A 71,464-nucleotide genomic window follows, 5' to 3' on the forward strand; every position below is an offset into this window, starting at 1 on the left:
GAAAGTCAAAATGTATGTGAAATCGGCTGGCTGAGACACTATTGAAATCGGCTTAATTTCATGACATCGTCATCTTGAGAGTGGGCTCTACCTGTGGAAGATGGCGGTTATCAGAAGCGAGAAGACACGATGGACTTCATAGAAAGGAAAGATTGTGGTCCAAGTTATCTTAATTTAGGATGTTTTGTCTTCTTTTTTAGATTTTGTAATTGGTCTTGTTCGACCAGGATTCATAATCGAGCCTAGGGTATAAATATTTAACCCCGGCTATTGTAATGGACATCCTTCGATCAAACACAAAACTTGCACCTTTACTTTTCGGCTTACGCCAACCCTAGGAGTAGGAGTAGAGTAGATCTCGGTGAGTTCTTCGGGCAAGTAAGGCGATATCGGTTCGGCCGACCTCCGGTTTGTTTGTGAGTACCGTCACAACTTATACTTTTGTTTATAAGGCTGCATCGGTCCGGCCGACCTCTTGTAAGCTTTGGTATAAGTTAGTTATCGACTTTTATTAGTAATTGTAAGGCCGCATCGGTTCGGCCGACCTCTTGCAATTCCTGATACAAGTTATTTATCGATTCTTATCAATATTTGTAAGGCTGCATCGGTCCGGACGACCTCTTACAAATCTTGATACGAATTAGATATCGGTTAAATCTATTAAGACTAGTAGGGTTTCCTTGTTGTTATAGTAGATTTGCTAATTATCGATCTTGTTATAATTGGTATTTTTACTATTTATAACAACATCATCCCTTACCTGATTAAGATTGAAATGGATCGTCTTTATATCTTATCAAACTATCGTCTTGTTGCTTTATCTCGCCTAGATCTCATTTTGACGATGGTTTCGGCTAGATTAGTCATTTTATTCTAATCTTGATCGAAGATAGCATGTGGTCAAAGCATGTTTGATCTTAAGTATGCTTGTTAGTTGATGAAATTTAGTCTAGAACTGTTATTATGGCTGCCATCGATCCGGTCGACCCCCACTGTTAGCACTATAGATCGGAAATTATCAATTGACAAGTTAGCTTATGGTCAAACATAGCCTCTGACTGCATGCTATGTTTGCATCGGCTATTTAGGGTCCGTTTCGTTGGGCTTTTGGCTTTGGTTTTTGGCCAAAAAAGCCAAAAGCCCAACCAAAGGGGCTGCTTTTGGAGACTGCTTTTTCAGAAGCAGTTGCTTTTTCGTATTACATTTTTGAAAGCTAGTTTGAGCCTGCCTTTAGCTTTTGGCTTTCTGCTTTTCGAAATTGGTGGAATAAAAAGCTCTTTCATAGTTGTTTCAAGAGAGATAAAGATAGAAGGTATATTTTATACTTGTTTAACTAAACATCTTTCAGCTTTTCTACAGCTCACAGCCCACGGCAGCTTTCCCACAGCTCACAGCCCACAGCAGCTTTTTCCCACAGCCACAGCTCAACCAAACACACCCTTAGTCGATTGCCCGTGCTTCCGCGATCATAACATGTTTTCATGACTCTGTTAAATATGAATAGATTTACCAATTGCTAGCTTCTGTTCTAGGGTCCTACTGTCAATGCTACATCAGCGGACTCGGCCTATTGACAGTACAATAGATTGAGTTTAGTCAGCGAGACAGGTGAGTGATAACGCACCTGCTGAACTCTGTTTGCAAGGAGATCCTCTAAAAGGACCAAATGGCACAAGAGGGGTGAAGAGAACTGGGCTCTAAAAGTTTTAAAGAACAAACCTTAATATGTGTGATTAGACTCATCCCTTGATTTTTTTTGGTCCTAAGACTGCACAGATCACACTAGGGCTTGTCCTTAGTGTAAGAAAAATGGACCCTAGGCCCATTTACTTTGGATTATGGTGTTTGATAACCAACGCAACCAAATTGGACTAATAAATTTGCAAATAATTGTTTTATAGTTCAATAGGGTGCAAGACGTGACTTGGATGAAGGCAACATAATGATCCCACGATCAACATCATAAGCAAGACCCTAGAAGCACAAGAGAAGACTTAAGATATCAAGCAAAATCCAAGCACGAAGATAGGAACCAAGCCGGACGCAAGATCGCGAAGAAGCGAGCTTCACAGAGGTGACCGAACGCGGTCTTTATAGCGACCGGACACGTTCGATCAAGATGCACGGCAACGACAGGCGTCAGCAGCAGCGACCGGACGCTGAGGATTCAAGTGACCGGATGCGACGATGACACTGCTCACTATCGCGACAATAACTCAGCACTGACCGGACGCTAGAGGGTGATCGACCGGACGTAGGAACTACAGCGTCCGATCGAGTCTAGAGAGGTTCCAGAGCGGCGCTAGCGCGACCGGACGCGTCCGATCGACAGTGACCGGACTCATTCGGTCACTGACGATCGGACACGTTCGGTCGCGCTAGCGCCGCTCTGGAACCTCTCTAGACTCGATCGGACGCTGCAGTTCCTACGTCCGGTCGATCACCCTCCAACGTCCAGTCAGTGCTGAGCTGTTGTCGCGATAGTAAACAGTGTCATCGTCGCGTCGGGTCACTTGAATCCTCAGCGTCCGGTCGCTGCTGCTGACGCCTGCCATTGCCGAGCATCTTGATCGGACGCGTCCGGTCACTATAAGGACCGCGTCCGATCACCTCTATGAAGCTCGTTTCTTTGCGATCTTGTATCCTGCTTGGTTCCTATCTTCGTGCTTGAACTTTGCTTGATATCTTGGGTCTTCTCTTGTACTTTTAGGGTCTTGCTTATGGTGTTGATCGTATGATCATCATGTCGCCTTCGTCCAAGTCACGTCTTGCACCCTATTGAACTACAAAACAATTACTTAAAAATTCATTAATCTAATTTGATTGTGTTGATCATCAAACACCAAAATCAAAATTAAATAGGCCTAGGGTCCATTTTCCTTACACTTAGGGCCAACAAACTAAGTCTAAGTCCGGGCACACTAACAAAATATTACTTAGTCAAAGGCCTTTGACTAAGAACACACTAGCATGGAGATTAAATCCTACTTGTCACAAAAAAATTTCTTGCAACCAAACAAAGATCAAAGCACAAAACAAGTACAAGAATGGAAATGCAGTACTTGAAAAGATGGACAACAGACAACTAAATTTTCCACATGGTGTCACTACCCCCTAATCTACTTTGGAGCACCAAAGAGCCACGCCAAGACTCTGATTACGCTCTCTTGATCCACCAAGACTCAAGACTCGATCAAAACACCATGCCTCAATCCAGAATCAACAATGCAAGCAACAGTATCCCATGCCCTCAAGCTTTTCAGTGCTCCAAGATGTTCTCCACTACCAAACAAGTCTAGATTGAATGATACTATCACAACTCACAAGATAAATAATAACCTCTACGAGTCTGTAGCAAGAGCAACTTTAGGTTATATGTTACACCAGAACTAGAAGCTGCAGCCCTCTCACTTGAAAAGGACCATCTATTACCACCAGATACCAGAACATCTACGGTATCTACATGGCAAAAGAGAGCCTTTGCAATCTCTCTCTCGCTATCATTCCTTAGCCTCATCATCACTACTTCTTCCTTCTTTTGCAACCCCTGCCTGGCTGCGAAGCTCCAGGAGAAGACGCCTCTTGAGCAGCCTCGACTGCTTCGGCTTTAGCACTTCTCAAGGTCCTCCTAGGCACCTCCGTTGATGGGCCTGCATTGTTATTTTCTTCCACTAGTTCAGCTTTGACTCTCTTGCGCTTCTTCCTCGAGGAACGATTGGCTGATGAGACTTGATCTTCCCCAGGTTCATTCACATCATCATCGCCATCAGCTTCACCGTCCTGACAGGGCCATTCAGTACCACAACTAGGACAAGCTCTTGAAGCCTACATATGCAGAAATATTAGCAAACCATGACTTTACCATCAACATGAGTTAGCAGTGTGAACTATGATTTAGGCAAGTACCTTTCTTTGTGAAAATTTCTTCTTCAAGCAGTACTCATGAATTCTAACATTGCATCCCTCATTTAGACAACTTGATGCCTGTTGTGTAACATAAATAATACTAGCAGGTTATATGGAACAACATTAAGGGCAAGACAACGCAACTGAAAATCATAGAATCATCACATATCAGTACCTTTATACAAGCTTCGTTGCAGACAACACAAGATGGGATATCATTACCACGGAACCAGCTTCGGAGATCAAGAAATGATCTGGTGCCCAGACCAATCTTGCCTGTGGAGGTGTATGACAACCAACGATCCCGTATCAGTTCATCAAGAGTTTTCTCTTTCTGGCTCAGTGAGAAGTTCTTTATGGAACTAGGAAGGCGAGATTGGCTGTCCTCTGAACCGTCTACAATTACAACCTGGGAACAGAACAGTCAATAATTCATGATGCCACATTGCAATCGAGATTAAACTGTCAATCAGTAGATCTAACAGTACTGCTATGCCATGCCACAGAAATACCAAAAGGTGATACCGTTGATGACATGATAACTGCAAAATATATGAAACTATAATATGCTCACTTAAATGCTTGTAAGTCATAAGTATTATGAGCGACACTAAGCACATGGCCAATTAGTACATGTTGATACATGAAAACCAAAAAAATCATGTTGCCAGAATTACTGTACAGCAAACCTGGTTGTCAAGCCGGACATTGAGAGCGTCGATACTGGTTATGCTCCCATCAGTTCCAGCTTCCTGAACTATTGCTTCTAACTGCCACAGTAATCATTACATTACATACATCAATACATGCGGAAGGTCAACACAACATATGTAGTGTCAGACTGAGGTATGCAAGGCCACGTATCGCATACCAGTCCCTTGTAGAATGCAATCTGGGGCACAGAATACTTTGTTCCGAGCTTAGATTCTTCATCAACAATGTTATTAACAACTCCGTAATAAACCATACCATCATATTGGTTTATGCATGCCCGCAACTCGAACTGCAAATAGGCGAGGTCCTTATTGATCTTGAGAAGTGTATCATTGAACAGTTGTTGATGAGTGGCTGCAAGTCATGATATGAAATAAGTGATTGGAGAGTAGACATTTGGCCAAATGAATCAAGTGAAGCTTGCAGCCCCTAGGCTATCGACTCTTCTATAAAACCGGTGCTAAATATATGATTCAGCCAAGCAGGCAACAAGACATCAGTTGGGCTGAGTGATTCAAATCCCATGTGGAATCAAGACCATTTTCAGACAATCATATAATGCAACTTTGAATTCACTGTTTTTTTAGCTAAACTTTGAAGTTTGAAGTGATTCTGACTGGCTCGGGTGATCAGCAAACAAATGGTAAAAATTTTATAGATCTACCTTAGGTGAGAAAGTAAGTGTAGCTACTGCTGGATCAGACACAAATTTCCACTAAGGGCACGTTCGGTTTTCACGTATTCAACTCCTGGAACGGATCCGGCCAGGAATACTACTGTATTTTATATGGCCATGCATCACCGGGATATGTTCCGGCCAGGAATGGCCCCAACCGAACGGGCCCTAAATTGTTTGTTCAAGATACAGCATTCACTTGTAAACGAATTTATAGTGTGAGGAGCACGAGCAAGTCAAGAAGAGGCCAACTTAAATAAGAATGATGACTTAGGCCAACAAAGAAAAGGAAAAAGAATGCCTACACAAGATGCTATCAATATTCAGAAAGGTAAACTTTTTTTGAGGCAAAGAAAGAGAAAAGGGAATACAAGCAGCATCAGGTTTTGTATACAGCAGCATTTGCCTGAAAAAATCAGACGGAGACCAAACTAGCACTCTTTTCCCTGACAAACAGAAGATCTGTAATAGACAAATAGAGATACAAAATGGATTCCAGAAAAGTATAGAGATGTACACAACATTCCGAACAAATGTATTACTACTACCACCACACAGCTACAGTAATAAGTTCAAGAAAAGAGAATCATTCCATGGAACAGATGAGATGGAGAAAGATTAGAGCTATACAGCGGGGAGAGTTGCAAGCATCGTGGCATAGGTAGGTACCGGGGTCCCTGTCGGAGACAGCAGCGAACAGCGCTTGGAAGTCAGGCTCGGGAAGAGGGCCGCGGGAGAGCAGCGCCTGCAGCAGGGTGTGGTGCCGCTGCCGCCACGAGAGAGGCGCCATTGCTGCTGAAGGTGATGAGGATGGAGTAGCAGATGAATGGGATAGGGGCGCAGCAGAGGAGGACGGAGAAGGAGGCGAAGAGGAAGCCAGGAAGGGGAGCAGCGCAGAAGCGGAGGAGTAGCGGCGGCGCGGCAAGAAGCGGGAGGTTGGGCGGAGGGAGGTTGACGGGCGAGTCGAGTGCGAGGCAGAGGTGCGAGCGGCGGGGAATCGATGGGATTGCCATATAATCTGCTCAAAAGCTTTGGCTTACGCTGGAAGGAGAGAAGCAGGGGGAATGGCGGGAAGGGATGGGCATGGGGGTGCAGCTTAGCTTGCAGTGTAAGCTCTCCAGCCTCCAGGTGCTGCTGCGTGCACCTGTAGCTCTGATCAGCGCCCACCGCCCATCAATAAAGGCGTGCATTTCGTCGAGCACTTGTTGGGCTATGGCGTCCCGCGTACAGAGAAAAGACCGAGAGACGACGAGAGGAGAGCAAAGCAGACGGCGTACCGGGGTCCTTGCCGGAGACGCCGGCGAAGACGGCGTGGAAGTCGCGCTCGGAGAGGGGGCCGCGGTGCAGCAGCGCCTGCAGCAGGGTGTGGTGCCGCCACGACAGCGGCGCCATGCTCCCGCTCGCGGCTCACCTGGTGGAAAGTGGGGACCGCGGGCGCGGATCGGGAGAACCCACCAACCTACTCGGCGAATTACTCCGCCGCCGCCCGCGGGAAGGATTTCTCCTTCTGTGGAAGGGGGGATTTTTGGGGGATGGAGGATTTGGTTGGCGTTTCGCGGGAAGCGCACGACGAAGAGCGTGGGAGGCGGCAAGGAACCCTACGCCGCCGCAAGGGCCCTGGGGAAGGAAGGAAACGGTGGGCCGTGCATCTGGAATGGGCTGGGCCGCCAGCCCGCTGAATTGGACTGGGGTCTTTGCTTCGCTTCTGTCTTCTCGGACGTGGCAGTTTGCCAGTTTGGCAACAGGGAAAAGCAAGCAAATCCTACGAGATATAATCCACGCATCGAAACAACTTCCTTACTCTAAACCAAGAAAATATTTGTATACAGTTAATAAAATTCATTAATAATCCCTTCGATAAGCCACTGTTTGAGGAATAAATAAATTGGGCCCACTTGTCACCCGGTGCTGGCTTCTAGTTTTTTATTTGCAAAAGTTTTTGAGTTGGGAAACCGAAGTTGAGGGAGAGGAGAAGGATTGACTTCTGTTTACACAATATTTACATACAACACGCAAGGGAAAGTTTTAAAAAGTTAGCATTTTTGTAAATACAAATTACAAATGTTGTACAAAAATCTTGGACGTTACACCATGAGATTGAGGGCTTCCACCATGGGTTTTGGGCATCGTCGGGTGTGTTAATGTCACTGGAATATATCATCATGAACATATTAAGAAAAGCATATAAAGTTGGAAAGAAGCAATGATTTATTATCTATATATCATAAAATCTAGTTATCTAACACTTAGACACCAATAAATTATTTAAGTTCTTAAGATGGACAAACATCTATCACCTAGGTATTAAGCATGTAGTTGAAAACCAGAAGCGGGATGCTTGATTATATAGTGTGGCCCTTAAACTTCGTACATTCATATAAACATGCGGTGCAATTTAGCGCCCGTATCCGACCTACATTCATACCGAGCCTCAACCTGCCACCCACACCTCGGAAAAGTGTGTGGACCTATGGCTCTATTCGGCTGCTCGTAAAGCCGCTTGTGCTGATTTGTATGACTGATTTGTTGGGAGAGAAAAATATTGTATCATGACTTATAAGCCGGCTTATAATGGCAACCGAACACTCTCTATAGATCAAACTACCATCCCTAGATTAATTGCAGCATGCGATTCTATCGCCAGTAGACGTCCAAAATTTGGTGTTGACATGATGGTGGCTTTTCGCTAAGCCTGCAGCCCCTCGTCTTTAGTGGTTTTCCTCTAAGCCTGAAACACACAATCCCTTCGGCACTCTTTCTCTTAACTTTGTATGTTGCTTACTTTCCTCTAAAGGTGCAACACACATTCCATCTTGCGCACTCCTCTTCTAAACTTTGGCGTTCATGTGAAGGTGGTTTCCCTCTATGCCCACATAACACAAATATATCGCTAGTAGCCTCTCTTTTCTAACTTTGGCATTCACACGGTGATGTCTTCCATCAAAGCCCACAAATACAATCCCTTGTATCCATAGAAGCCTATACAGGTCTTCTTTATTTTTGCATGATGATGGCTTCCCTCTAAATCTGCAATACATAATCCCATCATGAGTACTTCTCACCTAACTTTGGTGTTCACGTGAAGGTGGGCCCCTCTACGTCAACTGAACACGAATGTATCACTAGCAGCCCTCACTTTTGTAACTTCGTTATTTCGTGCGGCGGTGCCTTCCTCTAAACCCATAGATACAATCCCCTTGTATCCACAAAAGCTACTAGCAGGCCCTCCTTTTTGCATGACGATGGCTTCCATCTTAATTTGTAATGCATAATCTTGTCATGAGCACTCCTCACCTAGCTTTGGCGTTCATGTGAAGGTGGGCCCCTCTACGTCAATTGAACACAAATCTATACCTAGCAACCCCTCTTTTCTAACTTTGACATTCTCATGCATGGTGTCTTCCCTCTGAGCTATAGATACAATCCCATGTACCCATAAAAACCGCTATCAAACCCTCCTTTTTGTATAGTGATGGCTTCCCTCAAAATTTGTAACACATAATCCCATCATGAGCACTCCTGTAACACCCTTGGTGTTACCGCTTAAATAACTTGCTAAACTATGTCATGAGCATCATGTTTATGTGTCAATGCATGTGTGTAGATCAATTTCCGTAACTCAAAATGATCAACAAGAATGCTAAACGAAAGTTGATTCAATAGTCATGTTATATCACTTAGGGTTTAAAATCAATTTTTATTAAGCAAAAATACTATAGAACATGTATGTGACACTTAAATAAAGTTGGAAGTACAAACTTGGTAGATGACAATGCAACTTTAACTTTTGGAAAATAGATGTTGTTAACTGGTGTTTTGGGAGCCCAAAAATCAAACTTGACGTTAAGATAAGCTCTTTTCGTTAAGTCGGCAAGCACTTCAACTATTGTTAAAATACCATTTTTGACCAATTATATGGAGCAAAATAGTTAAATAGTGCTCAAATATTTTGCTCCTACTGGTTAGTATAATGTATGGACTATTGTATGAAGTATTTATGGTTCAAATTAACAAGGTTTAGATCTATTAAAAATTGCGACAAAAGAGTTAATGGTTACTTAGCCTCAGTTGAAATCCTTAATGTTCTTAAGTATGGAAAAGTAGTAAGACAATGCTATTTTGATATTTAATTTCTAACAAAAATGTTTAAACACTAGTTGCACGTTTTGGTATTGTTGATTACATTAAAGTGAGTGCTTGAGCATGGCACAGGTCGACATTGTGTTGTATGTCATGTTGTCTGCTCTAAAGTTGCCCTAACTTCACTAGACCGCGCTGCGAACCCTGATTCGGTGCTCGGTTCGTGAACCGGCGTTCAGCGTGACAAACCCATGTTGGCACCTCCCTATCTCTCTCTCTAGTCGCTCTCTGGACGTGAGGTTTGCTTCGTTAGCTAGGTGTTAGTATTGACTTTGGGTTCATGGAGTTGGTTGAGTCTTCATCGAGTTGGTAAGTAGTTTTTGGCCCGCTTAAAAATGCGTGCGTGTCACCGTTTCGTTCGTTTAGCCCCGTGGGCATGGTCGCCTCGCGCGCGTGCACAGCTGGTGTCGGGCTCGGCCCCGGGCTGGTCATGGCCCTTCCCACAGGCTAGTGCCGCCTGCCGGGATGATGCCGCGATGCGCCTCTCACCTCGCTTGCCCTCTTGTTGGCCAAGCCACGCTGAGCCGCTGTGCCGCGCACAGCGCTGAGGCGAGGCTACGACTGCCGTCGCTCGGTCATCGTGATGTTTTCTCCGCCCTCTGATTCACCTCTACCGCTGTAGCGTGCGCCCTCTACCTCTCAACCCACCTACCACGCCCTCATCTCGACACCATTGCATGGTCGCATGCAGGCGCTAATCGACGCGCCGCCCGCTCATGTGGTCATATCTCCGCTGCCGCCGTCTATGCCTTGCCAAGACCAAGCCATCCCATCCTGGCACCCCATGACACGCTCCATCTATGCCCCACCGTGCGGATGCTCTCGCTCATTAAACGCGGCCTCGACCGAGGTTGGCCGGGCCTGGAAGGCGCTGCCCATTGCCTTGCCACCGAAGGAGCCGCGCCGCTTCACAAGCTTTAAATGTGTGGTCCATGATATCCCATCTTGATTCAGTGCCCCAGCGGCTAGGATTGGAAGCTAGCTAGCAAACCGACCCGTACCAAAGCACAAACGAACCTTGTAGTTGGACAATTTGGCATTTTGCTCGCCGCCGGCCGTGGGTGTCGCTGAATTAGTAGTTTGGGAGGTAAGGCATGTAGGAGTGGTAGCAGTTCAATTGCTCGTAACCCTGCACTCGCCTTGACTCCCTCTATCCGGTGCTTGCATGGTTTTGGCTAGGAAACTCATCGACGACGTGGTGATGGGCCGGTGTCCATCGCAGAGCACCGCCGCCCTGCTCGGTCGTGTGTGGCCAGACCGCCATAGCGCTTCCCCGCTTCAACCGTTAGTAGGGTGTACACCACGGTGAGCTATGGATGCTTCTCTACCATCTCTACCTAGTCATGAGGGTGTAGGCTCGCCGTATCAGTCACACCGCCACCGCGGATAGCCGCTCGCCGCTGCAGCTCACGACAGTGCACCTTCGAGTCCCTAACCGCCACCCATCCTTGCGCGTTTAGCTGTAGATGGTTGTCGACTCCTTACTTTCGTCCAGTGGCGGATGTAGAACAGGATTGAAGGGGGGCTGGTCTCTTCTTCTTCCTCTCTCTCTCTCCATTTTTTTCTTTCCTCCACCTCTTCTTCTCCCTCACCCTCCCCATATTTCTATTGATGCACCAGCTGTAGGGGGGTTGGAGCCCCCCTAGCCCCCTGTAGATCCCCCTGCTTTTGTCGTAGCAAGCCTAGTTGGCCCAACGTAACCGCCGTTGCCGTCGGTGTGTCGTGTCGCCACGCACGGGCACGTCGAGGACCGCCCCGTTGCAAAGGCAACATGTTCCAGGGTCTTTATTGCAAAACGTGAGTCTGTAGTAATTGTGTTCTGTTGCTCCGTGTGATTATCTAAAAACCCGAGCCCTTTTCTACAAAATGGCCTACACGCACTGCCGCCCTAGTTTTGGGCAGTACTGGGCTACCGCGTTGCACGCCCAGCCGTGCCGCGCTGGTCTGCCAAGCCTAAAGGGTCGCTGTCGGCCCTTTCCTTTTTCTAATGTATTTTCTAATTTAGTTTCTAAGGTGAACTTGTAAATTCAAGATAAATTTGTGTAGATGTCCAAAAATTATGAAACTAATTTTGTTAGGTTCCTAAAATCATGGTCTATCTGTTAGTATATTTTGTTCACATAGTTTTATAATATTTTTAGGGGTTATCTAATCAATTTGAAATGCTTAATATTGTGAGATATAAACTTGTAGGAATTGTTGTGATAAATTGGTGATAGTGTTGGCTCTAAAATTTTCATAGTAAATTCCTCACATTATTAGGTGCCCACTGTAATTTTTATAGCTCCATAGGAATTAGTTTGTTAAGGTAACTAAATGAGCCATAGTACAAAAATATATATTTAATCAATCAAATGTCAAAAATAATTGAGGATTTGTAGAACAAATTTTTTTTTCTGGAAACAAGCCTTACTTGGCGACATGGATACGTAAACTAGTACGTTAGTCATTAAGCTAGCTCGTTAGCTCGTAGAGCGTAATCGTATTATGGAGTTGCAGTTACCATTGATTAATTACGTCTCTGCGTTGCATCCACGTATATCATAATAGGAATAATGATGGATCATGGAGATGACCAAAGTAGCGTAAAAAGATGGTGCCTTGTTGATTGTGTCACCATGATGAAATGCTAACTTTTGGTTATATCTTACCCAGGCAAGCCCCGATGCATAACCCCTATTATTCTGCACTTTATTTTATGCTTGTGCATAAAGTTTTAAGGAGTTGAATAAAAACCGCTTGCATATATATATATATATATCCTATGAGTCCTACTAGTATGTCAGGATCATGTAGATTGTTATGCTATAGGATCCGATAGAAGTCGAGTGATTATCTGTTACTCGCGAGAGATAGGAAATATATTATTGTTGTTATTATATTACTATCACATCGAATATAAATGAATGATAATTGGACATTGGGTGGAATGGTACTTTGGATCTGGACTTGGTTAGGCATTCGAGCGAGGCTCGGATTGCACTTGTTTTGCCTGTGTCGGTTAAGGACCGGCTGTTGCATTGGATTCTAGTCAGGTCATAGCTTATTATCCTGAGCACATACTTGCTTATGGGAGCGGGAAGGCTCGTTGCTCTCTTGTTGTGGGTTTTGGTTCTTTCTAGACCGACTGATTGGAGGCGGGGATGGTGGAGGTCTAAGCACCACACTAAGTCCGAGACTCAGGTGTGGGGGCTTGGAGTCCAAGTTTGGACAGGGACCTGGACCCCTTGATAAGAGAGTGGTGGTGTCGGTGCAGAAAGTGACCAACACGTTAATATTTGTAGTTTTGTCGTACATTGTAATCGAAGGTAGTCTAGCACTCAATGACACAGGGTTTATACTAGTTTAGACAATGTGCCCTACGTCCAGTTTGAGTCGGTTGGTGACTTTATTCCCGAGCCTAGGTGCTCGAAGTTTGCTATGGGGTTACAAATGAGAAGGAGAAAGATGGGGTACAAGAGGTCTGGTCGGCTCCGGTCGGAAGGGCCAAGAGCGATAAGAGCTCCGCTATGAGCTAAGTGTTCAAGCGTGTGCATGAGGTCTAAACCTGGCGGTTCTGTGGTTGTGAACTAGTGAACTTAATCGATCTAATGAATCTAGAATGACTTTGATCAACCTGGATTCACCTGCCTATTGGGAGAGTGCGCATCCCCTTTTATAGATGAAGGGGATGGCCTTACACGTGAGAGGGAGAGAAAACCTATGCTTCTAAGCCTTGTTGCCCACGCCGGTGGGTATAGGATGATGGTAGGCGCCCACAATACTGTTAGATGTCAGTTGCATGTGGGAGGTTCCATCGTTTTGTTTGGGTATGGAAGATGTCGGTACCTGATATACTGTTGATGCCTAGAGGCATGTGAGGAGTTTCACCATGTTCACTTAGTACGGTAAATACCTACGCCCACAACACTGTTGATGCCCAGAGGCATGTGGGGGGGCCTTACTGTATGGGAGTTAATGGTGCCCACAATACTATAGAGAAAATATCGGTGCCTACAACACTGTTTGTGTCAGGGAGGCTGTAGAGTACTGTTTTCTGTAGGTGTACAGGGTACAGTCCCTGCTATCATGGTTTGACTTGTGCGCCTTGCCTTGCTTTCTCCGTTCGTTCCCTGGTCCCTTCCGAGCGAGCGTCCCTGCTCGGTTGGTCCCGATCGGCTCTGATTGCGCCAGTCGGAGAAGAGCAGTGTAGCAGGGTTTTGCGTGCTCCGGTCGGAGACGTGGGGTCGGAGTCAGAAGTAGTGCTTTGGCTAGGCCTTCTGGTTGGAGAGGCCATCTGGAGGCAGGCTGGAGAACGAAGTGAGCCCCTTCAGTCGGAGAGGTGGGCCAGAGTCAGAAAACGGGCATCGTTCCTCCTCGGTCAGACCTTCCGGTCGCTGATTGGATCGCCCTTCTGGCTGATTGTTCAGATACTTGGGCCGGCCCACACGTTGTGCATTTGTCTGTTTGGGCCAAGCTTTTGTTGGGAAGCCAGTCCGTGAGGAACCCCGGGTTTATGAACCCGACAGGAGCCCCTGAGCCCTCGGGCGATTCGGACAGAATCATCTGGGGGATTTTTTGTCTTAACAGCGGGTGCACGCGAGCGCACCAGCGGGTGTAGCCCCCGAGCCCCCGGGCGATTCGGGTAGAATTGTCTAGGGGCGTTTGTTAGCGGGCGTGTGTGCGTGTTTTTTTTAGTCGAGATGAAGTCATCAACCAAGGCATCGTTGCGCAGCCGAGGCGGTTAGTTTTTAGGGATCGGATGAGACGGAGCTCGTGGATCCTAGCGTCGATGCGCGCCATAGGATCGGGCGAGGCAGTTAGTCTTTAGGGATCGGATGAGATAGAGCTTGTGGATCCTAGCGTTGATGCGCGCTGTGGGATCAAGCGAGGCAGTTAGTCTTTAGGGATTGGACGAGACGGAACTCACGGGTCTTGGCATCGGTGCACGCCGTGGGATCGGGCGAGTCAGAGTCGTGGATCCTGGCCTTGATGCAGCCCACGTAGCCAAGGCAGTTAGTTTAGTTAGTTTAGGGATCGGGCGAGCCGAAGCTCATGAATCCTGATGGGGCGAGTTTGGGGTCGCAGACCTAGGCGTTTGGCATTGAAAGCATCTAGGCCTCTAGCTGGGTTTCGGTGATTAATGACAATGCGTGATTACTATGACTAACGTGTGTTTTGCAGAAGCAATTAAGTTAGGTCATGGTAATGGAGATCGATTGGGCTATCATGGTGGTCATGCCCCTATGATGGAAATCGTTTTGGTTTTCAAACGATGGACGACAAGATTAAGGATGGACTAGTTCTAAGTGTCGATTAGAGTTGAAGAGACACTTAGAATAGTTTAGGACTTTGTTTTTCCTTTGGCCATACTATTAAGGGAGGTATGGATGGGTAGCTTAACCTAGGTGAGTCTAGTGGGTTAGGTGTGGTGCACACTTGCTAAAACTAGCACTAGGTAGCTCCTAAAAAGCCCTTAGATCCATTGAGCAAACTTCATTCACGTATGTTCGAAAGTTGGAAGTGAATGGAGGGTCAAATACTGACCGGACGCTGGCTTCGGTGTGACCGGACGCTAGCGTAGAGTCCGGTCAGTTCATTTGATCAAAGTGAAGTCATCTAGAAGTGATGGGACGCTAAGAGGTGAAGTGACCGGATGCTAAGTGCCAGCATCCGGTCGACTCCAGTAAGGTTCTAGAGAGGAAAAAATCACGACCGGACGCGTCCGGTCACACTTTAAACACTAGAGTTCGGGGTGAACTGACCGGCGAATCCGGTCAACATGACCGGAGCGTCTGATCACCCCGTAGAGACACATAACGGTTCATTTTTTAGCCCATGTTATAAATACTTCCTCCATTCATGTGTGGGGGTACTTTTGCTTATTTCAACAGCTGAGAAACATCTTTGAGAGTGCCAAGAAGAGCAAGATCCTAGTGAGGTAATTGAGATTTGAGAATCCCAAAGAGAGCCCTCATTAGTGAGATCAAGAGTAGCAAAGTGTGCATCCACCCTTCTCATTAGGCTTGTCATGGTCAAGTGAGACTTTGTGCTTGTTACTCTTGGTGATCGCCATCACCTAGATGGCTTGGTAGTGATTGGGAGCTTGGTGATCATCCGGCGGAGTTTATGGATGACCCAACTCAAGTTGTGAGCAGTTGTGGGTGATTCACCATGACGGAGTGTCAAAGAATCAACCCGTAGAGAGCACTTGATCCTTGCACGGATCAAGGGGGAGCTACACCCTTGTGTAGGTGCTCCAATGAGGACTAGTGGGGAGTGGTGACTCTCCGATACCTCGACAAAACATCGCTGTGTTCCTCCTTCTCTCTTTACTTTGGGCATTTACTTTGAGCATTTACTTTGAGAAATTCAATACTTGTCTTTACATTCATAGAATTGCTATGCTAGAGTAGGATTGAAACTTAGGTTGTAAGACTTTTTGTGCGATAGAATATTACAAACACTTTCTAGACACAAGGGGTTAATTGGGCTAACAATAGGATTTAATTATTGCAAAGAAATTTAGAATTAGCCCAATTCACCCACCCTCTTGGGCATCTTGATCCTTTCAATTGGTATCGGAGCCTCGTGCTCACGTATTTAGGCTTAACTACCTAGAGAAAGATGTCTCACGGGGATGGACCTCCTCCTATCTTTGAGGGGGATGATTTTCCATATTGTAAAATTTGCATGGAGGTGTACTTAGAAGTTCTAGATGTTGGAATACTTAGAGCCACCTCACAAGGCTTCCCAAAACCTCGGGATGCTACTAACCTACAAGGCGATGAGGTGAATTACGAGAAATAGAATGCAAAGGCTCGAAACACCATCTTTAGAGGCCTTTGCAAAGATGTGTTTAACCGGGTGAGGAACCACAAAGACGCCCATGCACTATGGTCAGATGTTTGTGCGCTCCATGAGGGAACAAAGAGTGAGCGTGATGAATGCTATCATCTTGTCATGAAAATGCTTAACTCTTTTGAGATGCTCCCTAAAGAATGTGCTAATAAAATGTATTCATGCTTGAATGTTCTTGTAGAGGAAGTCAATGGGCTTGGACTCACTCAAATGCAACCATCCGATGTTGTAAGAAAGATCTTGAGTGTCCTCCCCATTGACAAATATGGGCATATTGTGACCATGCTTCATCAAGGTGATCTTTCCACCGCTACACCGACACAAATCTTAGGAAAGATCAATGCTCATGAGATGTACATGCACATCACACCTCAATATGGCTCATCCTCTATAAAGAAGAAAGAAAAGGACTTAGCATTCAAAGCTAGCCAAGAGAAGGGCAAAGCAAGACTTGAGTATGAGAGCTCAAGTGATGATGAAGTTGACGATGCAAGTCTTGCTCTCATGGTGAGAAAAACCACCAAGGTGCTAAAGAAGCTCAACAAGAGTGGCATCAAGTTCGATGGCAAGAAGAAGTTCTTCACTAGCTCTAGAAGAAAGCCAATCTCCGAGATGGATTGCTACAATTGTGGAGAACTTAGTCATCTAGCACACCAATGCACCAAGCCCAAGAAAGATAAGTTCAAGAACAAGTATAAGGGCAAGAAAGATGACTCAAGTAATGAAGAAGAAGATGAGAAGAAGAAAAACAAGCCATGCAAGAAGAGAGATGGCAAGAAGAAAGACTTCCACAAGAAGAAGAGTGGAAAGGCATACATCATCGGTGATTGGCTCATAGACATTGATTATTCTAGTGGCTCATCCAATGATGATAGTGACAACGAGAAGGTGGCCGCAATTGTTATTGACTCTTCATCATCTTCACCGCCACCACCACCATCATCCTCTACACACATATGCCTCATGGCCAAGGGTGGACACAAGGTATCAAATGATGATGATAGTTGTGGTGATGAACATGCTAGTAATGATGATAGTGATAGTGATGATGATGAATATGAATCACCTTCTTATGATGATCTTGCTAGATTGCTAAAACAATACACTAAGATCATTATAAAGACTAGAGCTAAGAATAAAAAGCTAGAAGCTAAGAATGATTCACTTTTAGCAAAATGTGATATGGCCGAAAAGGCTAGCATTGAGCTTAGAGAAGCAAATGATGCTATATCATCCAAACTCAAGGAGCTCAAATCTTCTAAGAAAAAGCTTGGAGAAAAATATGATAAACTTGAGAGGATACACAATGAGCTCATCACTAGCCATAACAAGCTAAAAGAAGAATATACAACTCTAAAGATTAATCATGATAATCTTGTTATTGCTCAAGAATTCTTATCTAATGAGCCACATGATGCTACTAACGATGTTGTTAAGATTGATATAGCTACATCATGTGATGATTTGATCATTGAGAGCATTGAGCAAAGTTCTAGTAGCAAGGGCAAGCAAGTGGTTGAGGCCGATGATTATGATGAGTTTGTCAAGCTCAAGAATGACAATGAAAAGCTCAAGAAAGATCTTGAAGAACTCAAAACCACCAAGTCTATAGTGCTAGAAACTCTTGTTCATGATGATGGTTTAATCCTTGAGAATGAAAAGCTCAAAGAAGAGAACAAGAAGCTCAAGGAAGAGAAAAATAATGATGCTCTCAAGGAAGAAAACAAGAAGCTCAAATTGGAGAAAGAGCATCTCAAGATTGGATTGAGCAGGTTCACAAGAGGCAAGTATCTACAAAGTGAGCTACTTATGAACACCGTCATGAAGATGGATAGAAGTGGCATTGGGTATTTGGCAAACCAAGAAAAGAAGGCTCAAGCTCAACAACAACACAAGTCAAAGCCAAAGCCAAAGAGATGCTTCGAGTGTGGACAAGAAGGTCACTTTACCCATGAGTGCCAAACTCCACCACCACAACCCTTGCCCAAGCATGCTAGACTTTTTGCCTTCAATGCTCACTACAAGCTTAGAAAGGATTCTAGTGAAAAGATGAAAGTCATGTTCTTAGGACCTCCAAACAAGAATAGGCCTAAGAAAATTTGGGTTGCAAAGTCACTTGTTGAGAAGGTGAAGGGCCCTCAACAAGTTTGGGTTCCTAAAGCTTGATCTCTTGTGTGTAGGTGAACTACAAGACCGGTGGAAGTCATTGGGTTATTGATAGTGGTTGCACACAACATATGACCGGTGATCCTCGTATGTTCACCTCACTAGATGAAGAAGTAGATGGACAAGAAAGAATCACATTTGGAGATAACTCAAAGGGCAAGGTTAAAGGATTGGGCAAAGTGGCAATATCAAATGATCATTCTATCTCAAATGTGCTATATGTTGCTTCATTGAGCTTCAACTTGCTATCCGTTGGACAATTATGCGATCTTGGCTTCCAATGCTTGTTCATCGAGAAGAAAGTTGTTGTATCTAAGAAGGATGATGATCAAGTCACACTCAAAGGATTTAGATACAACAATCTATATCTAGTGGATTTCACCTCCGAAGATGCAAATTTGAAGACTTGCCTATTCACCAAAACAACACTTGGGTGGTTATGGCATAGAAGACTTGCTCATGTTGGGATGAGCTCACTTAAGTAGCTAATGAAGAATGATTTGGTGAGAGGGGTGAAGGATGTGAAGTTTGAGAAGGACAAGCTTTGTAGTGCATATCAAGCCGGCAAGCAAGTTGCAAATACTCATCCAACCAAAGCTTTCATGTCAACCACAAGAGTGCTAGAACTCCTTCACATAGATTTATTTGAACCAACAACATACAAGAGTTTGGGAGGAAATCTTTATTGTCTTGTGATTGTCGATGACTATTCAAGATACACATGGGTATTCTTTCTTCATGACAAATCCAAAGTTGCATCTTGCTTCAAGAAGTTTGCCAAGAGAGCACAAAATGAGTTTGAAGTGAAGCTCAAGAAGATTAGAAGTGACAATGGGAAGGAATTTGACAATACAAACATAGAAGCATATTGTGATGAAGTTGGGATCAAGCATGAGGTCTCCGCAACATATACTCCTCAACAAAATGGTGTAGTTGAGAGAAAGAACCGGACATTGATCACTCTTGCAAGAACAATGCTAGATGAGTACAACACCCCCAAAGCTCTATGGGCAGAAGCTATCAACACCGCATGCTATGCATCCAACCACCTATTCCTTCAAAAGTTCCTTGGCAAGACACCTTATGAGTTGCTCAATGGGAAGAAGCCGGACGTCTCTTTCTTTAGGGTGTTTTTTTAAATGGCTTTATTAATAAACTAGTCTATGTTGATCAACCTCCCTGGTTTGAAGATCCTAGATATCCTAATCATGTTTATAGGTTGTCCAGGCATTATATGGGCTTAAGCAAGCCCCAAGAGCTTGGTATGAGCGCCTTTGGGACTTCCTCATTGAGAAGGGCTTCACCATCGGAAAGGTCGACACCACACTATTCACCAAGAAGCTTGATGGGCACATCTTCATTTGTCAAGTGTATGTTGATGATATCATCTTTGGATCATCAAATGAAGATTCTTGCAAAGAGTTTGGTAAATTGATGTCAAAGGAGTTCGAGATGTCAATGATTAGAGAGCTTACATTCTTTCTTGGTTTTCAAGTCAAACAAATGAGAGAAGGGATTTTCATCTCTCAAGAGAAATATACAAATGATCTTCTCAAGAGATTAAAGATGGATGAATGTAAGCCAATCAAGACACCAATGCCAACTAATGGACATCTCGACCTAGATGAGGGAGGTAACACAGTTGATCAAACTATCTACCGCTCTATGATTGGTAGCTTGTTATATTTAACCGCATCTAGGCCCGACATCATGTTTAGTGTGTGTATGTGTGCTAGATTTCAAGCTAATATGAAGGAAACTCATTTAATTACCGTAAAAAGAATCCTTAGGTATCTTAAGCACACACCAAGCATTGGCCTTTGGTATCCCAAAGGAGCTATATTTGAATTAGTTGGCTATTCCGATTCGGATTATGCCGGTTGCAAAGTTGATAGAAAAAGCACATCCGGAGCGTGCCATTTGCTTGGTAGATCACTTGTGTCTTGGTCCTCCAAGAAGCAAAATAGTGTGGCTTTGTCCACCGCCAAAGCGGAATACATTGCCGTGGGTGCTTGTTGTGCACAAATACTTTACATGAAGCAAACTTTGCTAGACTATGGTGTAGTTCTAGAAAAAGTACCTCTTTTGTGTGACAATGAAAGTGCGGTAAAATTTGCAAATAATCCGGTTCAACACTCTCGCACCAAACACATAGATATCTGCCATCACTTTCTTAGAGATCATATTGCTAAAAATGATATATCATTAGAAGGTGTAAGGACCAAGGATCAATTGGCGGATATCTTCATTAAACCGCTAGATGAGGCGACTTTTTGTCGATTGCGGAATGAGCTCAATGTTCTTGATTTTAGTAACTTCACTAAAAATTGAGCTTGTGTTGTCCCTTGCATTGCATTGTAATATATAACATGTTTAATGTTTGGTAATGCATATAGGGCTTGTCTAACATGGTTAAGATAACCACCGAAAAGCGAGTGAAGAAGCTTAACCTTGGACCAAACTTGACAAGCAACTAGATTTACTTTCAAGTATTGCATTGCATATGCATGAATGTTGCTTTGTTGTTTATCTTCAATTGCCCTCTTATTCACTATTTTCTTAAAAAGAATTATAGCCTAAGGCAAAATAATTTTGAAAAACATGAGGGTTTGAGAGAGGTCACTCACATTAGTCTCAATTGGTGTTTATTTGGATCTTATTGGAGTTGGGACTTGATTGAGAACATGCAACACAAAGGACTTTGAAGATTTGCTGGAAAAAGAGTGACCGGACGCTGCATCGGACTCTGAAGTCCAGTGTCTGGTTAGTTCACAGGAGGTGAACATGCTGCGAAGGAGTGACCGGACGCTAAAACAGTGTTCTCCTAGCGTCCGGTCAGATGGCGATCTAGCGTCCGGTCGATCGAAGATGATGATGGTAGCTTGCACCGGACTCTGGCTGCATTCGGTCGGTGTTCACCAGACGTGTTCGGTCATGATTCCAGGGGATTTGGACCTCTCTAGAATCGACCAGATGCTGGGTGGCAGCATTTGATCACTACCACCAGAGCGTCCGGTCAGTAAAAAACATGCGGGATTCAATCTCTTTTCTCTGTTTCCTTTCTCGTCACATTGGGGGCCACTATTTAATCGTAGCGCCGTTTGACCTAAGGCCGCAACATCGCCACCATGCTCCCATGCCCTAGTAGTCGTAGCACCACCGCGAGCTTCAGTTCTCGAGCGCCGCCGCACGTCACCCATGCGCCACCACATCTCGCACCGCCATATCTGCCCTACACCCACGCCAGTGTTGCCCGCGTGCCTCCCTGCTACACCGCCATGCGCCAGAGCCACCCGTGCCACCGCAACCCGAGCCCGCGCGTTGCCGCACGACCTGCGCCGCACCCTAGCCACTGTGTTTGCCTGTGCCGTGCCTACCTATGCCCTCTGCTCCACCAAATCGAGCCACATTGCAACCCTAATCTCTAGTTGCCGACCCAGTGGTTCCCTTATCCGTTTCTCTTCTCGTCGCTTCACCAGTTCATCAGGTAGCATGCCCTCATTTCCAATTTTGTACCTAATTGCTTGCTTCCTAGGGTTTCATATCTCTAGATGAATAATTAAGATTATTTGTATATCCTCTATTCTATCATACAACGAGTCGGTGCCGTTGTGGTCCTATTTGCAGTTGTCAGTCAACTCGGGGCCAAGCTCACGAGTACGGATCGAGGCCAAGCCTCAGAAGTGATAGTTGACAGTTGATCTTCATCAGCAGCAGTTGTTCTTTTCAGATCCATCAGATGGTTTGTGTCAAGAATGTTGGAGGTGGTCCTGGTGATGAGGATCCGAGACACCCACCTCGCCTGCCTGTAGATCCAAAAGGAAAGGCAACAAAGAAGCTTGCAACAAAGAAGCGGAAGTATCCAGATGCAGATATAGCTAGAGTAGCCATAGTTGCAGCAGCAGTAGAGCATGCAGAGGTAGGAGGTGCTAGGAGTGGAGTCCAGATCACTGATCAGCTCTCTCCATCTATGAGGGCCGCACTAGAGTAGGTTGAGCGTCGTTATGGTGGTCTAGCTGGGACTGTCATGGTTGTGGGATGACGAGTTGTCTTGGATGAGAGTCAGCCTCAGGGGGGGTCACAACAGGAGCCACAGCCAGCAGTGCAAACTCAGGAGGGAGAGCAGGCCGTGGAGACAAAGCAGGCACCTCAGCCACAGCTTCGCCGCTCTGGTCGTACCCATGTGCCAGTCACTCTGAGGTTAGAGACACAATGGAGGGGTTCACGTCCACCGCCTAGACCACAGGGTCCTCCTCTAGTGACCCACTTGGATTTGAGGGCCGCCATGGCCAAGCAGGTTCAGCAACCCAGATTTGTGGATTTTGAGCAGTGGTTTTCGCCAAGGCGGGATGAGCGTGCTTCAGAGGGCTTCTACACACCTCTGTAGGAAGATTTCTATAATGCATATCTTAACAGTGGGGCTGTATTTAGATCTCAGAGGGTGTGTAACATTGAGACCATTGTAGCAGTAGCTGGAGAGCATATTCAACCCTACCTATCTTACCTGCCAGGGCTGACAGATTTACTTGGACGGACAGGCTTGTATGTTCCATCTTGGGTCCGTCAGTTCTATGCTTCTCTCTAGATTGACCTACAGCACAGATTCATACACTTTGCATTCAGTGGCAGAGATTACAGGCTGACGAGCACTAGGGTCAGAGAGATACTTAGGCTTCAGGAGTAGCCCATCCAGCTACATGAGGTTTGCTATGGACAGACAGTGCCCCTCAGACGTCCTCATGGCGGGATGGTGCCCCCTATAGATATAGTCCGCCACTGCTTCGTAGAGCCATTCAACGAGGGGTCTAGCAGGACACCCAGTGATATCACTCCCACTACTAGAGTGCTTGATGCCATTATGAGGAGGACACTGCTTCTGAGGATGGGTTATCGCGAGGGCTTGACTCGCATACAGTTGTGGCTACTGAACTGTCTGATACAGCAGACAGTGTTTGATATTTGGGATCTCCTTCTATTAGAGATGGAGGATACTACTGTAGAGGGGTTCAGGGGTCATTGTCAGTTGCCCTATGCTCACTAGATCACATTTCTTATTCATAGGGCAGTTATAGTGAGGCTGCCTGAGATGCTAGCTGAGTACAGTGGTGCTACTATAGAGTTTCCTGCATATAACCTGACTCAGATGATCTACCATAGTACACCGAGTGCACCTAGCCAGCCGCATCATCGTCTAGAGGTGCTAGAGACTGTAGCCCAGCAGGATGATACTATTAGGGGCATACTAGCTATAGAGGAGGAGCAGCTTGATGCTCAGCAGGAGGGGATGGTTGAGAGCGACCCCAGCGACAGCTCAGATGAGGACTACCACGATATCCCTCAGATGCCTCCTCGACGACATGATCATGAGGCCGGTAGTTCTAGTTTAGCTCCATCTGCACCATAGACAGACCCCGCTCTACTTGCCATACTTGAGCAGATGAGGCAGGATCAGGCTCGCCAGGCTCAGGAGACCGCCGATACATTTGCACAATTCCAGACTCGACAGGATGAGTTTTAGTGGTAGCAGTAGGCCATATAGTAGCAGCAGCAGGCCATGCATCAGCAATAGCTTCTCATGCAGCAGTAGCTCCTTGGATTTATGCAGCATATAGTGTCAGCTATTGGGGTTCCACCATCACAGCCTTCACCCCAGCTTGGTCAGACTGCCACCACTTCTATGACTCTAGCGTTATAGCCTAGTGGGCTTCAGAGTCAGGGATAGCCACCAGCACAGTTTGCTTCCCCTATAGAGCAGGTGTCCCAGTGGTTTGCTTCGCCCGTGTTAGCCCCGTAGTTCACACCTCTCTAGACGGGCTTCACACCAGCTCAGACTTCCTTGCTACTAGTGCCAGACACTTCAGTCTCCAGGAGTCTTGGAGCAACTTTCAGTGAGTTGACAGGGCAGCCTACTCTGCCATATTTGCATGTCCTAGGTCCTTCTATAGTTGCACCTATTACCGGGACTACAGAGATGCTCCCTTCCTTAGTGGCATCATCAGAGCCAGCTGCTCCAGTCATACCTGCACAGTCTATAGCAGTTCTAGTTGTTGATCCGACCCAGACCGCTTCAACATTGCTTCCAGCTATAGAGAGTTAGACAGCTCAGAGCTCTGGTTCAGATGATGATGGCACTCGATTCCAGCTTGCTCCTCGTACCTTAGCGCCCGACTCGTCCACTGTAGCCCCGCTGACCGACCCTTAGGTTTTGGTGTTTGATGCAAAAGGGGGAGAGGGATCGAGTATGCTAGACTTAGGGGGAGCGACTTAGGGGGAGCTTAGTTTACCTATTTGACTATCTATTATATTTGGTTTTTATGAGTGATACACTATTATGCATTCATGTGTTTACTTTTATGCATCAAACTATATCTATGTGATAGTGATATCTACGTAATCGTGATATATGACATGTGTGCTCTCTACTTTGAATTATTTATATGTCATATCACTTGTGCTATGCTCATTTGCTTTGCTTCCGTGTTTTACTCCGATGCAAATGAGCTTTATTACTTGTACTCATGCTTATTTCATATCTTTTGAGTACATCATGTTGTCTTGGGTCATATAAGCTTGCCTAACTCTTTTGTTCTTATTGTCAAAAGCTTATATGAACCAAGCATGTTAAAAATCTCAACTCTTTCACATACTCGAGGTAGTATTATCATCAATCACCAAAAAGGGGGAGATTGAAAGCATCTAGGTACCTAGCTGGGTTTTGGTGATTAATGACAATGCGTGATTACTATGACTAACGTGTGTTTTGCAGAAGCAATTAAGTTAGGTCATGGTAATGGAGATCGATTGGGCTATCATGGTGGTCATGCCCCTACGATGGAAATCATTTCGGTTTTCAAAGGATGGACGGCAAGGTTAAGGATGGACTAGTTCTAAGTGTCGATTGGAGTTGAAGAGACACTTAGAATAGTTTAGGACTTTATTTTTCCTTTGGCCATACTATTAAGGGGGTATAAATGGGTAGCTTGACCTAGGTGAGTCTAGTGGGTTAGGTGTGGTGCACAGTTGCTAAAACTAGCACTAGGTAGCTTCTAAAAAGCCCTTAGATCCATTGGAGCAACCTTTATTTACATACATTTGAAAGTTGAAGTGAATGGAGGGTCAAATACTGATCGGACGCTGGCTTCGGTGTGACCAGACACTGGCATAGAGTCTGGTCAGTTCATTTGATCAAAGTGAAGTCGTCTAGAAGTGATCGGACGCTGAGAGGTGAAGTGACCGGACGATGAGGGCTAGCGTCCGGTCGACTCCAGTAAGGTTCCAGAGAGGGAAAATCATGACCGAACGTGTCTGGTCAGTGTTGACCGAACGCTGGCCAGCGTCCGGTCACACTTTAAACACTGGAGTTCAGGGTGAACTAACCGACACATCCAATTAGCATGACCGGAGCGTCCGGTCACCCCGTAGAGGCACATAACAGTTCGTTTTTTAGCCCATGTTATAAATACTTCCTCCATTCATGTGTGGGGGTACTTTTGCTCATTTCAATAGCTGAGAAACATCTTTGAGAGTGCCAAGAAGAGCAAGGTCCTAGTGAGGTGATTGAGATTTGATAATCCCAAAGAGAGCCCTCATTAGTGAGATCAAGAGTAGCAAAGTGTGCATCCACCCTTCTCATTAGGCTTGTCGTGGTCAAGTGAGAGTTCGTGCTTGTTACTCTTGGTGATCACCATCACCTAGATGGCTTGGTGGTGATTGGGAGCTTGGTGATCATCCGGCGGAGTTTGTGGATGACCACACTCAAGATGTGAGTGGTTGTGGGTGATTCACCGTGACGGAGTGTCGAAGAATCAACCCGTAGAGAGCACTTGATCCTTGCGCGGATCAAGGGGGAGCTACACCCTTGTGTGAGTGCTCAAACAAGGACTAGTGGGGAGTGGTGATTCTCTGATACCTCGGCAAAACATCATCGTGTTCCTCCTTCTCTCTTTACTTTGAGCATTTACTTTGAGAAATTCAATACTTGTCTTTACATTCATAGAATTGCCATGTTTGAGTAGGATTGGAACTTAGGTTGCAAGACTTTTTGTGTGATAGAACATTACAAACACTTTCTAGACACAAGGGGTTAATTGGGCTAACAATAGGATTTAATTATTGCAAAGAAATTTAGAATTAGCCTAATTCACCCCCCCTCTTAGGCATCTTGATCCTTTTAGGTGTGTAGTCGAAGCGTAGCTAGATGGGGCGAGTTTGGGGTCATAGACCTAGGTGTTTGGTGTGCAGTCAAAGCGTAGCCAGATGGGCTGAGTTCGGGGTTGCAGACCCAGGCGTTTGGTGTGCAGTCAAAGTGTAGCCGGATGGGGCGAGTTCAGGGTCGTAGACCTAGGCATTTGGTGTGCAGTCAAAGCGTAGCTGGATGGGGCGAGTTCGGGGTCATAGACCTAGGCGTTTGGTGTCTTGAGCCCTCGAGCCCTGTTGGGCTTTGGTAGGGGTCAGTTTGAGTTGTGTGCGTTACCCCGTCCTCGGCTTCTCACAACCGGAGGGGCTGAGTTTTGTCCCTTGTCCCGATCACTCAGGCTTGAGTGACACGCTCGGTGAGTTCGCTAACGGGTATGATCGAGTGGAATCCAGGTCTGTCATTCATGATGGGGTTGGCATAGCCCTCTTATGACATTCCACTGCTCCTTTACCTGCAACCCGATAGATGCCTAGGTCATTCTAGAGACTGGCCTTGGTGGCCTGACGGCCTCCCCTCAATGGAGATTCTATGGGCTTGGCAGAGGCTTAGGATTGAACGAGAAGGTTAAGATGACCCTGTCTGCCAGACTAGGTGAGGGCCACACAGGGCTCATCTGTGTTTTTCTCCCCTGGCTTTGTTTGACGTGAGGCAGCCTCGAGCCCTTTGTGGGCTGGCCTTCGAACCCCGGTTGGTCATCGCTCATGTTGAATGATGCGGCTGCCACTTCATGATGCAACACAGAGCGTTGTGATGTATTTTGCTGCAAGTGTGATGCTTAGTTCTCGAGCCTCTAGGCGATTCAGGGCCCGAATCATCCAGAGGGCATGGGCATATGGAATGAATGCGTGTATGGATGTATGAATTAATATAAAGAAAAAGGCGGGGTTGGTAGTGTTACCTTGATGACTTTAGTGATGGGATTTGAAGAGCTCTAGTCAGAAATGTTCGACCAAGACCCATGCTCGTCATTTGTGACGGAGTTGGCATGGCCTACATGGGATGTCCCTTTGCTCCTTACCTATCCCTCGGTGTGTTTTTCTGAGCCGTTCGATCGACTTTGGAAGCCTGATGGTCTCTGTCGGTGGAGATCCCATTTTGGGTTTTCCCAAGTCCCACCTGGGGAAGTGGAGGGCCACCTACGTGCGATGGCGCTTTGGTTCTTGTGCCCGACATGCGATAGGGGCTAGCATGCGGTAGTGGTGGGCCATACCTAGGCCTTGTCCCGTCTGATCAGGAGCCGTTCCATCGGGCAGGGCACGTCTCATCGGTCAGGGCACGTCTCATCAATCCTCTTGCGATCCTAGAGTGAAATGTCGGATTGGGGTCGTCCACTATGAGGGAGTTAGTGTTGAAGGCCTTCACCGTGAAGGGGTTTCTACCACCGAAGGAGGTGGCGCACTAGAGGGCTCCCAGGAGGGAGAAGTTCCTACAGCCTCGGCCTGACAAGATGGTTTCCTTTCTCACCTTCCATGAGCACGGGTTAGGATACTCCGTGCACTGGTTCCTGCGTGGACTCCTCAATGAGTGGGGTCTAGAGCTGCAATACCTTAATCCAATGAGGGTGCTGCATATCGCCGGCTTCATCACTGTCTGCGAGGCTTTCCTCGAGATGGAGCCGCACATGGACTTCTTTCGGTGGTTGTTCTCTGGGAGAGCTTTGACTGTGGGGAATCCAGCCGAGGTCGCACCGGTTAGGGGTTTTGCCCTGCAGAGGAAACCAAGAGTGGGAGGCTCATATCCTGCATACACCCCCTGTGACTTCAACTAGGGGTGGCACGAGGAGTGGTTTTATATTAGGAATTCGGCAGAGGCACCGTTCCCGGTGTTCACCGGTGAGAGGCCAGAGAAGCAGGATAGTTGGTCATGGGGTTGTGCCCGTTGGGAGAAGCATAAGGTGGGGGTCATTGAGGAGGAGCTCTAGAAGCTCATGTGGCACGACCTTGATGGGGTGCGGGTGTTCCTCACCCTATACCGCCGTTGGGTTGCGCTGTTGGCGGAGAGGTCACAGCCGATGTCGAAGTACAACGACCCGATGGACCCGGACCGTGCGTCGCCGGAGGAGCGATTGGACGACAAGGTCTGGAGTCGCCTTTGCCGGGTGCTGCAGCTGAAGCCCAAAGAGAAGGTCGATGGGAAGCCCGCACCTTTCAACTTTGCGATCATGTCTAGACTGGTATGCTACCTTCTATTTAGCCCATGCTTCTTCCTCTGCTTTCCTATTTTTTTTATTTCAAGCCACCCGTTCCATAGGGGCTTAGAGTTTACAAGTCCCGGACACACCTTCCCAAGGGATCGGAGGGCGTGGCCTGGCAGGCCGCCCAGAAGGAGGCGGTGGATGCCAGGAAGAAGAAGAGAACCAAGGAGGTTCATGGAAGCAGGAGAAGGAGCAAGAGATCACCTGGCATGTGAAGGCTGGGGAACGTAGGTGCAACGTCGAGTCGGAGCTCACATCAGAGGATCCCACGAATGTGGATGATATGGTTTTCTCCGAGGTGGAGGAAAGTTGAGAGGTCAATGTGACCTCGGTGGAGCATCGTGACCCTACGGCGATGTCCACTGGTGATGAGCAGGAGGTGGAGAGGCGCGCGGTGGTTCCCATGCTGAGGAAGCGCACGGTGAGCGCGAACATTGTCGACGAACGGGAGGCGAAGCGAATGCGGTCACCATGCCCCTCGGTGGCATTGCCGGTCTTGTCTTCGCCTACCATGGACGTAGCCAAGCAAGCCAGGTGGTCCGAGGAGCGGGCTGGCACCCAAGCGTCGCCAGGACCGGTGCCAATGCGTGACTTGCAGCCGGAGGATGCCCCACTAGCTGCTTCGGTCAAGGAGTCCTGAGCCAAGGGTCGCAGAGATGCGTAGGTCGGGCAAGATTTGGCTAGGATGACTCTGCCCTTGGCTGAAGTGAGAGGGCACGGGTCATAGCTTGGGAGCGGTCCTTGCCCTATAGGCCCATCGACGTTGGGTCTTGCCTTCAGGGTCATGCCGCTTACCTCCTGGTATGTTTTTCTTTGTTTCTTTTCGATCTTTTGCTATTGTGCTTTTTTGGAGTGTGACTTACCTACACTTTTTGTTAGTGGCCGGGCGATGACGGGGTTGAGCATCGCCCCAACCCCCATGTAGGAGACTTGGAGGCCCACCCTACAGTGTGTCACGGCGAGCAGCGAGGGGAACAGGGTGGCGGCAGTAAACCCTTTCCTTCTAGGGGTGGTGCCCCCTAGGTTGGTTGCTGGTATAGTGGTGGTAGCGGTGATCCCGGTGCTAACGGCGGAGGTTGTGTTAGAGGTAACTCTCATGGCCCCTCCTCCACCAGCTGTGGTAGAAGAGGAGAGGAAGACCGAGCTCCCTGCCTCGCCGGGTGGAGGGCTACACGACTCACCCTCATGGTCGAAGCCGAAGGCGTCGGGAGAAGATGTGGCCGGGATAGAGTCGGAATGCCCGGCGGCGGCCCATGTGACTGAGGTGGTGGATATCCTGTCCGATGACGAGGCTGATGACATGGTGGAGCTACCGGTGTTGTCGCAGGAGCTAGCGATGGTTCAGTCAGAGGCCAGGCCCTCTAGTGGGCTACCGGAGGGTGACCTAGAGTGGCCCTGCCCTAAGGACCCAGCAAAGGTGCGGTTCATCCTTCGGGATTCCTAGGAGTGTCAGCTCTAGGACAACCTTGGGGGGAAAGGACTCGCCATGGTGTTTGAACTCGCCAACCTATCTGCGAAGCTCGAGGACACCCAGGAGCGGGTTAAGTCCACCCAGCAGTTAGTTGAGGTCGACCTGCAGCTTACCACGGAGGTGAGTTTCCCATATTTGTCCTTGACCTCTGAATCTCTTGTTGGTTTCCTCAGCATGCTTGTTTTCCGTAGGGTCTAAAGGAGATGTCATCCCGCAAGTCCCACTTCCTCCGGATGGAGCATGCTTGGGTGGTGGAGCTTGAGCGTCAGCTAGAGGCCACTCTTCGTGAGTCCTAGGACTGGGTGGCTGAGGTGACTGTGGAGCGAGCAGAGGGGCAGCGTGCAGCAGAGCTAGCGACCGCCGCCAAGTGGGGGCTTGAGGCGGTGAAGGCCTGCTAGGCGGAGACCAAGGTAGGGTTGCGGACATCCCTAGCGGACACCAAGGTGGTGCTCCAAATATCCCTGGAGACCCTCAAGTCAGAGCGGAGTGCCTTGGTGTCAGAGCGGAACACCCTAGAGTTGGCGTGGAAGGCCCTGGAGTCGGAGCGGAAGGCCTGGTCGAAGGCAGACCAGGAAGTGCTCGCGCTTCAAGGCCGGGTGATGGGGATAGAGGAGGTGAGTGCCCGGCTACACGAGTAGGTGGCCCGGCAGGCGGAGGAATTCTCCACCCTTGAGAACTTCCATGTTGGTACGTACCTCTTCTGTTTTTCGTTGTGTTGGTCTCTTCCTTCAACCTATTTCTAAGCCTGTCGCCCTTCTTTCAGAACTGGGCAGAAAGGTGAAGTCACTGGAGCGGGACCTAGAGACGATCAAGGCATATTTCAGCCAAAATGTAGAGGAGTTGGCTAAGTCCCGTGAAGAGCGACATGCTCTTGAGGGGGAACTTGACCAGATCTACAATGTTGCCCAGCTTGTCATCTCGGAGGTGTTTGAGTCGGCACCAAGCACTAGTGCACCCACCGTCCAGCTGGCGGAGGTCCTAGATATGGTCCAGGACCTTATCACAAGTGGGCTATTCTACAGAGCGTTGGGGGTGTTGACCTCGGTGGAGATGTACCACCTGAACCTAGACTTTGCCACTATCTACAGCGGGTACGCTGATGGCTTGAGCACGAAGGACATCCAAACGCTCGGGAGAGCTTGCTACCGCACGCAAGGTTCGTGGTAGAGCAAGTCTCTATGTAGTGGGTGATGGACGTCCGCCATGAAGACATGGCCAAAAGCGTGCATCGGGAGGATGTTGCCCAGCCTGCGGATGGCACGGAGCCTAGGTCGGAGGTGGACATTGCCCCGGCTTCAACCATGCCGAATGTCGTCCTGCTGGGGAGTGAGCAGCCCGAGCCTTCGCTGGTCGCACCGACAGCAGATGCCGCTGAGCTGCCCCAATAGCTTGTAAAGTATAAGTAATTTAGTAGATGTAAAAAGTTTAAGTTTGTGGGGGAACCCCTGCGTAAATATTCTTGTGTACTTAATGACTACAGTCGGTTTCATTTTTTGTGATGGAGTCACTCCATTCGGGGAAGCTTGTCCCTTTCATTCATTAGTTTTCCCTTAGCATAATTTTGTTTTTTATTCTTTCTTTCTCATACTTTCCCATTTGTCCCATAGGCTATAACCTTGGGAGCTCAGGGTGTGGCCCGTGAGGCTCAGCTGCTCGTAGCCGTAGGTAAAGGCGGGGTGCGATTGGTCGAAATGTTTTAAAGCAAAGTTATGTAAGGCAAATTAAAGGAACAAACTACCCTTTTGTTTAGGTAGGAAGGAGTTTCACCATATGATAGTAAACAAAAAGAAGAGAGGTAGTAGTGCACCCTCGTGGAGCCCCCGAGCAACCCGGACCGAAAGGTGTTTGGGTTGGGGTGCTCTTATAGGAGCAAACGCTAAGTAAACAATGCTAAGACTGAAATTTAGGGGAAGAAAATGACATAGCTGTTCTAAGCATTCAGTGAGAATGTCGTCGTTGTCGTCCTTTAGTCGGTAGGCATCTGGTCAGATCACTTCAACCTTTAGTCGTCTGGATCCTTGCCCGCTACGCCCCCTTTCTCGGTCGCTGCTTCTTCGCCTTTTTCTTCCTTTGGCCCGCTGGCCTACCACAGAAGGCGCTTGAGGAGCTCGCAGTCCTTGTAGAGGTGTTTGATGGGGTAGTCGTGGTTAGTGCGTGGGCTCTCCATGAGCTCGTGGCAGTGGCCCAGAGGGGCCTGCTAGGGCTGCTTGCCTATGTGATCAACCGTGGTGACCAATGCGGAGTTGGTCGATCAGCGGCGATCTTTTCTGTTCTTTTTCCCCCTCTGCGTGGAGGGGCCCTAGTCCTGATCTTGGCACTTGGCCTTGCCTCTAGCCCAGCCTCCATTGGAGCGCGACGGGAGCGGCGCTTGCTAGAGGTGTTAGTCAAAGGTCCGTGGTCTCGGGCCATCAAGGCTAGGACTCTAGTCGCTGCTGTGTGTGTCTCGGTTCGGCCCGAGCTGCACGTATGCAGGCGGTTGATGCGGAGTGTTTGTTAAGTCAAGACGAGGCATGGGTGTGACCTCTTGTGCCGCACTCGACAGTTGTAGCGGTGAGCGGGTGGAGCAACTTGTCTGCTGCGTCCCCATTCCCCTGGCGGGGAGAGAGGCTGTGAGTCGGTGTCATGATATGGAGCTCTCCGCCTGTTGAATGGCAGCGATCTCCACTGATGCCCAGAGGTTTCGATGGATCGCCTGTTCCTAAGAGTCATCCAGCTCGGGGAGGCTGCGCAGAAACATTGCCACAGCGGCGATGTTCTGATTGGCCCAAGCGAACTATGGGGAATCATTCCCCCTATCCATGGTGTTGCGCTGGACCCAACAGGCATGACCCTGGGTGCCGCACGCTAGTCTGTGCGCATGGGGTGCAGTGTGGTGTGCCAAGCGTGCTGGCGCAGTCGGTGGCTAGTGCAGCCACTGTTGTCATGGTTCCTCGACGTGCTCCCATGCAAGATCAGGGGTCTCCGCATGAGGATCCGAAGGGGCATGAGTCTGCAAGGATTGCGTTACCACTGGTGGCTGTCCTGGAGCATCCGCCATAGCACACTCCTGGGATGGACGGTGGCTAGGCGCCATGTCACCGATGCTGGAGCCGTCACTTTCAACATTGTCATCCATGAGGTCGAGGAAATAGGTGGGAGCATAGCTCGCCATCCCCACGAATTCGGACATGAGAGGGGGTGACGCCAACATCCTTCAGAGCCCCCGGGCGTACGCGTCCATGGGAGACGTGAGGCCATAGGGGAACCGGTCGTATGACGGTCACGTCGGGGACAACGGGGTCCCTTCGGGTAATCGGCGGAAGATAGAGAATAGTAAGTAAATAACAGCATGTACATTACTCACAACGGGGTTTGAGCAGAGAGTTTGCTCAGAATGAAGCGCGGATGCCGCGTTGTCAAAGTCGTGCATCCCAGAGCCAATGGAGGGTGCCCCTCCGACGGGTGCAGGAACAAGTGCCTCCTCGCGGAGGTGTAGTATGCTGAGCTGGTCGGCGATGAAGTCTAGACTTTCAAGGAGAAAGGCCTGGGATGGCGCAAAGACGGGTGGAACCCACATCCCAATAGGTGGGAGCACGAGAAACTCCAGTGAGCCGAAGCAAATCGAATCACCTGAGCCCGCCATGGTGAAGGTGGCGGAAAAGTGGGCCATCCGATGACCAAAAAGTGTTGAACGTACAACGTCTTCCCCATGGACGGCACCAACTGTCAGTGCAGAAAGTGACCAACAAGTAAATATTTGTAGTTTTGCCGTACGTTGTGATCGGAGGTGGCCTAGCACTCAATGACACAGGGTTTATACTGGTTCAGGCAACGTGCCATACGTCCAGTTTGAGTCAGTTGGTGACTTTATTCCTGAGCCCAGGTGCTCGAAGTTTGCTGTGGGGTTACAAACGAGAAGGAGAAAGATGGGGGGGGGGTACAAGAGGTCTAGTCGGCTCCGGTCGGAAGGGCCGAGAGTGATAGGAGCTCCGCTATGAGCTAAGTGTTCAAGCATGTGCTTGAGGTCTGAACCTAGCAGTTCTGTGGTTGTGAACTAGTGAACTTAATCGATCTAATGAATCTAGAATGACTTTGATCAACCTGGATTCACCTGCCTGTTGGGAGAGTGTGCATCCCCTTTTATAGATGAAGGGGATAGCCTTACATGTGAGAGGGAGAGAAAACCTATGCTTCTAAGCCTTGTTGCCCACGTCGGTGGGTACAGGATGATGGTAGGCACCCACAATACTGTTGCATGTCGGTTGTATGTGGGAGGTTCCATTGTTTTGTTCAGGTATGGCAGATGTCGGTACCTGCTATACTGTTGATGCCTAGAGGCATGTGAGGAGTTTCACCATGTTCATTTGGTACGATAAATACCGGCGCCCACAACATTATCAATGCCCAAAGGCATGTGGGGGGAGCCTTATCGTATGGGAGTTAATGGCGCCCATAATACTATAGGGAAAATGTCGACGCCTACAACACTGTTTGTGTCAGGGAGGCTGTAGAGTACTGTTTCTGCAGGTGTACAGGGTACAGTCCCTGGTATCGTGGTTTGACTTGTGCGCCTTGCCTTGCTTTCTCCGTTCGTTCCCTGGCCCCTTCCGAGCGGGCATCCCCGCTCGGTTGGTCTCAGTCGGCTCTGATTGCGCCAGTCGGAGAAGAGCAGTGCAGCAGGATTTTACGTGCTTCGGTAGGAGACATGGGGTCGGAGTCGGAAGTAGTGCTTTGGCTAGGCCTTCTAGTTGGAGAGGCCGTCCGGAGGCGCGCTGGAGAATGAAGTGAGCCCCTCCGGTCGGAGAGGTGGGCTAGAGTCGGAAAATGGGCGTCGCTCCTCCTCGGCCAGACCTTCTGGTCGATGATTGAATCATCCTTCTGACCTGTTGTTCAGATACTTGCGTGTTTGTCTGTTTGGGCCAAGCCTTTGTTGGGAAGCCGGCTCACAAGGGACCCTGAGTTTATGAACCCAACAGGTGAGTTGGTCCTGCTTGTGTCTGGGGTACAAGCGGGGCATGTGTTTTGGGGTACTCAGCTGGGATACATTGATACACAAATCACCGTGTAATACAATACGACTTGTCTACGATCTAGCACCATAGTAAGAACTAAAATATGAAAGATGGCAAAATGATTCTGATTGCTTACCACCTGCTTGAAAGTAGCACATGTGCTTACATAGAATGATTAGTTAATGAACTAATGATGACTGCTAATAAAATTGAATATAAGGATGCAGCATAGTAATGCCTGCTGCAGATGCAATAAACCCACAAGCCAAATAGCCTTAGAGTCTTTTCTTTCCTCCTGATGGGTAAGTCTTGGGAGTACAATTGAGTACTCAGGGTTTGTTCTACCTTGTTTCAGGTGACAGGTGGATGCTAGAGCTGACACTTGTGTGGGGGACCTCCTGGTGGGCTCAGTGAGGATTTCCTTAACGTTGCGGACATAGAGTTTATTTGAAAATTCCACCCAAAATGTTTTATAATCGAAAAACTTATAACCTGTTATGATGTATATAACGGATCATCATGTTAATGTTTAACTTGTCATTAAATGATTTTGTTTCCACTGAAACTCTGATAACATGGTTATATTATGCTGTTATAAACAATAAATATTATACTCTAATGTTGCATGGAAAGTGATGTAAGAAATGTCTTAAGAATATTGTAAGCTTTATTCTCTCATTTGTGATCCTGATAGAAAAATATGGATTTTTGGGTTCTCCCTTGGGGTGTGCTCGATGAAACTACATAATTTAGTGCCATCCCTTGAGTACTTAGTGTCTAATGGAAGACAAATACTCCTGGGAGGCATTAGATTAGACGGTTCTGCCATAACTCCCAACCTTAACTTTGCGTTCACATGAAGGTGGTCCCCTCTACGTCCATTGAACACAAATCTATTGCTAGTAGATGTTGCTTTTCTAATTTTGACATTCATGTGAAAGTTTTCTTCCTTCTAATCCCACAGATGCAATCCCTTGTATCTACAAAGCTATTAGCATACCCTCCTCTTCACATGACGTTGGTTCCTCTCTTAATAAGTCTATAACACACAATCCTATCATGAGCATCCCTGACCTAATTTTGGCGTTCACGTGAAGGTGGTCCCCTCTACGCCTACTGAACACAAATCCATCGCTAGCAGCCCTCTTTTTCTATCTTTGACATTCACGCGTTGTGTCTTCCCTCTAAGCCATAGATACATTCCCTTGTATCCATAGGAACTGTTAACATGCCCTCCTTTTTGCATGACAATGGCTTCCCTCTAAATTTGTAACACATAGTCCCATCAAGAGCACTCCGAACCTTAACTTTGCGTTCATGTGAAGATAGTCTCCTCTACGCCTATTGAACACAAATCTATTGCTAGCAGATGTCGCTTTTCTAATTTTGGCATTCATGTGATAGTGTCTTCCTTCTAAGCCCATAGATGCAATCCCTTGTATCTACAAAGTTGTTATCATACCCTCCTCTTCACATGATGTTGGCTTCCTATCTTAATAAGTTCATAGCACACAATCCTATCGTGAGCATCCCTGATCTAACTTTAGCATTCACATGAATGTGGTCCCCTCTACGCCTACTGAACACAAATCCATCGCTAGTAGCCCTCTTTTTCTAACTTTGACATTCACGCATGGTGTCTTCCCTCTAAGCCCATAGATACAGTCCCTTGTATCCATAGGAACCGCTAGCAGGCCCTCCTTTTTGCATGGCGATGGCTTCCCTCTAAATTTGTAACACATAATCCCATCATGAGCACTCCTCATCTAACTTTGAGGTTCACGTGAAGGTGGTCCCCTCTACACCCACCGAACACAAATCTAGTGTTCTAACTTTGGCATTCACACGACATTGTCTTCCTTCTAAGCCCATAGATGTAATCCCTTGTAGACCCTCCTCTTCACATGACATTGTCTTTCTCTTAAGTCTGTAGCACATAATCCTATCGTGAGCATCTCTAACGTAACTTTGGCGTTCACAAGAAGGTGGTCCCCTCTATGCATACTGAAAATAGATCCATCGCTAGCAACCCTCTCTTCTAACTTCGGCATTCATGCGGCGGTGTCTTCCCTTTCCCTCTAAACCTATAGATATAATCCCTTGCATCCATAGAAGCCGTTAGCAGGCCCTCCTTTCCATATGACAACGACTTCCCTCTAAAGTCAGAACACATAATCCCACTAGCGGGCACTCCTCCCCTAATTTTGACGTTTCACGCGAGGTGGTCCCCTCTATGCCCACTGAATAGAAATCTATCGCTAGTCGCCCTTGCATTTCTTATTTTGGCATTCACGCAGCGGTGTCATCCTACAAAGCCCATAGATGTAATCCCTTATATCCACAAAAGCTACTAGTAGACCCTGCTCTTCACATGACGTTGGCTACCTCTTAACTCCATAGCGCGCAATTCTATGGCGCACATCCCTGACCTAACTTTGGCGTTCACGTGAAGGAAGTTTCCCTCTATGCCTACTGAACACAAAATCTATCGCTAGCAGCCCACTTTTCTAACTTTGGCATTCACTTGGCGGTGTCTTCCTTCTAAGCCCACAGATACAATCCCTTATATCTACAAATTCCGCTAGCTGGCGTTACTATTCGCGTGACGTTGCCTTTGCTCTTAAGTCTATGGCGCACAATCCAACCATGAGCATTTCTCTCCTAACTTTGACGCTCACGTGATGGTGGTTTTCCTCTCCACCCGCATAATATAATATTACAAATTCTGCTAACAGGCATTACTCTTTGCGTGACGTTGCCTTCGCTCAGTCTATTGCGCATAATCCTACAGTGAGCATCCATCTTCTAACTTTGGAGCTCACGTGATGGTGGTTTTCCTCTCCACCCGTAGAATATAATATTACAAATTCTACTAGCAGGTTTTACTCTTCGCGTGACGTTGCCTTCGCTCTTAAATCTATAGCGCATAATCCTATCGTAAGCATTCCTCTTTTAACTTCGACGCTCACGTGATGGTGGTTTCCCTCTCCGTCTGTAGAATTAATATATCTATCGCTAGCTGCCCCTCTTTTGGCCCTAGTTTAGGCGTTGTTTTTTTTATATTTAAGCCCACGATCCCCTCCAAAAGCACTACAGTGATCCTTTTAAAACCCTTCCTGTTCCGACTCCCACAGCAAAATTCAGTGCGAGAGAAAAGAAAAGGAAAAACGAAAAAAAGAGGAAAAACTAGAAAAAAAATACACCCAAGGGAAGGAAATTAGGAAAGGGTGGAGGTGGAAGCCACAAACCAAACCCTCTCAGTCTCGTCTTCCCTCCTGCTTCGTGCTTCCCCTTCCACTTCCCCCTTCTCGTCTGCGGCGCCAAGCTCGAGCTCATCGCCACCGATGTACGCATCTTTCCGCTGAGAACTCCGAGCTCTAATCTCTCACCACAATCCCCAAATTTCTGATTTTCTGGGATGTATTCTTTTTCTGAATTTTTGCGCACAAGGTTGGCTCGATCTTGGGTTTTGGCCTATCCGCGAGGAAGTTGAATTAGTTGGGGACTTCGTGATGGCTGCTGCGAAGGCGGGTGTAGACGTGGAAACGAGGGACGGCGGCAGCGGCAGCGGCGGCGGCGGCTCCTTCAGCGAGGAGAGGCTTGTTGATAAGCTCAACAAGCTCAACAACACAGCGGCGAGCATTCAGAGTATCCTTTGTTTTTCTCCCGTGGTTACTTCTAGGTGTTCCTGGCTGTTTCTTCCTGTTTCGGTTAATCTAGTATATCCAGTAAAGCCCTAACTTGCAAATTGGAATGCCTATGTAAGAACTGGCTATGAGATCCATTGTGCACACGAAGTTACCCTTCTTTGTTTAGCTCCGTACAGTGCTTGCTGTGTTGTTGGTAGTGTGCTGGTGCACATGGGTAGAAGTTATAAATCCTCTTGTGTATGAATTTAATGTGTTTATGTTACTGCACTCCCTGAAAATTCTCTTGATTTTAGTGCCTTTCTCGGTAGTTTATTTGAGAAAAGTGCTTCTCTTATAGGTCATGCAACATTTTCTGGATTTCTAATTAGCTTTGGTGCTGCAGTTCATTTTATTCTTTTTTATCCTTGAATATAAGCGCGTAGAAATCAACTTTCACGTGCTCGAATGGTGAGGGCTAGGTTACTAATCTCCTTTTACTACTAGTACTATCACCATGACTATGCCACTAATACCCTTTTCATTTTACTTCTTTATAGTTTTTTGTTGGTGGCTCTTGTTGGGTGGGTTTCATCTCTAGCCAACCCCAACTTTCTTGGGACTATTTTTTTTTTGTTACTCCCAATTTTGCCTTTCATTTAGATGTATATATATGATTTTCATTGTCATTTGAGGCTGTCCCCTTTGTGAAATGGGAAATCTTAACAGGAACTCCTAGGAGTCTACATTTTATCAGTAATTACTAGGTTATATATGTCTCTTGCTTGTTGGGTACTTATTTTTGCTATCCTGGCTATCCTGTTCACTAAATTAATGGAGCAGAACAATTATATGCCACATCCTTTAATAAGGACCTAAAGTTTTAGTCATATGATTCTAACTGCTATCTAGTTTTTTCCCCCTGGTTGCTGTTATTTATGCAATAGTACGGTAGTAACTAGTAAGCCTGTTTTACTTTTGGTTAGCTCTTTGAACAATCTTTATGGAATTCTGCTGCTATTTTTCTGTTTCGTGTTCAAAACAAATTCTGCAGCATTTTATTGCGCTGAAAATGTATTTCTCAAAACTACTTTGCCTTTTACATTATGGATATATATGACCTCTTATTGCATAAATAAACACATTCTGCGGGGCATACTTTTGGAGTTTGATGTACAGATGCAGTAAAAATCGTATCATTGTTTCGATATCAATGTGCTTGCTTCTGCATGAGAAATTCCATGCCATATGTGGTATATGCCATCCATTTCTAAGCAAGTTGCTATGAAATATACTGCATATGTTGCTGTGTCTCTTAGAAATATAAAATATCAAAACATACTAACAATTTGTGCCTTGTAGAAGAAAAATGATCTTGTTCCTTGTTAACTTTTCACGCTTACACGCTTACATTCACCTAATTTGATCTCCACAGCTAAACTTTAGGTTTTATGAGCAATGTTATTATTTGTTTCCCTCAGAACATGTTCTGCTTCTTGAGATTTAATATGACACTCACTGTAAAATTGGAAGGAAACAGCAGAACTTTTAACACGTCAGTGGAAATCTACAGGGTAGGTAGAGTTCATAGATGGCACCTATATAATACCAAGTATCTATGTTCCCCCTTTTTTTCATGTTGATGGTTGGTGGACTCAATTTGTGGTTTATATACCTTGTGTGCTTTAAGTAATAAATGGCCAAATTGGTTATTTATTTCCTCATTTCCTCTATCTGTGCATATGTCAAATTTAATTAGAATTTTATATTTTTCCTATGTAAGTTTGCATCTAAATATTGCATTAGCAGTTCTTTCTTGTATTCCTTAACCCTTATGCAGCACTTTCACAATGGTGCATTTTTCACCGCAAGAGGGCCAGAAGGGTTGTAGACACATGGGAAAAGCAGTTCAGTAGTGCAACAGAGGATAAGAAAATATCATTCCTATTTCTATCAAATGATATCTTGCAAAACAGTAAGCGCAAAGGAGGAGATTATGTGCATGAGTTCTGGAGGGTTTTACCCAGATCGTTGAAACATGTCTACGAAAATGGGGGAGAAGAAGGAATGAAACTAGTGGCGAGATTAGTAAGTATTATCTTGTTTCACTATGATGAGATTAATTCTTCGCAGTGCAGCAGCTCCTAGAGTTGTTCTAGAGCCTTGTCCAAGAATGCAGGAGGACCTAAATGTTTTAGTACAATTAAAGTACTATAGTACCATTGAATCAATGGCCAATTCAGTTTAATTGTAGCAAACTATTGGAGTTATATGCTATTAGTTGCTTTATGTTATTCAAATATCCTTATTACTCTCCTGGCGCACTTTTCTGGATTCCAGATAGTACTTGTTTGCTCTGATGTCTTTTGAAGCTATGATCATGGTCATGTCCATGGTGCATTCGATTTTGGTATATATAATTGTATGTACAGAAATTGAGAGCTTAAACTAACTAGAACAGAATCAATTAGTAAAGCATTTAGCCTTTTAGTTTGTAGCCTAATTTCCTCCATTTCCAATAGTGTTGGGTTTAATGAATATCTTGTTTTCTTAAACACTGTCTTGCTTGGTAAGTTGCTACTCATCTGCCAGAAGCAGTGATTCAGGTTTTCTTCCACTGGTGTTTCTGATGTTATAAATATTTGGAAGGGTCGTTCAATTTTAATCATAGTTTTACTGTGTAAAGAAATTTGCTGCAAAATCTGCCGGGATAATGTGCACCAATAGGACATGATACTTTATTGAAACTAGACTAAATACTGGATAACTGATGGCTAATTGATTTGCTTCATTTTTTCTTGGAAATCCAGAATAAAAAGATTGTTTCTAACTTATCTTTTGGAATTACAGATAGGAATTTGGGATGAACGCAAAGTTTTTGGAACCCGTATTGAAAGTTTGAAAGACAGCATTTTTGGTGACAACCCTCCTATATTCGATAACAATGGGAATAAGAATAATTCAAATCCTAGCTCTAAGCCCTTAAATTCCAAAGTTGCAAGGAAGGATTCCAGTACAGTACTAAAAGTAAGTTGCTAGTTATCCTATATCACTCTCCTTTTTTGGTGAAAACATATTGAATTGCTTATGAGAGTATTAACTTGTTGAATTCTTCTGTAGAAACTGACTGTTGGTGGTATGCCTGAAAAGATTGTGACTGCATACCAAGCTGTGCTTGATCAACATTTTGATGAAGACACAGCTTTGAACAAATGTAAGAGTACTGTTAGTGTTCTAGAAAAGATAAAGAAAAATATAGACGATGCTAGTACCAAAGGTAAGGATTTATCTTGCTCACTAGTTATTAACATTGTGGATATCTGCTGTGGAAGAAAATTTGACACCATTCTTATCTGTTCTGCTTTTTTTTTTTTGGTCTGCATGTTTTTTCATAAGGTGATCAGCCTGCCTCAACAATGATTTCTGATCTTCAAGGACAGGAAACTATCCTGAAGCAGTGCATTTCACAACTTGAAAGTGTAGATGTGGCGAGGATATCGCTAATAAATCAATTAAAAGAAGCTCTCATTGAACAGGTCTTATGCACACTTTCATTATCTTCCAAATGTTCCATCTCAGTTACATATGACTCATGCTTTTCAAAATTGTCTTTCTTATTTCTATAACAGGAGTCAAAGTCAGAAATTCTTCGCAGCCAGTTGCAAGTAAGAATTATTCTTTATGCCCTATTGCATGTTGACTTTTCATCTGTTATTGTTCCTTGCAATCATGTCCGTCCACAGCTATGAAAGTGGGTACTATTAGAGGATATGTGTAGAACTTCAAGTGGAGAGACCTAATCCGTTCATTCCCAACTGAATTCTTGTTTTCATAAATGGCACCTGCACTAGTAAGCCATGAGCATGTGTGTTGTCTGAGCCATCTAGCACCTTTATGGCACAAGTATGCCTCTTGCCAGTTCTGATTCCTACCTGGCCAAACCCATGTTCACTTAAAACTATTTATTAATTCCACTGCTCACTTGAACTATTTATTTATTGATTACAACTTTAAGTCTGTTATGTTGAGAAAACCCACCTAGAGTTCTTTCTTAGCACCTTGAGATTAAGCCTGTTATATTGAAAAAAGCCCACCTAAACTGCTTCCATAGCAACTTGAGATGTTTGATCACCTTTCAGAGTGGTCTTCACATCCTTCTAGTCTGGCCTTTGCATTTCTCTGTTTTGTGCCTTGGGTGATGCCGACATGCATGTCTTGATTCCAGTTGCTGCTTCTCAATTAGCTCCTTTCTTTTTTTTCTGAAATTTATTTATGGTGTAATAATCTTTTAGCTGTCTTATGACATTATTGGTAATCCCTTATCTGATTGCCATAACAGGTTGCTCGAGCAGAGGCTGAACATGCCATTCAACTTAGGCAAAGATTTGATGGTGCCGTTGTCGCAAATGGCACAGGATCTAGTTCTAGTCTGCTAATGATTATCCCAACAGAACAAACAGCTGCTATGATACAGGGTTCTGGAGTAAGGCAGATGTCTCCCCAGTTACAGTCACTGAATCCAGCAACCTCACTTGCCCCTACAGTCAGTGCAGTGGGAGATGAGCCCAAGAGAACGGCAGCAGCAATGGCAGATAAGCTGGCATCTTTGTCAGCACCTGTGCAGGTTCTGAGCTCTATTTTATCATCTTTTGTTGCTGAACATGGCGCTTCACTATCTTCCATGAATAGTGGATCGCCTTCTGGAGAACTCTCTGGAGGACTGCTGGGCTTCCAGATTGAAAAGAGGCCTAGGCTTGAGAAAACCGCACAGGGCAGTGACATGGGTGCTCCTCCCTTTTCTGTGCAAGTGCCACAGATGCAACAACAGATTGGAGCAGTGCCCACGCAACTACCAGCGCAGATCAACCAAGTACCAGGTCCATTTGCACCACCTCCACCGCCATTTTTGCCACCACTTCTGCAACAATTTGGTCAAAGTACTGGAGGAATGATGGGAATGGGACCTTTCGGGATGACGGCCGGCTCTATGCCACCTCCGCCTCCAATGTCCAACATTATGCCGGCAGGTTTTCCAGGACCAAGTGGTCCACCACCTCCACCTCGGCTTCCACCGGCTCAGAACCAACCCCAGCAGCAGCAGCAGTCTCCTCAGGCACCACAGCAATCACCCACATCAGCAGGATTCTTCCAATCATCAGCAGGCATGGGGTTCTTCCCACCAGTGCAGGTGCAACAGTCTCCGTCTGCCCAACGACAATGACTCGATGGTGGCATGGCATTCATCGGGCTATAAAGGCAGCACCTTGTGCTAACTTTTGTACATTAAACAATAATCACCTAGTATCGAACTTATACGTGACTGGCCCTGCAAGAGAGGCAGGACCGTTGTCACGGTTAGAAAAATTGTAGAATAGGCATGAGGGTTTTGTGATGACTCCTTGGTTTGGTCTGAGCTGTTTAACTCTTCCTGGTTCTGTGTAGTAGTTAGACTTGTCTTTCCCCCATCTGCATTGATCCCCTGAGGCAAAAGAAAGTGGCACTGGAATTGTTGCTTAAGAGTTGCCCTCTGACATAATGGTTTTAGGGCTGGGCTGATGCCGTTTTAGAACTTACTGGTCATAGTGTCATAGATATGATGTGAACTGCAAATACTTCTCCTGTTGTTGTTTACATTTATTTATTTATATTTATTATTATTATTTTTTAGTATAGCTTCCCTTTTGGGTGCAAATTGCTGCTTTCCTTTGACTTGGCAGTTATTAGACAAGGGCCAGTTTGGATCAAGTGCTGTGATTCAGAAATCAACAGACTTGAGTTGTGTGAATAAAACCATGCGTGTATGGTCTGCTGAGGTAAAAGATTCCTTTGATGTAAGTTATGCATTGTGAAATGGGACAGCAGTATTTGGTCCAAATATGAGAAGATTGTGTAGATGAGAAGCATATATAACAGTACATGATAACCAAAGCCTTGTCACAGCTGAGGATATGGCAGCAAGCAAGGAACTGGCAGCAGTGGAGTAGGTAGAAATTGACACATTTTTCTCCCAAATTCAATCTTCCGGTGGAGTTATCGCACATCATTTATGTGATGTTTTTTATTTAAAAATAATGGTAACATATGTTCAACTTCATATTCTTGATGATTCTGTGGTTCTGCAGGTAAACATTCACTGCATTTTTATTATAGTAGCACACATTTATGTATGGGCTCTTGGCAGTGTAAGGGTCATGACTTTTGCCACATTATTATTACATATAAGTTTGTACATAGAACAACACCGACAATAACAACTCCATCCAAATATTTACAAATTACAATCATTCAACACAACACAACATATTTAAGAGAGTGCCCAGGGAACACACAATACCCCATACACAGTGGCCATATACAAGCATGTAGCTCATAGGAACGATGGCATGTTAATCTATATATAATACTTGCATGGCTGCGGTGGGTGCCAATTTTACCTTACCATGACTCATGCGAATATCATCCACCATTCAGACATATCATCATTTTCTTCATGAACATAATTATTCTCTTTCTTAAGATCAACCACGATCCTTGTTTTTTGAGAACGTTTCTTGTCATTACCCAGGTCAATATCATGATAACAACCTGTGAATGGGGAGTGAATTTCCAACTCTTTGAGCTCAGGAACCATGCTCACCTCAACTTCAACAATCTCCAGCACTTCCACGTCAATCATCTTGATCTTTTTGAGGCGTGGAAATTTGGATGAAGCAAATACAAGTTTCTTGTCCTTGTACGAGCCAGGGTACAATGCAAGGGTGGCAAGAAATGGCAGCTCAGACAGCTTGCTAATGAATTCCTGAGTCACATATGTTTTCTCCAGAGAAAGCATGATGAGATTAGGGAGACAAAAGGATTCACTACCATCTAGATCAGATGAATGTACCAGATCCCCACTTAGGAACATAAACTTGACACGTCGGAGGGAAGCGGTGGTGAAGACATTTGAAGGAATAATTTTACCTTCTAAGATCAGGGTCCTAAGGCTCTCAAGTTTGTCTAGAGCACCAGAAAGAGCTTTCACATTGACATGTGAGATATGCCAGATTGATAAGAACTCAAGATGGATCATCTCTCCTAGTGTCCTTTCCAAAGTCAGCCCCTCCGAAACTTCTTCAAGATCTATGGAGTCAAGTGTATGCAGCTGCTTCAAGTTGCCAATTTGCTTGGGCAGTCTGAGGACAAAACCAAGGACATGTCTCAGGGTCTTAATCATCCAAAAGGACCTTGGGAGCTCTCGGACATTAGTTTCCCTCACATCCAATGTTTGGAGGCTAGTGAGTCTTCCGATGGACCGTGGGATATGTTTCAGTGAACATGATGTGATGCCAAGGTACTGCAAGTGCACAACATTGCCAATTGCACTTGTCAAAGTCTCACCAATCTCAATGCCTTGCAGATTGATGACACGGAGAAACTCAGATCCATGAAACAGTTCCTTGATGTGAGATCTGATGTCTTTCTTCATCTTAGAGATTGCCCTTCGTTGAGATAAATGAAACATATATGCCCGACTTCCTTTGGACCTGTGCCCCTGATCACCTTTATTAGGCTCTTGTTCATACTGAGAGAAGATGGATCGTAGCTTTGGCAATGGATGGGCTAGGACAGCATATTTGTCAGTGTAGTTCTGCAGAGAGAGGCGGCGAGCACTAGTTAATGTTGGGATATCATCATGGCTATGGACCTCCACGAAGCTTGCTTCATGTGCTTCTATCTGCAAAAAGTCATGGACTTTGTTTTGGATTGTGACCGACATACTCCCAAAACTGGAATCATCATCCATTTTCACTCGGTTGACAAGATTCCGATTAATCAACTCAGATAGGTAGATGTAGCCAATCTTCTCCATTGTCTTCCCGCCCTTTGAACTTAGAAACCCCTCTGCAACCCACATAAATACCAAGCTGCGTGCCTCAATTGTAGTGTTGGTTGGCAACGCAGCAAAGTAGAGGAAGCAACATTTTAGCTCATGTGGAAGATCATCAAAGCAAACTGACAGCATGCTTTCAAGATTCGCTGATGGCTTGGACTTAAGGTAGTGAAAAACCTTCACCCACTCACTTGGGAACACCTTGGTTTGCACAAGACCTGATAAAAGAACAACTGCCAAAGGTAACCCTTGGGTGATTTTGAAAATACTCTTTTGGTACTTCTTAAGGTTTTTACCTTGCAGTTCCTTAGGTAGCCTCTGATGAAACAATGACATGGAAGCATCTTCTGTAAGTTTTTTTAACTGAATGGTGACATGATGGTAGCTGCTAGGTGGCTCTTCTGGTTTACCTTGTGTGATATGCACTACTCTACTACCCCTAGTGCCAACTGGGATGCTAGTCAAAAAGTGCTTCCACTCAGTACCACTGACTTCACCATCTATCACGAGCAAGTATTTCTTATTTTTCAATTTATTTTTCAGCATCTTCTGTGCCATTTCTTTAGGGCAATTCGTGTCGTCTTCTGTCAGTTGCTGAGTAATTTGTTGAAGGATGTTGGGAGCAGTCAAATAAGGTGCAAAACTTTCCATGGCTTGCACTTGAAACACTTTCTTCTTTTCCATTTTTTTGTATATGTCTCTCACAAGAGTTGTCTTGCCAATACCACTTTCTCCGGACACAGTGATCATGACTGGATAGTGTTCTTTGCACACTTGGTGTTCAGTTAGGTTATTAACAAGGGCATCCTCTAATTGTTTGTGCTCCTCCACATATATCACCGCATCTGAATCATGGACATCATCCCTGAGATTCAACCATTGTATAGTGGTTAGTACCAGTAAGTTTTGTCTGAAGAGTAAGTTGATCAAACATAGTGCCAAATATAATCTATCCATTGCCCATCGATATTTTTTTCAGAAAAGATGAAAATAATCTTCCATTTCTTTCAGTCAATATATGCCTCAATCAGCCAAAGTTACTCTGCAAATAAAAGTGAGAAGGGATACCACTATAACACCACATGCACAATACAGAGGCATGCATCTTAAGACTGCCGCCACACTACCTCTATAAATCGATTTACAGAGGTGGCATGGGTCCTTGGACCCATTGAATGGAAGTTAAACGCTATCTACGAATAATTGGAGGACTCTTGAAAATCCTTTTTTAGTAGTGATGGGCCGGTTGCCTTTAAGAACCCTTGTGTTGGCGCAAAATTTGAGCACACATCAATGTATGGATAAATCATAACCGACAAACTCGTGGCTCTTCCTGTAGAAACTGAATGCTACTTTTTCTTTTATGAAACTGGACTATTCAATTTTCACTTATAATCATGAAAACCTGCGAACGATTACCCCGAAGGGACTATGTTGTGGCTACCACACCTAGGGCTGGTCTAGGGTCATAGTGCCACCTAGAACACCTCAAGTCGTCATTGAGATAACTAGCATGTATATCTCTTCATGTTCCAAAATTGAGAATGAGTTTAGTTGCTTAAATTCAAAAGGTTAATCAAAGAATTTGGTTAAAAATATTAAAATATAAAATAAGTTTGATTCATTTTAGTTTATAATAATTTTGTATCTATTTTTGTTAATTTGTGTTTCTTTCTGTTAAAATAAAAGAGCTCTCTTGTTTCGTAGTTGATTGATTGAATTCCAAATAAAACCAATGTTTATAGGAAATTCTCAAATATCGCTTACTTCATATAAAAGGAAATCCTAATGACTTGAATTCTCTAAGTTTTAGAATGTCTTGTTTAAGAGACTAAGTATTTTTTAATGGAAATTGAATTATGGAATAGCCTTCTAAACTTAATTAACTATTTGTTCTCGATAGGCCCCTCTTAGTCTTCTTTTCCAATCTTGGATTAGGGAATGAAGGAGATATTCACGACTACTGGCATCTTCATTATGCGCCAACTCATGATCTTGATCTCGATATATTATCCACCTCTGCGTCTATTCTTTCTTAGCTAAATAGGTGGAAGATCCATCCAATGTAGTGATATCATGGACTCAAAAAATAGATCTGAATGTGACTAAAATACACAATCTTCACATGTATCACTTTTCATGATACCTTAACCTAAAAGTTTGAATATCGATTTTTGAACCATTTCCTATAAGAGAATGACTCCATTACTTTGAGAAATGGATTCTATATCAATAGGAAGCATACCTTATCCGAATAAGAAACAAAATCGACCATATAACCCTACCCCAAGCTAAATAAGGCACGTAGGGTCCCTTGGTCAGGACTGAGCCAATAGAGGCCACAAAACATCCACATCTACATACGAAAACAAGCAATATAAACCACCAAACACAAGACATAAGGTATTACCATTCTAAGGGCCCGAACCTGTCTAAACTTGTGTCTTTTTCTGTTACTATCTAGCTCTAGATCCAAAGCATATATAACCAACCTAATAATTATTGGGCATACCCTCATATGTTCATTATTACTGGTAATTGCCAACTATAATGGTAGAAAAAAACAAGGTACATGTAGGTAGTTTTGCTATTATTCATGTTATACAAAAGATATCCTTAGACAAAGAAATATTCCTAAATATTCTAAAAAGTATGATCCAAACTATTTCACTTGGAACTCCATGTATAACATATCTCCCCTTAATCCAACTATAAAAGCATTAGGTGGGGTGCATTACAGGGAGGTCACAGTTAGATTGCAAAAAAGACTAGAAGCTAGCCGATAAGACACCATATCATATCCAAATCAAGAACCTTCTGACTACACATTTAGGACTTTACATGAGGTCATATGATTAGATCTAAAACATACATGTTGCAATAATCTTCTTTTGATATAATGAAGAAAAATACTAGATGTAGGGATATTACCACTTGGGAATCCTAAATCTACATAACTTATTGTGTTTTCATGTTCGATACACTATTTTGGTGACAAGAAATCCCTACTTAATAAAAATATTTTGCATTGTAAACTTTTTAATCATTGACACTTTCTAAGACTTGAAATCTTATATTTGAAACAGAAGAATCATATTTTTGAATTCTCGAAGTTTCAACTTTAAAATGAACTAAAACAATTAGTCTAACATCTCTAAAACTTGAATCATGTTAGAGTTCTCAAAACTCATTAATGTTCTAAAAGTATAGTTAAGTCTTTCCTTTATTAGAAAACTGTTGCTGCGCATGCACCAAAGAACAATTGTTTCCTCTTGCAGTTACAATGGTGACATTTCTCGTAATACCCTCCTCCCCACATGGCATACCACAATCTCATACTCACGGATGCTACTATCACATGCCTACAAATAAACTCCTAAAACCATTCAATTTCAACAATAGTGGTTAAGTCACACCCTCACAACTCAACCACCACACAAGAATTAAGTTGTTACCACCTAAGGGCAAGTACATTGGTGATTAGTACACGTAAGCAGTCTTATATATATGTTGTCTCATCCAATGCTAGGGCTGGGCATTCAGTTTACGGTTCCGTTTTGGTTCGGTTTCTCGGCTTTTTGAAGAAATTCGGTGTTGACGGTCAATATTGATGATTATAAACCATCAATTTACCTTTAATTCATTCTTAAAATTAATCACCAACATAGGTGTAGTGATTTAAATTAACTATTTTCATGAGTTTTGGTGATTTTATAATTACAGGTGAATTTACTCAGAAAATAAGATAAAGCAGGCCATAATATCACAAGAGATCTGATCCAATCGCAACGAAACCAACTCTATTGGGCCCAAAACATCCCCTTCATGGGACAGAGATAAAATTCCACGTGGATGGGGCCATGGTGGGGTCGGCTGACCCCACCTATAGGTCGGGCGACCCCCCTAGACCCACTTGTCGGCGCCGCGGTTCCTCCACCGACTTTGAGGATCAATCTCCACCCTTTATTCAAGTCGGTTTGATCCAATGGTGGGCGTTAGAATTGGTGAGGATCGATGACGTGGCGATTACTTGCTCCCTACTCAAACCCTCCTATAAAAGGAGCCGAAGACCCCCTCCTAGAGAGCATCTTGATTCATTCAGAGATCCAATTCAGAAGAAGAAAGTAGAACTCCAGATATCATTAGTTCTAGTATAGTTAGCATAAGTAAGATTCAAGTAGATTAGTGCTATTACTCGGGGTTCCGGATTTGTCTCCGGAAGACTTGGTAAAGTTAATGTATCCTTTATCTCTTATTGTGATTTTGATCTTAATTTATATTGTGTTTCTCTTTATTATGTTTTTAGTTTATTTCAAGTATATGCATGGTATAGTTTTAGTTACCTTTGAGTTTATATATGAGTTCATAGAGCACTCAATTCAGTACTCGAGTGAGTTGAGTAGCCGAACTTTGTGAGCATGGTGCTTAGACATAGTTTTGCCTGTGGATACTACTTATATTCTGAGACTTGGTAGATCAATGTGTGTGATATTTTCTCATTGATTCTCTGTAGTCCAAGCTTGGCATGTAGGCTTAGTAGGACCGTAGTCATTAATTGAGTAGTTATATTATTATATCTCTCTTTAATGATGTCCCTTATATATAAATAAGAAGTTGATTATTGTTTTAGTGTGTATATTTATGTGACTTGTTAATTAGAAATAAATGAAAAATCTTTCTTAACTTAACTATATATAATATTTTATGAGTATCTACTTCTCTCTGAATTGTTATGAACTTAGATTACTGAATATCTTAAACTTACCCTTGTATAAGAGTATGTGTTTAAGCTAATGATTTTATCATAAATAAATATTTATCAATACCATCCTTGCCATCTTTCCTCCTAGTGGTAAAATATAAATTACCACGATACCCGGATTACTCCCAGTGAAAGGCTACAATAGTATATCTGTGCGCTTGCAGAATTTTTAATTTCTTACTTACACTATAAAATACCAACATTCGGTTCTTAGAAAATGGGAATCGATTGGTTCTAAAAAATTCTCAGAACTGGCCATTTTGATCGGTTTTCGGTTATTTTGGTTTGGTTCCGGTTCTAGCCAAACTAACCGAACTTTTTCAGAAGAGGTTAAGATAACAATAAGTACGTGTGTTCTAAAGCAAATTTATGCAACACTATATCCATTTTAGATAATAATACTTTAAAATGGAACAATAGCAATATAAGAACATAAATATATAGCAGTTCAAATATGAAACATCACACATAAACCAAACATAATCTTATAAAATGCAAGTGAAGGAAGTATAATTCATGTAATTCGGTTATGTCGATTAATCGATTATCCAAGAGTAGGAACCGAATTTTCTTCGGCTATTTAGGTTCCTCAATATTAGGAACCGAATTTTTCAGTTCTGGTTCTTTCGGTTCAGTTTTTCGGTTTCGGTTAATTATGCTCACGCCTATCCAATGCCACATTGGATTTTGGATGATGTGGATGAGAGACAGTGGGAGGGGGTGAGGGAAAGAGGCGGTTGTTTGGAATTAACACAAAACAACCTAAAAGACTACACATTATATGAGTTGCCTGTTGAGTCATCTCAAGACTATGTGGCACATCACACCGACTATAAGATGATACCAATGTACTTAAGACAATATGTTGGAGTTATAACCCACCCAAAGAGTAAGGTCCTCCATTTGTACTCACCAAAGCAGCTATGGTGTGTATCCTTAGATAGGAAGTTAAGCTCAATTTAATCAAATGAGATTTTTATTATCTATCTATCCCATTGACTAGGACAACATAATTAATGTGCCCTATCAATCAAGTAAGGCACAAAATTATCCTCAAATGCAAGTGAAATCGGCATTCACCCATTTCATTCCTCATTTCTTTTTACCAAAAAAAGCAAGAGGATGGAAGTTGGAAGGCAAATAATTCATCTCTTTTGGATTATTCATAGACAAGAAATCTATAGTCTAGTGATCTTGTCTCAAAATTAGTGATTTCTTACTCCCTACCATAGGAATGACATAAGTGAAATCAGCGATAGAATATAGTTAAGTACAAAAGGTAATTCTTTCTACTTACAACTTTCTATGAGTGTAATTTATAGATGTTGAGGTAGAAGGTTTCCATGTCACATCTGTCTTCTTGTTGGAATCCTCTATCTTGTATTTATCTTTGTCTTCAATGATGCCATCAAGCCTCATGTTGATGGCTCTAATTTTTCTAGATAGGCCGCGTCTCATCCGTACTTGAATTGTGAATGTTTCAAGATATATCATAGTAGGACGAGCCCACCTTGGGTACCTTCAGAATGCATATATGACATATTATAAATTAGAGAAAACTCTTGTGAACCTATGTGGAGCTGGAGCAAATATAAAAGAAGCATTGTTCATAACAAAAAAATGTAGAGATGTTACAATGAAAAAACTAAGGATATATTATTCCAGATTTGCTCCTCATCAGTCTGATCTGTTGCAACCATTCGGTCATCAATTTTGTGGATTGTAGGGTCATGATCAGACTGCTCTATATGATTGTCTAGTGTAATTGTTTTGCATAGCCCTTTCATGTTAATTAGAGAGGCAGTCTTCTAGAATTGTTTTTTCTGGTAGTGTATTGCCAATCTACTTCCTCCATTCCAAATTATAAGATGTTTTGACTACACAGAGAAAGCTATGTAGTAGTTAGGAAAGCTAAAACATCTTATATTTGGAACCGAGGAAATATTTCACGACCTTGATTGGGACTAACATACTTGCATTGGGGTTTGAGGAGTACTATCACTTGTTGGTACTTAAAGCTCTGTCACTACTACACAAATCTTTTTCGAGGAGGATATTTTTTATTACCGAGGCAGGCATTGAAACCGCCTCTATCCAAAGGTCACGGTTAATCGTGGATTAACAGAGGCGGTTGCTTTGCCCGCCTCAATTAATCAATTAACGGAGGTGGGCGCATTAAGGTGTCCGACTCCGTTAATCCCATTAACCGATGCGGGCGTCTTAAAATGCCCGCCTCCGTTAATACCACTGCACCACACACTCATTCATGTCTATATATAATATGCTATCTTTTTATATCAATATTCCGTAATCTTATATTCAATATTTTAGCTACTAAATGAACTCAAATGAAAAAACTTTTAACTACAAAGTTTTAAATCTTGTGAAGTAATACAATTTTGGTATATGATGTATCTAAATCAGAGATATTTTGAAAAATTCAAAAAATTAAGTCTCAAAACATGGGAATTTCAAACACATATTTGAGATACTAAATGACTTTAAAACAAAAACTTGTCAATATCAAACATGTAGAGCAGGTCAGGCCATTAGAACTTTGTTATTAACTATGTGAACATTTGAGATCGTTTAAGAATTCAAAATTTTAAATTTCAAAATCTATAACATTCGAACACATATTTAGGACTCTAAACATTTTCAAATTAAAAACTTTTCAACTATAAAGTTGCAGATTCTATTGAGAACTATAACTTTTGTATAGACCATGTCAACATCCGAGATCGTTTGATAATTTTAAATTTTAAATTTCAAAATCTGTGCACTTACAACAATATTTTGGGACCCTAAACAGTTTCAATTCGAAAACTTTTCAACTACAAAATTGTAGATCTCACCGAGAGCTATAATTTAGATATAAAATTTGTCTTCATCCAAATTCATATGAAAAAATTATGAATTATTTTTTATTATAATCATTAAGTGAGGCGAACATCTTGTTACGTCTGCCTCCGTAAATCAATTTATGGAGACGGGTGCTTATAATGACCGTCTCCAAAAATAATTAATTAACGGAGACACTTGTCATAAGGCAACTGCCTCGGTTAATCGTGGATTAACTGAGACGGTTGGCTTACGGTGTCCACCTCGGTTAATGATTAACCGAGGCGGTTGCTGGGCCGGTTGTCCGTCCACGAATAACCGAGACGGGCAACCGGCCCAACTTACTCGGAGCCCAAAAACCAAACGGCTTGGTTAAGTTTTTATGTATTTCTCAAAAAAAAAAAAGTTTTTAGGTAGTAGTGTGTGCTGCGGATCGACTGACTAAAGATGGGTGGGTACCTGGACATGTCCACATGGAGATGGTAATGATCGAGGGCGTCCTCGGCGTCGAAGACGGCGTCCCGCGTCTGCAGCGTCCAGACCCTGGTGACTTCGTCGGTGACGGCCCGGCGCCTGGTGTCGGCCTCGCGGAGGAAGGCCTGCAGCCACATGAGCTTGTCCCGGAGCCGGTGGATGTCGGCGTTCACCCCCACCAGCGCCCGGGCCTCGCCGACGGCCACCTCCTGCAGCCTCCCAACCAGAGGCCCGATGATCGCCTCCGCCATCCTTCTAAACCTAGCTGCTAGCTACTACGCGTCTGCTGGGAACGTACGTAGCTCAGCTGGCTGCCTGGGTAGCTTTCAGAAACAATGAGCTCGACAACACGCAGGTACACATTTGTGTGTGTGTGTATATATGCTACGGTGGCGTGCATGCGTGGAAACAAAATGCTTGATCTCGGGCTTTGAGTCGCTGCTCAGATGGGGATTGATTTGATTCTTTAATTTCGCTGCTCAGATAGGCATTGCTAATCGGAGGTGAAAGAGCGGCAAAGCTAGCCGATGATACCTTTCTTTGCTTGTCTTCGATGCGCTCGCGTGCTTTGCCGTCCGACAGATGTGCGTGCACAGCCGGGCTTCTACACGCAGCGTAACCAAGGATGCATCTAGCTAGCTAGGTAGCTAGAACCACCTTTTGGAATCGCTTGAGTGGGTTGTGCTGTATATATTGAATATTGCGTTGAAAATAATATTAAAAAACTGTATGGGCTAAAATTATGGCGTGGGTCTAGTTCAAATTATCACTACCGGAAACCGGCGATTTGCCGAGTGCCGGAGGCTTTGCCGAGTGTATTTTATCGGGCACTCGGCAAAGACCATGTTTGCCGAGTGCCAAATAAAATACACTCGACAAATAAAAACACACGGCAAAATACGTCTTTGCCGAGTGTTTTTTTCTGGCACTCGGCAAAGATGTATTGTGCCGAGTGCCTTTGTTTTGGCACTCGGCAAAGAGGCTTTTTGCCGTGTGCATTTTTTTTTGCCCTCGGCAAATCAGTTTTTCGAAGCATTTTTGAGGCCCTAAATGAATTCAAATGAAAAACTTTTCAACTACAAAGTTGTATAACTTCTTAAGATCTACAAAGTTTATTTTGGTCATTTCTTCATTTGACAAAGCGACAATAACGTTGTTCATAAAATCTACATCTCTCATATCTCTCATATTAGTTTCATGAAAGTAGAAGACAGATATATAAGATTTGTGAACAATGTTACTACCACTATGTCGGATGAACAAATGGCCAAAATAAACTTTGTAGATCTTGATAAGTTATGAAATTTTGTAGTTGGCAACATTTTGATTTGAAATCATTTTGTCATGCAAAAATGACGTTTGAATTTGAAAATTTTAAAATTTGAATTTTTCAAACGACCTCGGATGGAAAAACTTCCTAAATGAAAATTGTAGATCTCCAAAAGTTATGAAACTATGTAGTTGACAACTTTTTGATTTGAAATCATCTTATCATGCAAAACTACGTTTGAATCTCTCAAATTTAAAATTCAAAATTTTCAAACGACCTCGGATGGAAAAACTTACTAAATGAAAATTGTAGATCTCAAAAAGTTATGAAACTTTGTAGTTGACCACTTTTTGATTTGAATTCATTTAGGCCCTCAAACAAGCAATTTACTCTCAGTTTGCCGAGTGCCTTTTTTCTGGCACTCGGCAAAGCCGTATTTTGCCGAGTGCCTATGTTTTGGCACTCGGCGAAGAGACATTTTGCCGTGTGCATTTTTTTTTGGCCCTCGGCAAATCAGTTTTTCGAATCAATTTTTGAGGCCCTAAATGAATTCAAATGAAAAACTTTTCAACTACAAAGTTGTATAACTTCTCAAGATCTACAAAGTTTATTTTGGTCATTTCTTCATTTGACAAAGCGACGATAACGTTGTTCATAAAAATCTACATCTCTCATATCTCTCATATTAGTTTCATGAAAGTAGAAGATAGATATATAAGATTTGTGAACAATATTACTACCACTATATCGGATGAACAAATGACCAAAATAAACTTTGTAGATCTTGAGAAGTTATGAAATTTTGTAGTTGGCAACATTTTGATTTGAAATCATTTTGTCATGCAAAAACGACGTTTGAATTTGAAAATTTTAAAATTTGAATTTTTCAAAAGACCTCGGATGGAAAAACTTCCTAAATAAAAATTGTAGATCTCCAAAAGTTATGAAACATTGTAGTTGGCAACTTTTTGATTTGAAAACATCTTGTCATGCAAAACTGCGTTTGAATTTCCAAATTTTAAAATTAAAATTTTGTAAACGACCTCGAATGGAAAAACTTCCTAAATTAAAGTGTAGATCTCGAAAAGTTACGAAACTTTGTAGTTCACAACTTTTTTATTTGAATTCGTTTAGGGCCTCAAACAAACAATTTACACTCGGTTTAGTATAATATATTGGGAACTAAAACTGAATCTAGACACAAGTGACAGTATGGTGTAGTGGTAGAGGAGGTTTGTGCACAGCGGGAGGTCTCGGGTTCGAATCCCGTCGGCCGCGTAGCCGTGAAATTTACGTGAAAAAAGCCGGAGATGGATGGGTGCTGACCGGTGGGGTCCTCCACCAATTAAAAAATTTTTTCATTTTTTTGGGTAAAAATTCCCATTTTTTTCGGGTTTTTTTTCGGTTCCAACTTTGCCGAGTGTCGGGCACTTGGCAAAGGCTTTGCCGAGTGCCCGACACAAGACACTCGGCAAAGACGTCTTTGCCGACTCATTTTTTACCGAGTGGTCTTTGCCGAGTGCAGCACTCGGCAAAGCCTTTGCCGAGTGCAAATTGGGCTTTGCCGAGTGCCCCTGGCACTCGGCAAATTCACTTAGTCCGGTAGTGTATGGCATGGGCTGATCTGATCTGAGAGAAAAAAATGAGCCAAAAAGTCTAATGCAATAATGGACCACGATAAAAAAATCGCTCAAATATATTTGTGGCCTATTTCAAGCATGCTTGTCATATGGGCTTTAATAGGCCACATTTCAATTTTGTGACATTTTCATGATCTAACAACACAGCGCCATGTCAGCATCCGATCATATGTGGCACTTGCACACGTGTGGCAGGGTCTAAGTATCCGTGACGTAAAAATCAATGTCATATATTTTTCTGACATAAAAACCAATGTTATAAATTAGTAACATGAAAAATACAAAAGTCAATAAATGTTATTCGCAACACGCATTTTTTGACGTGACTGTTCATGTCAAACAGATGTCATAAATAGTGAGCTATGAGATCAGTTGTCTATGTTACGAGAAATATACAATGTCAAAAAATAGAATATCTTTTGCAGTGTCTGCCGTCGTAGTACCCGGGAGACCTCGCGCTCTCGCGGTGCACCAAGCCGACCTTGCTGAACTCGAGGCAGGGCACCCAGTTGGAGCGCAGCAGGTAGTCGATCTGCTTCAGCAGCTGCTCCGTCGACAATGGCGGCAGGTACGACAGCGTCTCGAACCTCTTGATGCCCTCGATCGGCCACACGTGTCGTTGCATTGTTGTGTTGCATGACAGCATGAGCAACGGATAGTACTGACATTTAACAAATATATAAAGAGCGAGCGAGGTTACCTGCATGCACCTGATCCTTTCGCCGTTGCTGACGTCGCCGAAGCCGTTGGTGGAGCGGCGGGCGACGGGGAGTCCGGCGGTGGACTTGAGCCCCTGGAACGGAGCGGCGTCGGTGGCCGACGACGCCATGTGGCCATCACGGAGGGAGCCATGTGTACTGTACTGCCTCCTTCTAGGTTGTGACGACTCTTGTGAGTTTGTGTGAGGCCGGCCTTCTGCCATGGCGGCAGTGGTTCAAATAACTAGCCGCGCGGCTAAGGCAGGGGAAGGATGCATCCGTTGATGCCGGGATGAGGAAGGAATGGCTGCTGTTTGCCGCGTCCAAAACAAACAGGATGATGCGGTCGCAGGCTAGCAGCCATTGGGGGAGTGGCGACAATAAACCCTGTGGATTTTGCTTTCTTGTCTTCTTCCTTCAACACAGTTTCTTCCACGAATGGAGTAGCAGCAATGCATAGCTAGCAAATACTAGAGGACATCTCTTTTAGAACCATAGCGACCCCAAGTGTATATAAAAAGAAAATATACAGGGATCATTGTAAGCACTGCACCAATAGAGAGCCCTAGGATGAACCTGCCGTTCTGAGCTGTTACACATTATGTTAGCTTTTTTTAAGGTTCTGGGTTAAATTCCTCGCATCTCTATATAACTTCTTTTTTGTTTAATATATATATATGTTATCAGAAGCTCTTTTTATTTGAATTATAAGAAAGAAAATCTTTCTATTTAATCACCATCTCAGCCTCTTTTCATGTTGACTAATATAATGATCTAAAGTATAAAATTGACATCACCATTTCCATTATCGATTCTTATGATTCACGAGTGCAAGTACAAAATAAGCAATTATAAATTTAATGATTGCAAAAGTAAGGAAATAGAGGGTGTATAGCTACTATGATAGGCTTTCTAAAGTTTTGGTGTTCAGTTACTCTATCTCGCCTCTCTCCAATCATCTTCTATTTTATTTAATACATTATCAAAATTAGTATTTCTGTTCAATCACTATAATTATCTCTTTTCATGTAGACTAACAATCTACTGTATAAAACTGACACTAGTTGTTCCATTGTCAATTCCTTGCTAGCGCCCGGACGTCCGATCTAGGGTGGTAGCGTCGAACGGTGCCCGCGCAACAAGCGAGCAAGCGGACCTAGGAGCGTTAGACTTGCGAGCGAGCGCCCTAGCAGCGGGCCCACGCGTGCCCCGGACGTTGCCCGCGCCACTAGACCCCATGAGGGGGACCGCTCACGCCCCCTCCCGCTTTTCATGCGCGCATTTCATGTGCAACACCTCGATCTACTTTTGAAATATTCAGATGCAACACTTGCAACATACAAAAGAAGACATATGAAATACTTGAAACATGCGTCTGAAACACTTGCAAAAGCACCCAAAAACACTTGAAAACCATTGCAAATATTACGCAACATCCAGATAAAACACTTGCAACATATGTGTGAAACATATGCAACATCCAGATAAACACACTTGCAACATACGTCTGAAAGACAGATGAAACATTGGGAACATATGCTTGCAACATAAGTGCACAACCATTGCAAAATATGCAACATTTCGATCTACTTTTGCAATATCCGTATTAAACACTTAAAACATACATCTGAAACAACTGAAATATTTGTAACATCGACCTGCAACATGTCTAAAAATGCCCTGAAACACTTGAAACACAGCGTCGCCGGCGGCCATGGCCTACCTAGTGGGTAACTGCGGTGTCTCAGGCCTCCCCTTCCTGCCGACGATGTGAGGTGGATGGGGGCGTAGGTGCAGGCGCAAGCCTCCCCAGGCACAGGCGCAGGCGTAGGCACAAGCCTCCCCTACATCCCCTTCCGTGACCGGCAAGGTGGATGGGGGGTGGCGCTGGATGTTGGCGCTCCCAATCTCTTGTGCTGGCGTGCGCTGTCGCTGCTCCGGTGGAGAAGGTGGCTGGCGAGATAGAGAAGGCCACGGCGGGCCGGAGGCGTGGTGGAGAGGAAGGAAGACGGGCGGCTGGGAGGAGCGATGGAGAGGGAGGAAGGCGGGTGGTCGCGCTCGGGCACGGTGGAGATGCTAGCCGTCGGGTCCCCGGCCGCCGTGGAGAACGGTGAGGCGGCGCGGCAGAGCGCGGTCACAGCGGAGCGCGTCCGCTCGAGCTGTGGTGATTTTTTTAGGGTTTAGGGTTTTTGGATATAAAATTATTTGTACAGTGCAAAGATAAGTAGAATTGGGATGCAGTTCAATCAGTGGACCATTGTGACAAGCTTTCTATTGGGATTCAATTCCTCGCATATCTAATTAAATTCTTTTTTGGTTAGTACATTAATGACTCTTTTCATTTGAAATAAGAGCTATTTGTGTATTTAATCACCATCTCGATCTGTTTTTATATTCTCTAATAATCTAGAGCACAAAATTGAAGCCGCTTGTTCCAATATTGTCGACCCTTATGAGTAATGAGTGCAATAAAAAGTATTTGATTAGAAAATCAATTATATAATAGTGCAAAAGTACCTAAAATAGGGAATGTTGCCATGTTAGTAGTTGGGGTTCAATACCTCGCATGTCCAATGAACTATTTCGATTTAATCACTTGCTCAACCTCTTTTCAAATTGACTAATGATCTAGTGTAATAACATGACAACAATTGTGAGGTTGTCCATTCTTATAAGTTACAACTGCAAGTAAAAAAGAAAATATATTTTAATGAATAATTAAATATAAAATCGGGAATGTAGCTCAACTGGTAGAGCATTATGATAAGCTTTCTATCTAATGGTTCAGGGTTCTAACTCCTTGTATCTCCAATTAATTTATTTTTTGTTAAATACAATTACAACTCCTTTTATTGGATCACAATCTCATTGATGACTTCATATCGATGTCTAATTAACGACAATATAAATTTGAAGGTAGGAGTGCGAGTAAGAAAGCTAGCAATTAACTATAAATATATTTATAGTAAATATAAGTAAATAACAATTGGTGATGTAGCAGCTTAGGGGTTCAATTCCTCGCATCTTCAATTAATAACTATATTTTATTCGGTACACTATCAACTCACTGTGTAAAGACGTTAGGAGTGCAAGTAAAAAAGAAAATAGTTAACTATAAAAATATTTAGTGAATAAGTAAATAAATTTGGGATGTGGCTCAATTGGTAGAGCATTATGATAAGCCTTCCAATGGTTTGGGGTGAAACTCCTTGCATCTCCATTTAGTAACTTTTTTTTTGTTAAATACACTGTCAACTCACTATAAAATTGATGTTAGCGGTGCAAGTAAAAAATACACTATCAACTCAGGCTGTGTTTAGTTCGCGAAATGAAAATTTTTGGATGTCACATTGGATGTTTCGGGGATGTCGGAAGGGGTTTTCGGATACTAATAAAAAAACTAATTACATAGCTCGCCTGGAAACTGCGAGACGAATTTATTAAGCCTAATTAATCCATCATTAGCGCATGTTAGTTACTGTAGCACTTATGGCTAATCATGGACTAATTAGTCTTAAAACATTCGTCTCGCGATTTCCAACCAAACCGTGCAATTAGTTTTTTTTCGTCTATATTTAATACTCCATACATGTGCCGTAAAATTTGATGTGATATTTTAGGGTGAAAATTTTTAGGAACTAAACCAGGCCTCACTATATAAAATTGCGACAAAAAAACTCACTATATAATATTGACGTTAGGAGTGCAGGTAAAAAAGAAAATACTACGAAAGGATATGTAACCTAATGATTATATCAGTCTTAGTAGCACCATAGTTTTTAGGTTTGAATATTCTAGGATTTAAAGACGTTGTATTTTCGGTGGGCACTATATAAATTTGACGTTAGGAGTGCAAGTAAAAAAAAAAGAAAATACTGCGAAAGGGCATATAGTCTAATGATTATAAGAGTCTTAGTAGCACCTTAGTTCCTGGGTTTGAATAATCCAGAATTTTCTAGGTTTTAATGACGTTGTGCTTTCAGTGGGTAGACAATGTTCCCGTCAACAGCTAGGTGGTGAGTGTGCATGCGTTATAAGCGTCTGTGTTGTACCGTGTAATTCTAAATAAATAAAATACTTAACCAAAGGATAAATATAAATATAAATTGGGGATGTACCTCAATTGGTAGAGCATTATGATAAGCTTTCTAAAGGATCGGGGTTCAACTCCTCGCATCTCCATTTAACTTTTTTTTTTTCAATACACTATCAACTCAGTACTATAAAAAAAATTTAGAAGACCGTGATTTTGATGTTATAAGGGGTAGCCGGGTAGATATTTTGTCTACTATAAAAATAATTTTTTTTTGCAAAATAATTTTATAGAAGACTGTGATTTTTATGTTAAGAGGTACATATTTTGAATCACCTAAATGCGAACAGTCTCGACACCCTCTGAAAATGGATATTTATAGTTGGTCTTCTAGTCTTCTTATAGTTGGTCTTTCAGAGATTATCCTATTAAGACGTCTATTTCCTCAATTCAGCTAAACCCTCTACCCCTCACTCATAGGGGTATCATTTGGTGAACGTGAACCCTGTTTTCGGCAGAAAATCGGGGCAACCGCAACCCAAATTCAAACGCCGGGAGTAAGCCTGGGCAAAATACCCGATACCCATTACCCGTACCCGAATTACCCGAATTCGGACCCGAATTACCCGAACCCGAGGTACCCGATCCCAAATTCGGATAGCGATTTTGATTACCCGAAATTAGTTTGGGTAATTCGGGTAATATCCCCCGGTACCCAAACTACCCGAACTACCCAAAGATTTGTTTTTGTCTTTGTATTTATCATGTGTTGTTAGCTGAACCATTTAACTTATCACTTTATTAGAATATAATTCTCTCTATTTGAATGAGTGACTGTAATATATTATTCTATATAAATTGCTATTGAAATTCTATACAAATTGCTGCTGAAATTATGTATAGATCGCTACTGAAATTTAGTGTAGTTGGTTGTTTTCTGTAAATTTGGGTATATCGGGTAATACCCGAACCCGAACCCGAATTATCGGGTACCCGAATTTGCGGGTAGTGTTTTTTCGGGGGTAATATCGGGTAGCAATTTTCATTACCCGAATTTTCACTGGTAGAGAACCGAGCTTTACTCCCGGTGGGGAACCCCCTCTAGTCCCGGTTCCCCACCCGGGAGCAAGCATCCGGGACTAAAGGGGGGGTCCTTTAGTCCCGGGTCAGGAACCGGGACTAAAGGAGGACCTTTAGTCCCGGTGGGTAACACCAACCGGGACTAAAGGTGCCTCCTGACATGCCACGATGGCCGGCACCTTTAGTCCCGGTTGGTAATACGAACCGGGACTAAAGGTTTTTTTTTTCTTTTCTTTTCATTTTTTTGTTTTCTTTTCAAAATAGGTTTTCGAAGTCGTATTGTACGCTGCTAATTATACATTTATATGCGCATATAGTATATTTCGGTTCAAGCACAATGAACGTATTAAATCACACAATTCAAGCATAGAAATATATATATATATATATATATATATATATATATATATATATATATATATATATATATATATATATATATATATATATATGCATGCATCATATATATATTTACATGCATGCATGCATATGTGTATTTTACATTATATTATTTCATGTGCATATATTACAAAAGATTGCATTATAGTTGTTGTGACATAACAAGTTTCTTCTCATCCTCTAGCTTGGCTTCAATGGCAGTGTTGGGTCGAAGTAGAACTCGCCCTTGGAATCGATGACCTGCTCATTAAAAAATCCGGCTATAGACTCTTGAATTGCTTTGATTTGGTCTTGCCGTATGACCTTTTCCTCCAACCATCGAGTCTACAGGTTTGAATTAAAGGAAAATAAATTAATATATGTACATATATATATATATATAAAGACATAGTAACACAATCAATAATAATAATTAAATGAATATATAGTGTATTTTTAACGTACTTTGAGTCTCTCTGTAGGAGTTCTTTGGGAGAGCACCTTGATAAACTTGCAAACATAGTAACCACAGTAGTTGTTCCCCTGTTCCTGCCTCAGACACCACTTTACGAGAAAAAGATTTGTCATCCAATCTGGTGATCCGGTGAAAGCTATATGTTTAATTAATAAAGATGATGCGATTCAGGGGACTTACTTTCAATGGGATTACATTCAGTGGCGCTTTGCATTTTTCCATGTGTTGCTTCTCAATAAAGGTTTTCCAAACACTGCCCAATAAAAAATTTGCCACGTCATCAGATATAGTTAATCATCATGTTTGTGTGTATATATAGTTGCTAGAGATCCCGAAATTACCTCTGGATAATATCTATCATATCTTGGTAGTCTTGTTGTGGTTTTCTCATCGAGTCATAGATTATCAAGTGACTTTTCACCAGATCGATGTCCATCAATATCCAGTGATTGCTGCATGTGTTTATAGGATATAACGCATAACACTCATTAATTAACTAGAATCAACATATGAGCCATTAAGGCTATGATCGACATGATTAACACTCACTTGAAGTTATAGGGAAAGAGTATATCCTTCTTGTGGCGTTGGTTCACTAAGAAGTTCATGATGTTACTCTCTGACTCAGACTTCCAATTAGTCATTGGAGTAATTGGGTCTTTGAATACTATATGGGGATCAACAAAACCAATTTCATTGCAGCCTTCCTTTCTGAGCTCTGTCATTGTAAATCTGCATATATATAGTACTTGTTAGGATAATTTATATGCATATGCACACATATGATGAGTTTAATAATAGATCGAAAGAATTATTACTTACAGGCAATAGCAGCTAATGATAACTTTGTCCAGAGAGGTAAGGTGGCATAGTTGATGAAATTCTGCAAAGTCAACATACATAACATCATCGCCACGGAACCAATGTTCGTCTCTAATTCTGACACCAACGCAGAAGTCTCCACTGGTAGACGCCTGCATGTACCACTTGTTTAGCAGGTACATTTGCGTCCCCAGATCAGATAAGGCTTGAGGGTTGTATAGACTCTGGCCTAGTACAAATTTTTTCTTCCAAATATCAACCTCCGCCGCACTCTCAATTTTTCCATCACCAAACATCTGGTAAAGGTCGAGACCAGTCTCATCAAGAAATTCACCAAGGTGATCCAAATCGACATCCGGAGGTATGTTTGCCTGATGCATTAATCCTAAATTCGAACCATATTCATTACCAACAACTAGCGGGGGGATTGATTGGTGCGCTTGTTGTCCGAGTTGGGCAACTCCTTTCCCTGCCCGCTTCTTTTTCTGTGCCGCCTCAATTGACTTGGTGAGAGTGCGGTCATAGTCTGATAACGTTGATTTGGACGGCTTACGAGATTCCCGCTGTTGATGCTGGTAAGAAGTCACCTTTTTTCTTAAAATATCCGGAGCTACGAAGAAGTACGGTTTCTCTGGGTTTCTCCTTGCTTCTTGATTCATTTTAAGTTTGTCATAGAATCTAGACATGTCTTTTTTATATGCATCAGTTCCTTCTTCCTTCTCTTCAGATATTATTTTGGGAATAGCCCTTGGTTTCACGGTGGCTTTCTTTGCAGGCGGGGACTGATTCTTCGTTTGAGGGGCTGGCCTCTTGCTAGGCTTCTTGGTAGGCGGGGGCGGGGGAGGCGTTGGAGACCTCCTTGGAGGTGTTGGCAGCGGCGTTGGAGACCTCCTTGGAGGTGTTGGCAGCGGCGTTGGAGACCTCCTTGGAGGTGGCGGCTGTGGCGTTGGAGACCTCCTTGGAGAGGGTGTGGATGCAGCCTCGTCTTCCAACACAATGTCATCGTACAGAGCACTATGATGATCTGGCGATTGAACAATTGGATTTAGGTTGGGGGAGGATCTGCTACAAAAAAAGGAATGACATATTATTATGAGCAGATTGTTAATTATTTAAGCCAATACAAATTAATGATGTAGTGTTTTCATCCGCACGTACCTATGGTGAGGTAGTTCAGAAGGAGGTGGAGCCGACATCCCTGGAATGATGATGTAGCGCTTGCGCCATAGAATGAATGTCTTCTCCGCTTCTCCTAGAGTCTTCTCGCCATCACCTCCAGGAATGTCAAGAGGCAAATCACTAAAACCTTTTTCAGCTTTATCTACCGAGATGGTGGCATATCCTTCTTGGATTATATTCCCATGAATCCTTGGTGTCTTGGTTCGGTCGATAGGATTAACAAGACCGATAGCCACCTTGATTGTGGAATTCTCCTTCGGAATGTGTAGCTCACACGTTGTACAAGGTTCAGTGACGTCATCCACAGGGAAGCGCAGTCCTGTGTCCCCTTGATTTGGTATCTCCGTGGAAGCGCAGCTGCTTTTCAACTGAACAGATTGGCTAATGTTGATTCCTGGCTCTGATGCCTGCTTGCTTGCACTCACTGCTATTTGCACTTGCCTTTTGATTTCCTCCTGCATTCTCGCTTCAAGGTTTTTTTTCCCGCTCCTGTGCTTCACGCACCGCTTCCTCCAACCTCTGGAGCCGGTGTGCCTCTTCTTCCTTCTTTCTCTGGCGACTTCTGTAGGAAGGTCTGTCCTGAGGGAATCCATGCTCCCACGAGACACTTCCTTTGCCTCTAGTTCGGCCACCATGTTCAATAGTCCCGATGGCGTATGTCAGCTCATCCTTCTCTCTGTTGGGCCTGAACTCACCACTAGCAGCAGCTCTCTGAGCATAAAACAATCTTTCTGCTGCTTCTTGCAGTCTTGCGCCATAAACGCACTTCCCTGTCTCCTGGTCTAGTGTTCCCCCATGAGCGAAAAACCAATTCTTTGCACGTTCTCCCCACTCGAGTGATTCTGGTCTGATACCCTTGGCAAGAAGGTCTGCTTCCATTTTGTTCCACTTCTTAATGGCAGTCGGGTAGCCACCTGATCCCAAGGTATGGTGGTATGTCTTCTGTTGGGCATTACGTTGGTTCTTTATCACCCGACTCACACCCTCTTCTGAAGTCTTGTACTGTACAAACTCATCCCAATAGGGCCTCTGCTTTGAGATCGGGCCTGGGACAGTAAAATCTGGTGCTAGGTTCTTCTTGACATACGTCGTGTATAGGTGTTTCTTCCAAGTCTGAAACTGGGTGGCCATCTTCTTCATTGCCCAATCCCTAACTCGCTCCTTCAATTCATCACCATCTATTATATCATCATAATCATCTGTTTGGAGCGTGAAATGTACCAAGACATCATTCCAAATTAACGCCTTGTCACGATCGGAGACAAAACTGATATGAGGAGCATTGGTCTTCTTCTTCCATTCACGGGTACTAATCGGGAGCCGGTCCCGTACAAGGTAACCACAGTGGTGCACAAATTTCATTTTATTCAGCCCCCCCGGTTCTCCTGTATCCACATTGAACTCCGAGATGATGAAGCGACCCTCCAATGGCTTTTTGGGACCTCGAACATTTTTACTCTTCGTTGTAGTTGTTGATGTCGATCCAGAGGGCTACAAAACATAAACATTATTTTTAATGTCATGAGCACACATAAGACATATGATAATATATATATATAGCTAATAATAAAAAATATATACTTGGCCAATATGTTGTTGCTCATTTTGTTCAAGAGCTAAGTACTGACTCCCGTCATCTACATCCTCTTGCACGTTATTTTTAGCACCATCATCGCCGGCAACTTGAGTGCCAGTGTTGATCAAATTCATCATCAACTCCTCCTCATCCATATTTCTCGGGTCGGCCATCTAGCTTCAAAAAACAAAACCAATATATAGTACGTCAAATCTTTGCTTATTACATGCGTAAAATCTACAAACAATATGCATTATTAAATCTTGCCCCTCGATCACGGACGCAATTCGCCACACTAGGACGAACTACGTCGGTACTAGGGCGAATTAGGGCACGAGAAAAGGCGGTGTGACAAGAGTGGCGGTGCTCCACTCCGCCGTATATATGTCTGTACACATGGGTGAACGAGGGCGGCGGTGCTCCGCCGTATACATAGAAACGCATGGACGAAATGCATATGAATACAAATGACGTATATATACGTGTCGGCGCGGTGGCCGGTGTGCTGACGACGATGACGTGAGGCGGGCCGGCGTGCTGACGACGACGACGACGTGAGGCGGGCCGGGGCGGTGTCGGTGCGTGATGTTGTGATCCTATGTACCATGTGATCAACCATGTAGTCATTCATCATATGAGAAAATTCTATGTTAATAATATAAGTATAAGCCATTATGAAATGTAAGTATACGTGTCTTATTGCTCATATAACCATTACTATTTCCGAAATGATAAGAATTTATTTTCTTCTTCTACAGGCGATCTCTGATGCTATGATATAAAGTTTGAAGATAGTCTTCCCGGAAAAAAATATGTAATGCTCATATTACTTTAGCAACATTAATATATTATATCTGTATATTCAAAGTTCACAAATGAAGAAACATGTGATATTTTTGATAAACTAAAAAACGCTTAGTTTATAAACTGGGTATCAAAATTGAGTTCCTATTTGACCATTATATATCCTACAACAAATCCTTCAAAAAAAAGACCCTACATGAATATATTTGGATAAAATTTCGTTAACAAACATTAGCGGATGGTTCGTAGCGTTGTTTCCAAATAATATATAGCGTGTTTATTATACAAGCCATGGATTTACATCGATCTAATTAATTTCTAAAGTAATTTCATTGGTGATCCTTAATTATACTTGTCATTTAGAGTTCCAAATATTCAAAACTTGCCTTAAGATATATTTTTATTTAAAATCATTTAGAGTTCCAAATATTCATTTTTAGTTTCTATAGATTTTGTGATTCAAAATTTGGAATTTTCAATCGACCTCGACCGTTGACATGGCTTACACCAAAGTTGTAGTTTTCGACGTGATCTATAACTCGGCAGTGGAGGGCTCGGACGAATGTACAAAGAGATCGACGAATATATCACCTCGAAGCTCGGCAGTGTACGAACTGGAGGGCCTCGGGCCGGCGCGGTGGGGCAACGCGCGGTGGAGGGCCTCGGGCGCGGAGGAGGGCGCGGTGGAGGGCCACGGGCAAGCGCGGAGGAGGGGCACGGGCGCGCGCGGTGGAGGCCGCACGAGGAAGAAGACGGCGGCGCCGGTGTCACGGAAGGCGAACGGACGCGGCGCGAGGTCGAAGAAGAGGCCGGGCGGCGGTGTTCGACGAGGAAGAAGACGAGCAGATCGATCTGCCAGGCGCTGGAGGTTATATAGCAGAGGAGAATTACTCCCGGTGCCAGCCACCAACCGGGAGTAAAAACCCTTTACTCCCGGTGCGTATTACCAACCGGGAGTAAAGGTTCCTTTACTCCCGGTGCGTGTTACCAACCGGGAGTAAAGGTATACCTTTACTCCCGGTTGGTAACACGCACCGGGAGTAAAGGCTTTTTTTGGCGGGCCACGAAACTGCAGCCCACCTTTACTCCCGGGTGGGCTTCCCACCCGGGAGTAAAGGTGGCCTGCAGTTTCGTTTCCCGCCTGTTTTAAGCAATAGTCTTGTTAAATACAATAGAAATGCAATAGTTTTTATTAAATACATAGTAAATTAAATAAAAGGCATAAAATTATTTTGTTAAAAATATGAATTTTATTTTTGTTTATTGCACATAGGAAAAATCGATAACCTAACTTTTTTTATTTTTTGTTAGAATTATAAAACATAATGTAACTAATATTTATTATTTCGTTAATGCAAAAATGTAGTGTTTAATTAAAATTATTAAAATTATTGGTTTTGGACAGGAAATTTGTTTTCACATCATTTTAACGTTAATATTTTAATTTTTCATCACTCAGTATCCTAATTTACCTTTTTGAGAGAGAAATCCCACCAAATCAAACATTGATTTAATTTGAAATATGACATAATAAACATCTGAATTCACAATTATTACATAATATCTCAAACACACACTATATTAAATCACTATATCATCAAGTGGGCACAGCAGTGAACTTCTTCTTTACGTATGTCCCTTGGTTATGATCGCTTCGTAACCATGGAGTGTCCTCATCATTTACCAAGATGCTAGGGTCTTTGTTCACTTTGAAGGGCGGAATTCGGTCATCCTTTTCATATTCTTCTGACATGTCCGACTTGTCCTCAATTCCCACGATGACTCTTTTCCCTGAAAGAACTATGTGGCGCTTTGGCTCTTTGGTTGAGTCATTATCGTTTTTCCCTCTTTTTGGTTTGGTAGACATATCATTGACATAGAACACCTGATTCACATCCTTGGCAAGGACGAATGGTTCGTCTTTGTACCCAATATTACTAAGGTCTACTGTTGTCATTCCATACTCGTTGTCTACTGTTACTCCGCCTCCGGTCACCTTGACCCATTGGCACTTGAACAATGGGATCTTCAAAGTAGGTGCATATTCTAGTTCCCATATTTCATCTATGCGTCCATAATATGTCTGCTTATTCCCATTCGGGTCTGTGGCATCTATGCGGACACCACTGTTTTGGTTGGTACTCCTTTTATCTTGGGCTACTGTGTAGAATATGTTCCCATTTATCTCGTACCCTTTGTATGTGACGATATGCCATGATGGTTGCATAGCCAATAAATACAGTTGGTCATGGATGCTCTCATCACCTTGACATTTTTTTCGCAACCAACCGCCGAAAGTTTCCATGTGCTTATGCGTAATCCAAGCTTCAGTCTTGCCTGGAAACTCGGATCGTAAGAGATCCTTGTGTGTCTCAATATACGGATCTACCAAAGAGGAGTTCTGTAGAACTGTGTAGTGCGCTTTATTGAAATAATCATCATCCGTACCAATATATGTTTTCCTCCCTAGTGTCCCCTTTCCGCTTAGTCTCCCCTCATGTCTCGATTCAGGAACACCAATCGAGTCAAGGTCGGGAATAAAGTCAACACAGAACTCAATGACCTCTTCTGTTCCATAGCCCTTGGCGATGCTTCCTTCTGGGGCGAGCACGGTTGTGAACATATTTCTTTAGGACTC

At 43.8% G+C, this 71,464-nt stretch overlaps 4 protein-coding genes across 4 annotated transcripts; 1 reads left to right on the plus strand and 3 right to left on the minus strand.

The window, feature by feature from the left end:
• Window positions 1–3,177: 3,177 nt before the first annotated feature.
• LOC136508927 (uncharacterized) lies at window positions 3,178–6,867 on the minus strand. The gene is made up of 6 exons (XM_066503705.1): window positions 6,574–6,867; window positions 4,778–4,974; window positions 4,596–4,676; window positions 4,082–4,315; window positions 3,907–3,984; window positions 3,178–3,825 (listed from the first exon to the last, which is right to left on the minus strand). The coding sequence occupies exons 1-6, from the start codon at window positions 6,686–6,688 to the stop codon at window positions 3,523–3,525; spliced, it is 1,008 nt and encodes a 335-aa protein (XP_066359802.1). The 5' UTR covers window positions 6,689–6,867; the 3' UTR covers window positions 3,178–3,522.
• A 31,663-nt stretch (window positions 6,868–38,530) lies between these two features.
• On the plus strand, window positions 38,531–44,572 carry LOC136508442 (UPF0400 protein C337.03-like). The gene is made up of 8 exons (XM_066503118.1): window positions 38,531–38,641; window positions 38,746–38,943; window positions 40,762–41,009; window positions 41,772–41,948; window positions 42,042–42,198; window positions 42,318–42,457; window positions 42,551–42,586; window positions 43,261–44,572. The coding sequence occupies exons 2-8, from the start codon at window positions 38,808–38,810 to the stop codon at window positions 44,140–44,142; spliced, it is 1,776 nt and encodes a 591-aa protein (XP_066359215.1). The 5' UTR covers window positions 38,531–38,641; window positions 38,746–38,807; the 3' UTR covers window positions 44,143–44,572.
• Window positions 44,573–45,198: 626 nt separating this feature from the next.
• Window positions 45,199–55,200, minus strand: LOC136509413 (putative disease resistance RPP13-like protein 2). The gene is made up of 3 exons (XM_066504218.1): window positions 54,857–55,200; window positions 52,854–53,075; window positions 45,199–47,659 (listed from the first exon to the last, which is right to left on the minus strand). The coding sequence occupies exons 1-3, from the start codon at window positions 55,120–55,122 to the stop codon at window positions 45,367–45,369; spliced, it is 2,781 nt and encodes a 926-aa protein (XP_066360315.1). The 5' UTR covers window positions 55,123–55,200; the 3' UTR covers window positions 45,199–45,366.
• A 2,886-nt stretch (window positions 55,201–58,086) lies between these two features.
• Window positions 58,087–58,610, minus strand: LOC136508761 (ribulose bisphosphate carboxylase small subunit, chloroplastic 2-like). Its single transcript, XM_066503541.1, has one exon. It carries the CDS (start codon window positions 58,608–58,610, stop codon window positions 58,182–58,184), a length of 429 nt encoding a protein of 142 aa, XP_066359638.1. The 3' UTR covers window positions 58,087–58,181.
• Window positions 58,611–71,464: the final 12,854 nt, after the last annotated feature.

This window comes from Miscanthus floridulus, chromosome 15 (assembly GCF_019320115.1).
Source record: "Miscanthus floridulus cultivar M001 chromosome 15, ASM1932011v1, whole genome shotgun sequence".
Classification (NCBI taxonomy): domain Eukaryota; kingdom Viridiplantae; phylum Streptophyta; class Magnoliopsida; order Poales; family Poaceae; genus Miscanthus; species Miscanthus floridulus.

What these genes read in the sequence shown, in the direction of transcription:
- LOC136508761 (XM_066503541.1), bottom strand. Translation starts at nt 58,610, where the DNA reads ATGGCGTCGTCGGCCACCGACGCCGCTCCGTTCCAGGGGCTCAAGTCC.
- LOC136509413 (XM_066504218.1), bottom strand. Translation starts at nt 55,122, where the DNA reads ATGGCGGAGGCGATCATCGGGCCTCTGGTTGGGAGGCTGCAGGAGGTG. An exon ending in CTCCATGTGGACATGTCCAG is followed by an intron (nt 53,076 to 54,856) that starts GTACCCACCCAT and finishes TGCATTCTGAAG; the next exon opens with GTACCCAAGGTGGGCTCGTC. An exon ending in AATTACACTCATAGAAAGTT is followed by an intron (nt 47,660 to 52,853) that starts GTAAGTAGAAAG and finishes GTTGAATCTCAG; the next exon opens with GGATGATGTCCATGATTCAG.
- LOC136508927 (XM_066503705.1), bottom strand. Translation starts at nt 6,688, where the DNA reads ATGGCGCCGCTGTCGTGGCGGCACCACACCCTGCTGCAGGCGCTGCTG. An exon ending in TTGCATTCTACAAGGGACTG is followed by an intron (nt 4,677 to 4,777) that starts GTATGCGATACG and finishes TTACTGTGGCAG; the next exon opens with TTAGAAGCAATAGTTCAGGA. An exon ending in ATGTCCGGCTTGACAACCAG is followed by an intron (nt 4,316 to 4,595) that starts GTTTGCTGTACA and finishes TTCTGTTCCCAG; the next exon opens with GTTGTAATTGTAGACGGTTC.
- LOC136508442 (XM_066503118.1), top strand. Translation starts at nt 38,808, where the DNA reads ATGGCTGCTGCGAAGGCGGGTGTAGACGTGGAAACGAGGGACGGCGGC. An exon ending in AAGAAGCTCTCATTGAACAG is followed by an intron (nt 42,458 to 42,550) that starts GTCTTATGCACA and finishes TTTCTATAACAG; the next exon opens with GAGTCAAAGTCAGAAATTCT. An exon ending in TTCTTCGCAGCCAGTTGCAA is followed by an intron (nt 42,587 to 43,260) that starts GTAAGAATTATT and finishes TTGCCATAACAG; the next exon opens with GTTGCTCGAGCAGAGGCTGA.